Source organism: Zootoca vivipara, chromosome 1 (genome assembly GCF_963506605.1).
Source record: "Zootoca vivipara chromosome 1, rZooViv1.1, whole genome shotgun sequence".
Classification (NCBI taxonomy): Eukaryota; Metazoa; Chordata; class Lepidosauria; order Squamata; family Lacertidae; genus Zootoca; species Zootoca vivipara.
This window is the reverse complement of record NC_083276.1, coordinates 19,946,984-20,018,569: the sequence shown is the minus strand read 5'-3', so window position 1 is coordinate 20,018,569 and position 71,586 is coordinate 19,946,984. Positions and strand designations below refer to the sequence as shown.

The 71,586-nt window shown below is 42.9% G+C and overlaps 4 protein-coding genes across 4 annotated transcripts in view; all 4 read right to left on the bottom strand.

The window, feature by feature from the left end:
- LOC118078405 (alpha-1-antitrypsin-like) overlaps positions 1 to 7,245 on the bottom strand; it is an 8,791-nt gene extending 1,546 nt beyond the window's left edge. The window contains 5 exon segments of the mRNA XM_060282883.1: positions 2,105 to 2,252; positions 2,454 to 2,724; positions 3,273 to 3,794; positions 5,858 to 5,884; positions 7,224 to 7,245. Coding sequence (XP_060138866.1) covers positions 2,105 to 2,252; positions 2,454 to 2,724; positions 3,273 to 3,794; positions 5,858 to 5,884; positions 7,224 to 7,245 — 990 coding nt within the window.
- Positions 7,246 to 14,696: 7,451 nt separating this feature from the next.
- Positions 14,697 to 18,701, bottom strand: LOC118079127 (serine protease inhibitor 2.1-like). The gene is made up of 4 exons (XM_060282879.1): positions 18,134 to 18,701; positions 17,319 to 17,586; positions 16,967 to 17,117; positions 14,697 to 14,900 (listed from the first exon to the last, which is right to left on the bottom strand). Exons 1-4 carry the CDS (start codon positions 18,699 to 18,701, stop codon positions 14,697 to 14,699), a joined length of 1,191 nt encoding a protein of 396 aa, XP_060138862.1.
- Positions 18,702 to 30,016: 11,315 nt separating this feature from the next.
- Positions 30,017 to 34,022, bottom strand: LOC132593210 (serine protease inhibitor 2.1-like). Its single transcript, XM_060282873.1, has 4 exons — positions 33,455 to 34,022; positions 32,640 to 32,907; positions 32,288 to 32,438; positions 30,017 to 30,220 (listed from the first exon to the last, which is right to left on the bottom strand). The coding sequence occupies exons 1-4, from the start codon at positions 34,020 to 34,022 to the stop codon at positions 30,017 to 30,019; spliced, it is 1,191 nt and encodes a 396-aa protein (XP_060138856.1).
- Positions 34,023 to 45,354: 11,332 nt separating this feature from the next.
- LOC118079138 (serine protease inhibitor 2.1-like) lies at positions 45,355 to 50,004 on the bottom strand. The gene is made up of 4 exons (XM_060282864.1): positions 49,437 to 50,004; positions 48,618 to 48,888; positions 48,269 to 48,419; positions 45,355 to 45,558 (listed from the first exon to the last, which is right to left on the bottom strand). Exons 1-4 carry the CDS (start codon positions 50,002 to 50,004, stop codon positions 45,355 to 45,357), a joined length of 1,194 nt encoding a protein of 397 aa, XP_060138847.1.
- Positions 50,005 to 71,586: the final 21,582 nt, after the last annotated feature.

Below are 71,586 nucleotides of genomic sequence, written 5' to 3'. Positions count from 1 at the left end.
AAGACGACTCAGGATCCAGTGTTGTGCAGAAAAGCAAAGCAAAGCAAAGCAGCCAATCAAAAGATAGTCCAGACTGGAAGTTCTTTAAGACAGGCAGAACCAAATCACTCCATTCTCCTGTGCATAAAGGTAAAGAGACCCCTGACCATTAGGTCCAGTCGCGGACGACTCTGGGGATGCGGCACTCATCTCACTTTACTGGCCGAAGGAGCCGGCGTACAGCTTCCACGTCATGTGGCAAGCATGACTAAGCCGCTTCTGGCGAACCAGAGCAGCCCACAGTGCCACCTGCGTCCCTTTTTCCTGTGCATATTTACAGGCAATTCTTGTGGCCTTGGAACAAAGGTTTGGAAGGAATTCTTCCTCCTTGTTCTGAGAACCTTGGACATGGGATTTGAGAAGCACACAGTGGCCCTGTGGGTGTGGTGCTCACCTCACATGCATGCCAATCCTCAAGTGCACATACAATGACTCAATGAAAGACGGCATAAGGTGGTCAAGAGTTCCCTTCACCCAGTACTGCCTAGGTTATCTACCCCACTGTCTCTTGAGTTGTCTTTCCTGCCCAGACTAAGACAATTAAATGAAATAAAATACCACTGCAGTCCAACCAATTACTCCCAATCATATGAAATTCTGTAAAAGGCTAGTCCACAACCTCCCAAGGAAGTCCATTCCAGTATAATTTTTAATTATAATTTTAATGTATTTTTAATACATTCCAGTATACATTAAGTCCATTCCAGTATACAGTGGAACCTCGGTTTATGAACACCTCGGTTTATGAATTTTCGGTTTATGAACGCCACGGACCCATCTGGAACAGATTAATTCATTTTCCATTACTTTCAATGGGAAAGATCGCTTCAGTTTATGAACGCTTCAGTTTATGAACAGACTTCCGGAACCAATTACACCCATGCTTCAGTTTATGAAAGCTTCAGTTTATGTACTCCGCAGACCCATCTGGAACGGATTAATCCACTTTCCATTACTTTCAATGGGAAAGTTGGCTTCAGTTTATGACCCTTCAGTTTAAGTACCCCGCGGACCATCTCAAACGGATTAATCCACTTTCCATTACTTTCAATGGGAAATTTCGCTTCAGTTTATGAACACTTCAGTTTATGAACAGACTTCCGGAACCAATTGTGTTCATAAACCGAGGTACCACTGTAATTTTTAATTATGATTTTAATGTATTTTTAATCTTTTGTGGGAAGCCACCTATATGGGCGGGGTTGCAAATAAATTATTATCATTATCATTATTTTTATTATTATTTATTATTTCCAGATCAAGGGACGTGGTGGACTTTCCTTCCTTGGAGACTTTTAAAGAGAGATTGGATGGCCATCAGTCATTGATGGTTTAGCTGAGATTCCTGCATTGCAGGGGGTTGGATTAGATGACCCTTGGGCCCCCTTCCACTTCTACAATTCTATGACCCTCCTTGTTTTTATGATTGCATGTAGTTTTCAAACTATTTTTAATGTTGTGTTTCAGTGTTGTAACACACCCTGGAACCTTACAGTGATTGGTGGGTAAAATAAATAAATGAATATATAAATAAATAAACAAATAAAGGTAAAGGTGAAGGGGCCCCTGACCATCAGGTCCAGTCGTGTCCGACTCTGGGGTTGCGGCGCTCATCTCGCTCTATAGGCCGGTGGAGCCGGCGTTTGTCCGCAGACAGCTTCCGGGTCATGTGGCCAGCATGACAAAGCTGCTTCTGGTGAATCAGATCAGCTCACGGAAACGCCTTTAACTTCCCGCCGGAGCGGTCCCTATTTATCTACTTGCACTTTTTTTTATGTGCTTTTGAACTGCAAGGTGGGCAGGAGCTGGGACCAAACAACGGAGGCTCTCCCCGTTGCACGGATTCGAACCGCAGACCTTCTGATCAGCAAGCCCTAGACTCCGTGGTTTAACCCAAAACGTGTCAGCTCTGAGTGGGACTAACACTGCATACAACCCTATGGAGTGTGGAAAGGTCCAGGGGCCGATTCTCAATGCTTAGAAGTAAATTTGTCAGTTGCTTAACGCTTTTAAAAGCCTGTTCTCATACCATAAAATACCCAAGGCATGATATCTACACACGTACTTTGTTAATCTTCAGGCCGCTACTTCCACTGATTCCAGATAGATCAGCATTGCTGCTAAACACATCAGTAATGCCCAGCCCAGAAAGCACATTGATGAGATTATAGGATGCAGACATCGAGAATTTTGGAAGGAACAGATGAATTTGTCTCCTAAACGAGAATCAGAACATTAAATAATCAGCAATGAAGAGTTTTATAACACTCAGCAATTTACTGCATTTGCAGGGTCAGATCTTCATACACTTAAAGAGAGGCATTTTACAGTTTTAAAACAGATGCCATCATTCCATACTCTAATAAATACTAACTACTACAGAGGCATTTAGAAACAGCAGAGAAAAGCCTTACCCCTTTTTTAAAGATTTTCTCCATTTGGACAAAGTTTCCTCCCCCATAGCATTCTCCACTTCCTTCAGTTTGTCTTTATCAGGCAGAATTAACCAGGCAACAGCACCTCCTTTGTGGGGAAGTTCAACTACCCAGCAGGACAGAGTTTTATCGTGGAAATATCTGTAATGCTTAGTATTTCTCATCATGTCAACTTTCACAGTTTTTCCTTCATCAATAAAAAAATCTTCTTTATGGGTCAATTTAGGGTCAAAGGGATATTCCCAGTCATCTAGGAAGAAAAAGGAATGTCAACTGCCTACTGGAAAATTAACCTTCAGCCATGTGTATGAAAGCAGTATGTTGAATCAGGAGAGTGCAGACAAAGGAGAAAGATTGCCAAGGGAAAGTCAACATGCTGTTGATGTTTCAGAAGATAGCAAGGGAGAGAAGAAATGGGGATAGTGGGGTCCCACCAGTCAAAACGTGGACTGAGTCAAGTGGAACTGCTTCCTGTGTGGTTTATAAGCATCCAGGGGCAGGGATCTTGATGTTGCTGAACGTCACCACCATCAGTATCAGCCAGCATGGCCAATCGTCACGGATGGTGGGAGATGCAGCCCAAGAACGTCTGGAAGCATTCAGGTTAGCTCCTTCAGCCTCAACCCCGTTTTTCTCTAATTCTGCATTAAATGCTACATCTTTTAGAACTTTCAACTAAATTGTTGGTTCCACAGCAGAAACACTTTTGTTTTGAAGGTATAAGTTATTCCTGCCAGTTTTAGCTGATTGAACAATACAAAGTATTAAATATTTGTAACTTATCTTTCTTTAACATACCTTTGAATTAGATATAGTTCACAAGAACCATGATGTCTGCTGGATCTAAGCCTTGAACTGCTTTAGTAATTTTCCCATGGGTTTTCTTGTTCACATAATCATTTATCTGCTTTTCAGCCACAGAGGATTGTTGAAAGTTAAAGCTCTCTGCTTTGTACAAACTTTTGACACCCTTTGAAAACTTAGGAAGAATTTGGTGTGACTTTTTTATCCACAAGGCATTTCCTATGTCTATCTGAGCTCCAGGACTCTTCAGCCTCTGAATGAGCTGTTTAAATTCTTTATGGATCTTGCTTGTGTCAATTGAAGTCAATCCAAGCCCTTTGTAAATTTGATTTTGGGTGTTGGATTTAGCACCCATGCCAATTATTGAAAATGCCATGGAGATACTCAGAGGAGAGAAGAAGATATTTTTGCCACTCTGGAGTGAAGCTACTTGTCTGGAGAATTTAAATGTAAAGTCAGCAATGCTGGAAGCTAGCTTTTCTTGAAGTGGATCTTTATCTCCATGGCCATTGTGGACTTGAAGGACAATCAGTAAAAAGGAGAACTGGATGGCAGGTTTAATTGCACTTTGAGATTTCCTAAACACACACACACACACAAACAACAACAACAACAACAACAACAACAGAATATATTAGCACTCTTCTATGGAAACCTACTCAAAAGAATTATTTTTGTTCTAGAGTAAAATTTATTGGGAATGTGCCATTCACCTCTGTTGACTGTGTCCTAGTTTTACACAACACTAGCTCTTTTCCATTGGCTTCCTACTCTAGGAATTAATCTCCTGAATTGTACGTTCTGCCAGGATTTGGATCCCAGCAGATATGGGGAGCTTACTGTGCCCTTATTGGTCAGAATTACTTTCATCAATTGATTCAATAAATGGGTATTACTTACTGTCCCTTCACACATCTGCATAACTTGCTTTGACTGCCTGGGGCTTCCTCTCGCTAATCATCCTTGCCAGTGATGCTGCCCAACATCCTCAGCATGCTTGCCTTGCATTCTCCCTTCCACAGCACTATTGAAAGGTGTCTTAGTTTGGGGAGTGTCCTGAGCTGCTTCACCCACTCAGGCAGAGGGTATACAGCCTCACCAGGGCCTGGTGCTCCTAGAACAGCAGCCTTTTAGAGTCAGCCACTTCTGCAAGGGGTCAGATGGCCTGATGTTAACCTGTATGTCTCCCCATTCACACTCACTGTCCCTTATGGATGGTGAATTATCAACCAACATTTCTCAGATCGTTTGTATACATACCTGGGTTTTCCCTAAAAGGTCCTGCTTTTTACTTTGACACTTGTTCCTTTGGGCTGAGATGTTTGCTCTTCCCTCTTGCTTGTAGAGTAAGCTCTCTTCTCCCTAGGTTACATTCTATTTATGGCCCTCGCTTGCTTCTACCTGCTGCTGCTGCAGCCAACTGGGTAAGGACACATAACTGGTTTCTATCCAATGCTGTGCCAGCTGATAAGATCACGACTTCATGGTTTGAAAAACAAGAATATGTGGTCGTTCAGCAACTGAGCTGAATCCACTTCCAGTGAGCTGTAGTTAAACAGTGGGATTTAGGAAAACCTAGCCCCATAGCTGCCAAGTTCTCCCTTTTTTAAAGGGAAATTCCATTATGCTGAATAGACTTCCTCGCGAGAAAAGGGAAAACTTGGCAGCTAAGCCTAGCCCCCAGAGTATGGGGAGTTTTGCCAGTGAAGTTCAAAGTGAATTGTCATTGAGTAGGGATTAAAGGGAGGAAGTGCTTCGTTTCATCACTTTGCAGATTGCAAAACCCGTGAACTAAAGTGTGATTTCACTCCAGTGTAAAATCAAATGTAAAGTAGTTTGATTTCTAAAGCTTCCATGGGGAAACTCATGGGGCCACAAGTGGAAAAACATGGTGTGGAGGTGCTATGATGGTATTTGAGGGTTCCACAGCTTTTCTTTTTCTCATATGAGACTCCTGAGGAATGGAAGAGGGGAAATTTTGAGTAAGAGGAACACAGACCACTCCTGCCATTAACAATGGCCACTCTCTGTCTAAAAGTGATAACCGCCACCCTACATGAAAGTAACACAAAGTGAATTGATTTGAGCAGAACATTCTACTTTCAGGTTCTCTCAGTGACTGGCAGGAATAAAGTTTTGTTTTTATATTTCCTCTGCTGCTTACTGGAGGATAAAAGCACCACTCTGAACCAGCATTTGTCAAGACGTGGCTTTAACCAAACTGAAATCAGTAAGCAAGAAGTACATTAAGATTCCCATCATTTCCTCCTGAAACCCAGGAGAGCCTTATTCACAGATGAAGAAGCTCTTCTAAGAAATTCATGAATTCTGCAAAATGTTTTTAAATATCAAGCCGACATTTTCCTTGGTAACATTAAGCCGACATTTTCCTTGGTAACATTGAGAATTGTGCAGAAGCTGAGGGTCACATGAAGAGCTACATCGAGAGGAAAACAGATGTAAACTGATGTATACTAGGGTCCCAATCTACATACATATATGATGGAAGTTCTTATATGAAATATATGTTTTAATTTACTATGTAGAACATGACACTTAAGGTTGAATGCAACACATACCTGTAGCACCAAGAGTACACATAGTACCTGAGGAATGGAAAGGGGAGTTGTTTGAGTACAATTAAAAAGGAGAAAAACAGACATATTAACTTTTCAATGCCCCTTCTTGCTTCTTCCACAGCTCTGCCATTTTTTGTATTTAATAGAGAAACAGCATTATTGAACTAGAACAAATTACAACAGCAGCATGACTCACTGCCTCAGTTGCACACAGTGGCACCTATAGTTGTAGTAGCAGTATAACAGTTAATACTACATTACATCTCCTCCCTCCAGTTACTTGCAGGCTGCACTATATAAATTCTACATTAGAAATAAAACATACGGCTGGTTATTGATAGATCTCAGAATGAATTAATGCGTAAAACATTTGGCTGTTGAACAGGGGTCTTTTTTAAATCCATCCCTCTGCATTTCAACAGGTAGATCTCCTGCTGCTGAGCCTAACACAGGGTTTCCCACACTTGTGTCTCCAGTGTTGTTGGACAATAACTTCCATAATCTCTGACCACTAGTCCTGCTAGCTAGGAATGATGTGAGTTGTAGTCCAACAACAGCTGGAGAACTAAGTATGGGAAACTCTGGTCAAAGGGTTCACAGGGAATCTCTTTTTCTATTTGTGTAGGCTTTGTCATTAACTGTAGATATCCATGATTTCTAATGAATTCTCAATTGGTCTGGATGGCATAGGAACTGAGTGACAAGTGCTTCTTCACATTCGTTGGAGTCTTCCATCTTTTTTCATTGTCCAATTTAGCCAGAACAGGGTCTCCTGGTTTGAAGTCAGATAGTCCACTAGCAGAATAGTGATTATTGTAAAAGTATATGTAGGATTCTTTAGTCTTTGTGTCCCACTCTGCAACTTTCCTTATATTAGGCCATGTTGATGTGAATTTAATTTCAAGCCAGAAACAGTTGTCCTAAGTTGTGTGCTCATCATTTAAAGCCCATTTAAAGCCCAAACCTTTAAGGATCTCACGGGATCCCTATGAAAGGTGGAACCCCATGAGAACCTACTGGGAGGAGTGTAACTCTGCCTCCACCCCTGTTATCCAGGCTCCACATCTCCAGGGAATGTTGGCCTATGTACAGGTAATGCCTGAGGTTTGTAATATGAGCTGTATAGTATTATGGGCTCAACTGTTTCAATGCCCAATTGACAAAAGCAGACATTTTCCTTGGTAACATTGAGAATTGTGCAGAAGCTGAGGGTCACATGAAGAGCTACATCGAGAGGAAAACAGATGTAAACTGATGTATACTAGGGTCCCAATCTACATACATATATGATGGAAGTTCTTATATGAAATATATGTTTTAATTTACTATGTAGAACATGACACTTAAGGTTGAATGCAACACATACCTGTAGCACCAAGAGTACACATAGTACCTGAGGAATGGAAAGGGGAGTTGTTTGAGTACAATTAAAAAGGAGAAAAACAGACATATTAACTTTTCAATGCCCCTTCTTGCTTCTTCCACAGCTCTGCCATTTTTTGTATTTAATAGAGAAACAGCATTATTGAACTAGAACAAATTACAACAGCAGCATGACTCACTGCCTCAGTTGCACACAGTGGCACCTATAGTTGTAGTAGCAGTATAACAGTTAATACTACATTACATCTCCTCCCTCCAGTTACTTGCAGGCTGCACTATATAAATTCTACATTAGAAATAAAACATACGGCTGGTTATTGATAGATCTCAGAATGAATTAATGCGTAAAACATTTGGCTGTTGAACAGTTTTTTAAATTTTTTTGTTTTTTGCGTTTCAACCATTTTATTGAGAAATTATATAATTTTACAAGTATACAACACAATTACAAATTACAAAATAAAGTTTTTATACATTGCAGATTTAACAGTCTTTGTCTCTTATTTCCTTCTTCGCCTAATAATAACCTTATTTTCAGTAAGAAAAAGAAAGAAAGAAAAAGAAAATGAGCAAATGATCTGACCCCTTTGTGCTCTTCAACAATCAGAGCATAAATCTGTACCATTTTTGGTATATGATTGATCAAGTCAGTACTGTTGACTCTCCGTCACCATCTGCCGTGCGTCTCCTTTAAATTTTCTCTGTACAGACCCTTCTCATCAAATTCATATTAATTCTTGTACAAATTAATGCCGATCATACCCAACTATCTAAGTCTTCATTATAAGCCAATCATTCCAAGGCTGCCATGAAGCTTCCGTCTTTATTATGGTTTTCTTGCAAATATTTCTTGAATTTTTCCCATTTTTCCACAAATGATTGTTTCGAGTTTCCCCTTAGATTATCTGTTAATTGAGCCATATCCAAAAATTCTAATATTTTAATTTGCCATTCTCCAGCTGTGGGGTTTTTATCTCCTTTCCACCTGGCGGCTATCAGCAAACGAACTGCCGCCGTGGCGTATTGGACAATCTCTCTATAGTTTACTGGAAGGTCTTTTCCCAAAATTCCGAGGAGAAATGCCTCTGGTGTTTTTTTTTACAAAAGTAATTTTAAAAATCTTTTTCATTTCCTTGTAAATTTTGTTCCAAAAATCTTTTATCTTGCGGCAACCCCACCACATATGTATCATATCTCCTCTTGCTTCTCCACACCTCCAGCATATATCTGCTATATTTTGATACATTTTAGATAATTAGAAGGCGTTAGGTACCACCGGTACATCATTTTATACATATTTTCCATAATTGTATATGACGCCGTAAACTTCATATTACATTTCCACAGGGTCTCCCATTCCTTCATCATTACTGTGTGGCCAAAATCCTGGGCCCACTTGATCATGACCTCTTTCACTGCCTCATCTTGGACTTCCCATTTGAGGAGTAGATGGTACATTTTAGATATGATTTTAATATTATTATTCAGCAGGTCTCTTTCTAATCTGGAAGGTTCTATATTGAATCCTTTCTTTTTATCCTCTTTAAAGACTTCGTTTAATTGATGATAATCTAACCAGCTTACTAATTCGTTTTTAATTTCTTCCTATCCCTTTATTTCAATTTGCTCATCATTCCACCTCAGCAGTGATCTGTAGGTTACCCATTTTTCCTTGGTGTTTTTTTTTCTTGCGGCTTTGGCCTCAACCGGTGAAATCCAAAGTGGAGATTTTGGCTCCAAAAGATTTTTATATTTCTCCCACACCTTATAGAGAGAGCCTCTTATTATGTGGTTAGTAAACCCTCTGTGTACCTTGATTTTATCATAGTTCAGATAGACGTGCCATCCAAACCTTAAGTCAAATCATTCTAAATCCAGCAAATTTGTTCTTTGAAGCACGAACCAATCTTTTAACCATGTTAGACACGCCACTTCATAATATAATTTCAAATCGGGGAATCCAAATCCTCCCCTTTCTTTGATGTCAATAAGCAGCTTATGCTTAATTCTCGGCCTTGCTCCTTGCCAAATGAATTTAGAAATTTCCTTCTGCCATTCTTTTATACACCCAGTATTGCGTATTATGGGAATATTTTGAAATAGGAACATAAACTTTGGTAATACGCTCATTTTTCTTGCCGAAATTCGCCCCAGAAATGATAACTTTAGTTTACTCCAGATCACGAAATTCCTTTTTATTTCTTCCCATGTTTTTATATAATTGTCCTGATATAAGTTAATATTTTTTGAGGTTAACCAAATTCCTAGATACTAAATTTTTGGAGAATATTTTAATTGGGTTAAACTTTCGATTTCTGATTTTTCTTCCATAGACAAATTCTTAGCCAACATTTTAGTTTTTGTGTTATTTAATTTGAATCCCGCCACCTTTCCGAATTCATTAAGGAACAGGTTTTTTTAATCTATCCCTCTGCATTCAACAGGTAGATCTCCTGATGCTGAGCCTAACGCAGGGTTTCCCAAACTTGTGTCTCCAGCTGTTGTTGGACGACAACTTTCATAATCTCTGACCACTGGTCCTGCTAGCTAGGAATGATGGGAGTTGTAGTCCAACAACAGCTGGAGAACTAAGTCTGGGAAACCCTGGTCTAAGGGTTCACAGGGGATCTCTTCTTTTATTTGTGTAGTCTTTGGCATTAACTGTAGATATCCATGATTTCTAATGAATTCTCCATTGGTCTTGATGGCAAAGGAACTGAGTGACAAGTGCTTCTTCACATTGGTTGGAGTCTTCCATCTTTTTTCATTGTCCAATTTAGCCAGAACAGGGTCTCCTGGATTGCAGTCAGATAGAACACTAGCAGAATAGTGATTATCGTATATGTAGGATTCTCTAGTCTTTGTGTCCCACTCTGCAACTTTCCTTATATTAGGCCATGTTGATGTGAATTTAATTTCAAGGCAGAAACACTTTTCCTAAGTTGTGTGCTCATCATGTGTTGTGCAGGACTATAGCCTGTATTCCCTAGTTTAGGATAATGTGGATATTTTGGGCTGGAAGCAATGTGGAAGTAATGTGTTCAAAGTCATACTCTGGAGCTGCTCAAAATCTGCAGCTGTAAATTGAGAAGCATTTTCTGTCACAAGCTGTTTAGGAATTCCAAAGCATGCATGGAATTTGCTTTTTCCACAGCAGCCACACAATAGGTTGGCATCTTCATGAAGCAATCCACTATGACCTCAAAGTTTTGTTCCTGGTATTTGAGCCCTCATGATGAACCTTTTAAAGTCCAGGCCCTTGATGGATCAACTGTTTCAATGCCCAATTGACAAAAGCAGACATGTTGGTTCTAAGAAAAGATTCTGAGTGTCTCCCTTCCAGTAAGGGAGATGGTGAAGTGTTAAACCAGGCACAGTGAAGTCTCTACAGTATGCAGAAATTTCAAGAGTATAAAGGCGAACAGCTGGAATAAAGTTTTGTTACAGTTTCCAGCTGCTGGCCAGGATGTTTTATTTCAGTACCACGGCCAGTACTTTGAATGTCATTACAGTCAAACCTTGGTTGTGAAATGTAATCCGTTCTGGAAGCCCGTTTAGCTTCTGAAATGTTCGACAACCAAAGTGCGGCTTCTGGTTGGTTGCAAGAGCGTCCTTCATTCAAGTGGAAACCACACCAGACATTTGGCTTCTGAAAAACGTTCAAAAACTAGAGCATTTACTCCTGGATTTTCGGTGTTTGGGAGCCGAAACATTCCAAAACAGAGCCATTTGGGAACCGAGGTTTGACTGTACATGTTTGCTGTGGCAACTGGGTCTCCCCTCTTTATCTAAAAGCCTTCATTTTTAACATATTCACATTTGCATAGGACAGCAGCCCCCAAACTAAGGTCCGGGGCCCAGATGTGGCCCAATCGCCTTCTAAATCCGGCCCACGGACAGTCCGGAAATCAACAATATTTTTACATGAGTAGAATGTGTCCTTTTATTTAAAATGCATTCTGGCTTATTTGTGGGGCGAAGGAATTCGTTCATATATTTTTTCAAAATATATTCCTGCCCCCTACAAGGTCTGAGAGACAGTGGATGAAAAGTATGGGCCCATCATCTGATGCCCTTAAGACAAAAGGGTATGGCCTGTTAAAGACCATAGGAGTGGGAGAGGGGCCAGGAGCAGCTCCAACCCCAGAGATCATAACGACAGCAGCTGCTGCCTCGGTGGAAACCATCAGCCTCCAACACATCACAGGTGAAAGGGAGACACCCCCCCCAATAATATTTCAATATAATAAACACTATTTTACAAAATAATAGTAATAATAGACTTCCATCACTCTCACAACACTTCCTTTCACATTTCATATTTTATCTGTACAGTGGTGCCTCGCTTAACGAATGCCCTGCTTAACGAAATTTCCGCTTAACGAAAGGTTTTTTCTAGCGGAGGTTGCCTCGCAAGACGAATTGATTTTGTGAAAAATTCGTCTAGCGAATCACGGTTTCCCATAGGAATGCATTGAAATTCAATTAATGCGTTCCTATGGGCAAAAAAATATTCAAAAAAAATTCAATGCATTCCTAAGGGATTCGCTAGACGAATTTTTCATTATAAGAAAAGACCCATGGAACGTATTAAATTCGTCTAGCGAGGCACCACTGTATTTCAGTATTATTTTTATCTTAATGTATAATAATAATAATAATAATAATAATAATAATAATAATAATAATAATAAATATTTTATTATTTATATCCCGCCCATCTGGCCGGGTTCCCCCAGCCACTCTGGGCGGCTTCCAACAAAATACTAAAATACAGAAATCCATCACACATTAAAAGCTTCCCTAAACAGGGCTGCCTTGAGATGCCTTCTAAAGGTCTGGTAATTGTTGTTCTCTTTGACCTCTGGTGGGAGGGCATTCCACAGGGTGGGTGCCACTACCGAGAAGGCCCTCTGCCTGGTTCCCTGTAACTTGACTTCTCGTAGCGAGGGAACCGCCCGAAGGCCCTTGGCGCTGGATCTCAGTGTCCGGGCTGAACGGTGGGCGTTTAGACGCTCTTTCAGGTATCCAGGACCCAGGCCGTTTAGGGCTTTAAAGGTCAATACCAACACTTTGAATTGTGCTCAGTAATGTGCTGGGAGCCAGTGTAGATCTCTCAGGACCGGTGTTACGTGGTCCTGGCGGCCGCTCCCAGTCACCAGTCTAGCTGCCGCATTCTGGATTAGTTGCAGTTTCCGGGTCACCTTCAAAGGTAGCCCTACGTAGAATGCTTTGCAGTAATCCAAGCGAGAGATGACCAGAGCATGCACCACTCTGGTGAGGCAGTCCGCAGACAGGTAGGGTCTCAGCCTGCGTACCGGATGAAGCTGATAGACAGCTGTCCTGGACACAGAATTAATCTGAGCCTCCATGGACAGCTGTGAGTCCAAGATGACTCCCAGGCTGCGCACCTGGTCCTTCAGTGGCACAGTTACCCCATTCAGGACCAGGGAGTCATCCACACCTGCCCACCTCCTGTCCCCCACAAACAGTACTTCTGTCTCGTCAGGATTCAACTTCAATCTGTTAACCACCATCCATCCTCCAACCGCCTCCAGACACTCACAAAGGATGTTCACCGCCTTCACTGGTTCTGATTTGAAAGAAGGGTAGAGCTGGGTATCATCCGCATACTGATGAACACCCAGCCCAAATCCACCCAGCATGGGGGAGAGGACAGAACCCTGAGGCACCCCACAAGTGAGAGCCCAGGGGTCTGAAAACTCATCCCCCCACCACTTTCTGGACACGACCCAGGAGGACGGAGCGGAACCACTGTATGACAGTGCCCCCAGCTCCCAACCCTTCTAGACGGTCCAGAAGGATGTTATGGTCGATCATGTCAAATGCCGCTGAGAGATCCAGCAGAACTGGGAAACAGCTCTTACCTTTGTCCCTAGCTCGCCGGAGATCATCAACCAGCGTGACCAAGGCAGATTCAGTCCCATGGTGAGGCCTGAATCCTGACTGGAAGGGATCCAAATGGTCCGCTTCTTCCATACGTGCCTGGAGTTGTTCAGCAACCACCCGCTCAATCACCTTGCCCATGAATGGTAAATTTGAGGTTGTATATGGATATATGTATGTATATATATGTATGTTTCCCCTTTTCCATTCGCAAGGTCATTCTAGACACAGCCAAATTTTTACATTAGAACCTTGTCTTTCTAAATAATCATTCAAGCACTTCCATTCCTTCTTGACTGTATTCATTGGCTTTAGTCTTATTATATCCGTCAATTTGGCCAGTTCCAAATATTCACATAATCTACATAACCATTCTTCTTTGGTCGGTACCTGGTTACCCTTCCAGTACTTAGCCACCAGGATTCTCGCCGCTGATGTTGCGTACAAAAAGAATTTAGTGTTTTCTCTAGGAATATCACTATTCAATATTCCCAAAAGATATGTTTCTGGTCTTTTGCTGTGTGAAGTTCTTAGTAACTTTATTATTTCTTCATGGATCATGTCCCAGAACATTCTGATCTCTGGACATGTCCACCACATATGGTAGAAGGTTCCAATCTGCTTTGTGCATTTCCAACACTAATTACTAAGCGATCTGTTCATTTTAGCCAATCTCTCCGGTGTTAAATACCACCTATGGTGCATTTTCAGGGAGTTTTCTCTTATTAAACAACATGCTGTAAAATTTATATTTTTGTCCAGTTTTCCCCACTCTTTATATTCAATTACATAACCTAAGTCCTCCTCCTATCTTATTATGGACTTTCCCTTTCCCGATTTTTCTATTTGAGCATCCTGTAACAGCTTGTACATTTTGGAGAGAGACTTTTGGTTGTTCTGTAAAACCTCCTTCTCTAAGGTGGATGAATACCAGAGGCTGGGAATCGCAGATGGACAGAGTAATGCTGCTCTTATGCCCTTTCGTCTGTTAAACTAAAAGTAATCTACTATCTGATTAGATTTATTTTGCAGTCAAGAGATTAAGCTGGAGAGTTAACTAAGTGATTGTTCGGTAATTCACAGTCTTCGGTAAAAGGAAGTACAGATTGGAAATAGAGACATGTTTGATAAGAGAACAAGAACCTATGTTTAAAGAAGATTGGGAATGTTTCTTGAATATATGGGGGCAATTGTGTACACTTGAAAACATTGGCAGCATTAAGATGAGATGTAAAATATGCAATGATTTATGCTATTCAAAATGAACCATGGAAAGAGAAGAAGGGAAGTCATTGATATTTTAAGGTTGTTTAAATAAATATTATACATTGTAAAACAGAAAATTTCATAAAAGTTTCATAAAAAATGAAATAGAGACACATTTTAAAATTATTTTTTATTGTACCTGCAGTTTGCTGTTGGTGTCATAGTCGTCCTTAAAAACAACTACTGCTTATGGCGCTTTCTTCTGTTGAACAAAGGGGGGACGTCCTCTTTCATCACTAAGATTCAGAAGCAATTGGAAACTTCTGAATGGTCCCCCTGATGTTCATTTTTGAACAGGATTCATTACTTTCCCCATGAAAAGCAGGGGTCCATCATTTGGTGCCAATATGGTTAGAAAGAATGGCCTGGTAAATTTGAGTACAACAGGATCACGAAGAGATAGGGATTTGAACCCAGTCGTTACAACAGTCACTGCAGCTGCCTCACTACCTTTTTCATGTATATCCAGGACAGCCTGATGGATAGCCTGCATAGGAAGGAAGGAAGGAAGGAAGGAAGATATATTCATTTTTTTTTAAACCATGACAGCCTCCAACATATCACAGATGTAAAGGGAAACACATTTATAACCCCCCTATCCTCATTCCAAGAATAATTTCTCAGTGCTTCCCCCACAATCACAAACACTCACAAAGAAAAAGCCACAACCACACAAGCTCACAAAAACACACAAACAAGGAAAAAAACCACGAACAAAAATGCACACAAACACATATCCATTGGGTCTAAGGTTTAAATGGCTTCCAGTCAGTCGCCAGTGTGTTGTGTTATGTTATGTACTTTCGTGTTGTAAGCCACCCCATGATCCTCAGACGAAGGGCAGTACTTTATTAAACTAATGAATGAATGAGCCCCTGTTGTATGTTTATTGCAATTTTTCTAAAATTGGATATTATGTTCATTTGCTTTGCTAAGCTTGCAACTGTGGCACACGACTAACTCCCTGCAGTCAATGTTGTTGTTGATGGATCATCTTTTTTTGTTTGCTGTTTCTAAATAATGGTTTTTAAGTAGGTCTGCATTTCAAAATATAAGATTCGAACTGCCCCAAGTCAAATATGCAGGCAGTATCCATTACAAGTAGATGCTCAGTGCAGAAGTCTCATACGTATTTATTTTTATTTATTTCATAAAAAAATTATACACCCCTTGATTATAAACCTTAAAGCAGTTGACAAATAGTATATATGTATATGGGTTTGTTTTCATTCATGTTTTCCTGATGTATTTTTCCTATGTATTTTGAGTATTTTGTGTTATATATTTTGTTTTGAGATCTTTGGATGAAAGGCAGTATACAAATTTAATTTAATAAATAAGAGCTACCGATCTTCTCTTCCCCATGAGTGGTGTGGGGGTGTTGTGTATGGCAACACAACACAGGCAAAATGATCTCATGTAGGTTTGTGGCATAGTGGACGACTCTGGGGATGCGGCATTCATCTGACTTTACCTGCCGAAGGAACCGGCATACAGCTTCCAGGTCATGTGGCCAGCATGACTAAGCCGCTTCTGGCGAACCAGAGCAGCCCACAGTGCCACCTGCGTCCCTTTCTCCTGTGCATATTTACAGGCAATTCTTGTGGCCTTGGAACAAAGGTTTGGAAGGAATTCTTCCATTTGAGAAGCACACAGTGGCCCTGTGGGTTTGGTGCTCACCTCACATGCATGCCAATCCTCAAGTGCACATACAATGACTCAATGAAAGACAGCATAAGGTGGACCAAGAGTTCCCTTCACCCAGTACTGCCTAGGTTATCTACCCCACTGTCTCTTGAGTTGTCTTTCCTGCCCAGACTAAGACAATTAAAAGAAATAAAATACCACTGCAGTCCAACCAATTACTCCCAATCATATGAAGTTCTGTAAAAGGCTAGTCCACAACCTCCCAAGGAAGTCCATTCCAGTATAATTTTTAATTATAATTTTAATGTATTTTTAATCTTTTGTGGGAAGCCACCTAGAGCGGGTTGCAAATAATAAATTATGATTATGATTATGATTTATTTCCAGATCTAGGGACGTGGTGGACGCTCCTTCCTTGGAGACTTTTAAAGAGAGATTGGATGGCCATCAGCCATTGATGGTTTAGCTGAGATTCCTGCATTGCAGGGGGTTGGATTAGTTGACCCTTGGGCCCCCTTCCAGCTCTACAATTCTATGACCCTCCTTGTTTTTATGAGTGCATGTAGTTTTCAAACTATTTTTAATGTTGTGTTTCAGTGCTGTAACACACCCTGGAACCTTACAGTAATGGGTGGGTAAAATAAATAAATGAATATATAAAAAATAAACAAATACATTATATTAATGTCAATGTGTCAGCTCTGAGTGGTACTAACACTGCATACAACCCTATGCAATTGGTTCCTATGGCAAAGAGGCAGAGAGTCCCCTGAGACAGCAAGAGAATGTGGAAAGGTCCAGGGGCTGATTCTCAATACTTAGAAGTAAATTTGTCAGTAACTTAACGCTTTTAAAAGCCTGATCTCATACCATAAAATAACCAAGGCATGATATCTACACACGTACTTTGTTAATCTTCAGGCCGCTACTTCCAGTGATTCCAGATAGATCAGCATTGCTGCTAAACACATCAGTAATGCCCAGCCCAGAAAGCACATTGTTGAGATCATAGGATGCAGACATCGAGAATTTTGGAAGGAACAGACTAATTTTGTCCCTAAACGAGAATCAGAACATTAAATCATCAGCAATGAAGAGTTTTATAACACTCAGCAATTTACTGCGTTTGCAGGGTCAGATCTTCATACAATTAAAGAGAGGCATTTTAAAGTTTTAAAACAGATGCCATCATTCCATACTCTAATAAATACTAACTACTACAGAGGCATTTAGAAACAGCAGAGAAAAGCCTTACCACTCTGTTAAAGATTTTCTCCATTTGGACAAAGTTTCCTCCCCCATAGCATCCTCCACTTCCTTCAGTTTGCCTTTATCAGGCAGAATGAACCAGGCAACAGCACCTCCTTTGTGAGGAAGTTCAACTACCCAGCAGGACAGAGCTTTATCGTGGAAATATCTGTAAACCGCAGTATTTCTCATCATGTCAACTTTCACAGTTTTTCCTTCATCAATAAAAAAATCTTCTTTATGGGTTAATTCAGGGTCAAAGGGATATTCCCAGTCATCTAGGAAGAAAAAGGAATGTCAACTGCCTACTGGAAAATTAACCTTCAGCCATGTGTATGAAAGCACTATGTTGAATCAGGAGAGTGCAGACAAAGGACAAAGATTGCCAAGGGTAGGTCAACATGCTATTCATGTTTCAGAAGATAGCAAGGGAGAGAGGAAATGGGGATAGTGGGGTCCCACAGGCCAAAACGTGGACTGAGTCAAGTGGAACAGCTTCCTGTGTGGTTTATAAGCATCCAGGGGCAGGGATCTTGATGTTGCTGGACTTCACCACCATCAGTATCAACCAGCATGTCCAATCGTCAGGGATGGTGGGAGATGCAGCCCAAGAACATCTGGAAGCCTTCAGGGAACTACTTCAGCCTCAAACCCGTCTTTTGCTAATTCTGCATTAAATGCTTCATCTTTTAGAACTTTCAACTAAATTGTTGGTTCCACTGCAGAAACACTTTTGTTTTGAAGGTATAAGTTATTACTGCCAGTTTTAGCTAATTGAACAATACAAAGCATTAAATATTTGTAACTTATCTTTCTTTAACATACCTTTGAAGTAGATATAGTTCACAAGAACCATGATGGCTGCTGGATCTAAGTCTTGAACTGCTTTCGTAATTTTCCCATGGGTTTTCTTGTTCACATAATCATTTATCTGCTTTTCAGCCACAGAGGGTTGTTCAAAGTTAAAGCTCTCTGCTTTGTACAAACTTTTGACACCCTTTGAAAACTTAGGAAGAATTTGGTGTGGCTTTTTTATCCACAAGGCGTTTCCTATGTCCATCTTAGCTCCAGGACTCTTCAGCATCTGAATGAGCTGTTTAAATTCTTTATGGATCTTACTTGTGTCAATTGAAGTTAATCCAAGTCCTTTGTAAATTTGATTTTGGGTGTTGGATTTAGCACCCATGCCAATCATTGAAAACGCCATGGAGATACTCAGAGGAGAGAAGAAGATATTTTGGCCACTCTGGAGTGAAGCTACTTGTCTGGAGAATTTAAATGCAAAGTCAGCAATGCTGGAAGCTAGCTTTTCTTGAAGTGGATCTTTATCTCCATGGCCATTGTGGACTTGAAGGACAATCAGTAACAAGGAGAACTGGATGGCGGGTTTCATTGCACTTTGAGATTTCCTACACACACACACACACACACACACACACACAAACAAACAAACAAACAACAGCATATATTAGCACTCTTCTATGGAAACCTACTCAAAAGAATTGTTTTTTTATGTAGTAAAATTTATTGGGAATGTGTCATTCTCATTTGGTGACTGTGTCCTAGTTTTACACGACACTAGCTCTTTTCCATAGGCTTCCTACTCTAGGAATTTATCTCCTGAGTTGTATGTTCTGCCAGGATTTGGATCCCAGCAGACATGGGGAGCTTACTGTGCCCTTATTGGTCAGAATTACTTTGATCAAATGATTCAATAAATGGGTATTACTTACTGTCCCTTCACACATCTGCATAACTTGCTTTGACTGCCTGGGGCTTCCTCTCGCTAATCATCCTTGCCAGTGATGCTGCCCAACATCCTCAGCAGGATTGCCTTGCATTCTCCCTTCCACAGCACTATTGAAAGGTGTCTTAGTTTGGGGAGTGTCCTGAGCTGCTTCACCCACTCAGGCAGAGGGTATACAACCTCACCAGGGCCTGGTGCTCCTAGAACAGCAGCCTTTTAGAGTCAGCCATATCTGCAAGGTGTCAGGTGGCCTGATGTTAACCTGTATGTCTCCCCATTCACACTCACTGTCCCTTATGGATGGTGAATTATCAACCAACATTTCTCAGATCGTTTGTATACATACCTGGGTTTTCCCCAAAAGGTCCTGCTTTTTACTTTGACACTTGTTCCTTTGGGCTGAGATGTTTGCTCTTCCCTCTTGCTTGTAGAGTAAGCTCTCTTCTCCCTAGGTTACATTCTATTTATGGCCCTCGCTTGCTTCTACCTGCTGCTGCTGCAGCCAACTGGGTAAGGACACATAACTGGTTTCTATCCAATGCTGCAGCAGCTGATAAGATCACGACTTCATGGTATGAAAAACAAGAATATGTGGTCATTCAGCAACTCAACTGCATCCACTTCCTGTGAGCTGTAGTTAAACAGTGGGATTTAGGAAAACCTAGCCCTCATAGTATTGGGAGTTTTGCCAGTGAAGTTCAAAGTGAATTGTCATTGAGTAGGGATTAAAGGGAGGATGTGCTTCGTTTCATCACTTTGCAGATTGCAAAAACCGTGAACTAAAGTGTGATTTCACTCCATTGTGTAAAACCAATTGTAAAGTAGTTTGATTTCTAAAGCTTCCATGTGGAAACTCATGGGGCCACAAGTGGATAAACATGGTGTGGAGGTGCTATGATGATATTTTAGGGTTCCACAGCTTTTCTTTCTCTCATATGAGACTCCTGAGGAATGGAAGAGCGGAAATTATGTGTAAGAGGAACACAGACCACTCCTGCCATTAACAATGGCCACTTTCTGTCTAAAAGTGATGACAACCGCCGCCCTATATGAAAATGACACAAAGTGAATTGATTTGAGTAGAACATTCTACTTTCAGGTTCTCTCAGTGACTGGCAGCAATAATGTTCTGTTTTTATCTTCCCTGTGCTGCTTACTGGAGGATAAAAGCACCACTCTGAGCCAGCATTTGTCAAGACGTGGCTTTAACCAAACTGAAATCAGTAAGCAGGAAGTACATTAAGATTCCCATCATTTCCTCCTGAAACCCAGGAGAGCCTTATTCACATATGGGTAAGGACACGTATCTGGTTTCTATCCAATGCTGCACCAGCTGATAAGATCACGAGGAGGGAGAAAGATTGTTTTCTGCTGCTCCAGAGAAGCGGACATGGAGCAATGGATTCAAACTTCAAGAAAGAAGATTCCACCTAAACATTAGGACGAACTTCCTGACAGTAAGAGCTGTTCGGCAGTGGAATTTGCTACCAAGGAGTGTGGTGGAGTCTCCTTCTTTGGAGGTCTTTAAGCAGAGGCTTGACAGCCATCTGTCAGGAATGCTTTGATGGTGTTTCCTGCTTGGCAGGGGGTTCGACTGGATGGCCCTTGTGGTCTCTTCCAACTCTATGATTCTATGATTCTAAGAAATTCATGAATTCTGCCAAATGTTTTTAAACATCAAGCCGACATTTTCCTTGGTAACATTGAGAATTGTGCAGAAGCTGAGGGTCACATGAAGAGCTACATCGAGAGGAAAACAGATGTAAACTGATATATACTAGGGTCTCAATCTACATACATATATGATGGAAGTTTTTATATGAAATATATGTTTTAATTTACTATGTAGAACATGACATTTAAGGTTGAATGCAACACATACCTGTAGCACCAAGAGTACACATAGTACCTGAGGAATGGAAAGGGGAGCTGTTTGAGTACAATAAAAAAGGAGAAAAACAGACATATTAAATTTCCAATGCCCCTTCTTGCTTCTTCCTCAGCTCTGCCATTTTTTTTACTTAATAGAGAGACAGTATTATTGCACTAGAACAAACTACAACAGCAGCATGACTCACTGCAACAGTTGCACACAGTGCCACCTATAGTTGAAGTAGCAGTATAACACCTAATACTACATTACATCTCGTCCCTCCAGTTACTTGCAGGCTGCACTATATAAATTCTACATTAGAAATAAAACATACGGCTGGTTATTGATAGACCTCAGAATGAATGAATGCATAAAACATTTGGCTGTTGAACAGGGTTTTTTAAAAAAATCTATCCCTCTGCATTTCAACAGGTAGATCTCCTGATGCTGAGCCACCGCAGGATTTCCCAAACTTGTGTCTCCAGCTGTTGTTGGACGAAACTTCCATAATCTCTGACCACTGGTCCTGCTAGCTAGGAATGATGGGAGTTGTAGTCCAACAACTGCTGGAGTACGAAGTTTGGGAAACCCTGGTCTAAGGGGTTACAGGGAATCTCTTCTTCTATTTGTGTAGTCTTTTGCATTAACTGTAGGTATCCATGATTTCTAATGAATTCTCCATTGGTCTTGATGGCATAGGAACTGAGTGACAAGTGCTTTTTCTCATTGGTTGGAGTCCTCCATCTTTTTTCATTGTCCATTTTAGCCAGAGCAGGCTCCCCTGGTTTGAAGTCAGATAGTCCACTAGCAGAATAGTGATTATTGTAAAAATATATGTTGGATTCTTTAGTCTTTGTGTCCTACTCTGCAACTTTCCTTATATTAGGCCATGTTGATGTGAATTTAATTTCAAGCCAGAAACAGTTGTCCTAAGTTGTGTGCTCATCATTTAAAGCCCATTTAAAGCCCAACCCTTTAAGGATCTCACGGGATCCCTATGAAAGGTGGCACCCCATGAGAACCTACTGGGAGGAGTGTAACTTTGCCTCCACCCCTGTTATCCAGGCTCCACATCTCCAGGGAATGTTGGCCTATGTACAGGTAATGCCTGAGGTTTGTAATATGAGCTGTATAGTATTATGGGCTCAACTGTTTCAATGCCCAATTGACAAAAGCAGACATGTTGATTCTAAGAAAAGATTTTGAGTGTCTCCCTTCCAGTAAGGGAGATGGTGAAGTGTTAAAACAGGCACAGTGAAGTCTCTACAGTATGCAGAAATTTCAAGAGTAAAAAGGTGAACAGCTGAAATAAAGTTTTTGTTACAGTTTCCAGCTGCTGGCCAGGATGTTTTATGTCAGTACCACGACCAGTACTTTAACGTTCGACAACCAAAGCGTGGCTTCGGATTGGTTGCAAGAGCGTCCTTCATTCAAGCGGAAGCCACGTCAGACATTCGGCTTCTGAAAAACGTTCGAAAATCAGAGCATTTACTTCTAGATTTTCGGTGTTTGGGAGCCGAAACGTTCCAAAGCAGAGCCATTCGGGAACTGAGGTTTGACTGTACATGTTTGCTGTGGCAACTGGGGCTCCCCTCTTTATCGAAAAGGCTTCATTTTTAACATGTTGACAGTTGCATAGGACAGCAGCCCCCAAACTAAGGCCCGGGGGCCGGATGCGGCCCAATCGCCTTCTAAATCCAGCCCACGGACAGTCCGGGAATCAGCATGTTTTTACATGAGTAGAATGTGTCCTTTTATTTAAAATACATCTCTGGGTTATTTGTGGGGCATAGGAATTCGTTCATATATTTTTTTACAAAATATAGTCCTGCCCCCTACAAGGTCTGAGGGACAGTGGACCGGCCTCCTGCTGAAAAAGTTTCCTGACCCCTGGCGTAGAATTTAGCACTCTACTAAGTTCTCTTTGAGGGCAGGAAACATGTTACACATTTGAAATGAGGCACATGAATTTCACATACTTACAATAACCAGTGTTTTACAGTCAACTTTATTTTACATTAAAATCATCCTTAAAATCAACTGCTAGTTTTGATATTGGGCTGATTCCAACGCATCTGTAGAATTGGGGGGGGGGGCTCTTTCATGACTAAGAAAGCTGACAATTGGAAGCCTCGGAATGGTCCCCTTATGTTCATGGATGGGCTGGGTTTACTATTCTCCCCATGAAAAGTATGGGCCCATCATCTGATGCCCTTAAGACAAAAAGGTATGGCCTGTCAAAGACCAGAGGAGTGGGAGAGGGGCCAGGAGCAGCTCCAACCCCAGAGCTCATAACAACAGCAGCTGCTGCCTTGGTGCCATTTTCATTTATACCGAGAAGAGCCTTGGGAGAAGCCTGCACAGAAGGGAAAATAGGTATTTTACTGGAAACCATCACAGCCTCCAACAAATCACAGATGAAAAGGGAGACACACGCCCTATCCTCATTCAAAGGATGGTCTCCCAGTACTTCCCCAATCACTGTTCTTCCCCATGGGTACGGGATGTGTGTGTGTTGGAGATAGGAATACAATGCAGAGCTAAAATGACCGTATGTAGGTTTGCAGAGGAGAGACATGAATCCCCTTTGGGTCTCTCTCAGTGAGTGAGGGCACACTACCAGTAAAAGAATAAAGAAAAGTATAATATTTCAATATAATAAACACTATTTTACAAAATAATAGCAATAATAGACTTCTATCACTCTTACAACACTTCCTTTCACATTTCATATTTTATCTGTATTTCAGTATTATTTTCATCTTAATATATAATAATAATAATAATAATAATAATAATAATAATAATAATAATAGATAATAGATAATAATTTATTATTTATATCCCGCCCATCTGGCCGGGTTCCTCCAGCCACTCTGGGCGGCTTCCAACAAAATACTAAAATACAGAAATCCATCAAACATTAAAAGCTTCCCTAAACAGGGCTGCCTTGAGATGCCTTCTAAATGTTAGAATATCGGGGTGTAAATCCCAATATTCTTACTACTGCCACTGGCTTCAATTAAGAAGACAGCAAACAATCGTAGGTGTTAATCTAAGTTTATTAAGAGAGTGGGGTTTAAGTGTATTCGCCATCACTCTCCAGTCAGAAGTGAAAGTAGAAACAGAACAAAGAAACATCACATGACAGGAGATCAAGTTACACTGTCTCCTGTGTGTGGGAAAGTTACAGCAGTCTTATAATGTAAACTATCAGCCACATGCAGCATCTGTGCCATGTAGAGGATTTATGCTAACATCTCCCCTGAATCCTGAAATGGAAAAAGATGCAAATATGAGAGCATCATTAAGAGAAGTGAACAAACAGTTGTCATAAACAAAGTAGGACTTTCCTGCTGTGGAACTCTCTGAGACTGGATTTACCAGTTTTGGCTTCCAGGGGACCAGAGCAGTTGCTCTGTTGACAGAAACAGTGTTGCGTTTGACAACCTGTTGTTGTGGCTTAGCCTGTGTGACTGCTGCCTGTTTTGGAGTTTTAAGCACAGCTAAATTTGCAATTGCTGTGTTGGCAAACTCCGGAGAATACCTTTTGGGTCCTCTAGTGATCCTTTCAGATCTTCGTAAGAGGTGCAAATCCTGTTTACTGAGATTCTCCCCTTCAGGACTTTTGGGAGAACTCTTACCAATGGTAAACAGTGGTTCAAGTGCTTCTAGCACTTTTTCATCATCCGATGATGGTCTGTTAAAAACAGCATGAGTTCCTTTTTGTATGACTGTCTCCCCTGTGTCAGAGCTACTCGGGGTGGAGCCATCAGCAAAGGAATCATCTTCACTACCACTTGTGTCAGTGTAGGAAGCATCAAAATCATTGGCACCTATGGGAAAGCTATCAAGAACATATGTTTCTTGTGGCGTAGGAGTGTGTTCTACCTCTTGAGTAAGAATCACCTCAGTGGAAGAAGGCAACATAACTCTGTATTGACCTTCCTCAAAACCCAACAGAATGCCTTGGACTGGCTTGCCCTCAAGCGAAGCCACCCACATTTTGGTTCCAAAAACCTTAAGGTTGCTCACATCAGGCTTTTGTTTGAACAGAATCTCAAAAGGAGAACGCTTCTGTCCTTTAGGAACCTGTCTGACCCACTTAAAAAGAAAAGCTGAGATGCTTTCAGCCCACAGTTGTTCAGACAATCCTGAACTCAGCAGTTACGCTTGCATGCCTGCTTTTAACTCAGTGTTAACCTTAACACACAAGTTTTTGTCCCAAGCTGCCTGGGTCTTGGCAAACTTGTGGTGAATGCCTTTGTCATTAAAGAAAGCTTGAAACTCCTGTGAAGTAAAAAGAGGAATGTCATTGGTTAACAAACATTCAATTTTACAACCATGTTTCAGTTCAACCCTAGCAGAAAATTCAGAAAATTTCACAAGAGCCTGCTGAGGCTTTTGCAGGGGATAAAACTACGTATATTTAGATAAGTGGTCAGTTATCAAAAGATAATATTTGGCCTTGCCAAGGGACTTTGGCATAGGACCAAACACATGAGCAGAAAAAATATGAAAACAACGTGTTAGACCTTGCTTGCTTGGTCGCGTCCTTAGGCTCCTCTGGACCTGTTAAACAATTATCAACAACGTTAAAACATGCATCACTTTTATCATAAGATAATCTGAAAAGGTTATCTTTGTCTCTGTGTCCCTCTAAAAGAACTTCTCCATTTTTAGAAATCACACAGGTGCCCCTGTAAAAACACAGCTCAAACCCCTTCTCATCAATTTGAGAAACACTGAGAAGGTTTTGCTGCAGCTCTGGAACAAGATACACATTACTGATACTCAAATTTAGAGATTTCAGAAAAATAGTTCCTTTTCCAACAGATTTCAAAGAATTGCCATCTGCCTGTGACACGATGGAGTCCAGCTTCTCAAAAGTCTGGAACAGTCTCTTGTCGTTCACAAGATAGTGGGATGACCCAGAATCGATGATCAGATAAGACCCGTCGTCGTCTTGGTCATCAAGCTGAGTAAGCATTACAAGCATTTTGCGTGCTGTAGGACCCTTGGTGCTGGTGCTGGTGCTGCTTCCACCGCTGCTGCCGCTGCTGCCTCTGCCTCTCCCCTTAGGCCCAGAAGCCTGTTGTTGACTTCCTGAGTCCTTCTGGGGTCGTCTGCATGTCTTGGCTGTGTGCCCAAGAATATTGCATAACTGGCATCTGACTACAGTTTTAAGGGCTTGTGCAGTCTCTGCAGATGCACCAGGTAATGGTGATTCGCGCTTCCCATTGGCCTCCGCCTGTGCACGGGTCCTGTTCTCCTCATTAAGCAATGAAGCATAAATTCCTGCTGCAGTCATTTGCTGGGGGTCTTGTGCCCCCAGCTGGGCTGCAATAGCATTATAGGACTTGGGAAGGCTATTTAGCACTGTAAAGCAATAAATGTCGTCATCCAAATTGACGTTTCTGTCAACTAGCTCCTGGCGTAGCTGACGCATCTGATGCAAATGGGCTCTAAAGTCTCCTCCCTCTTTCAGACGCAAATTAATTAATCTCTGAAAGTACAATGTTGTTGATCCGGCTCTTAATCTCAAATGCTCATCTCTAAGATGATTCCAGACATCATAAGCATAATCAAGATTCCAAATATGAACCAGCTGTGATGGGTCCAAATGCAGAACTATTGTTGCCCTTGCCTGTGCGTTGCGGTTTGCCTCTGGCCTGGCAAAACGGGCGGTGCGTTCTGAATCAACTCAACAAGTCCTTGCCAGATAAGAACACATTCCATTTTTACACTCCACGTTGCGTAATTTGTGTCATTTACCAGAGGACACAAACTCCTGGAAATTTGTTCTGAATCCCCGGCCTTAGCCATCTTGCTTCTTTAAGCGTGCCGCTAGCTTCTGACTTCAAAGTACAAAGAAGCTGCAAAGTAGGCTTTCAGCAGGCACCTGCAATTACGCTGGCACTTTTGAGGTTTTATTGCCGCTATAAATCAGTCCCGGTTACTCACTGCTCCGGTGATAAGGAACGCAGACTTCCGTGCTCTTCCTCCCCTGGAACGCAGGAACCCGGTGACTCCCAAGCAGGCGAAATTCCCTCTGGATCAGCTGCTGCAGATTGAGGCCTCCGTCAGGTGCCTGTTCACGCTTTTCAGAAGTCGATGGATCATCAGCCAGAACTCTGCTACCACTGTTAGAATATCGGGGTGTAAATCCCAATATTCTTACTACTGCCACTGGCTTCAATTAAGAAGACAGCAAACAATCGTAGGTGTTAATCTACGTTTATTAAGAGAGTGTGGTTTAAGTGTATTCGACATCACTCTCCAGTCAGAAGTGAAAGTAGAAACAGAACATCACATGACAGGAGATCAAGTTACACTGTCTCCTGTGTGTGGGAAAGTTACAGCAGTCTTATAATGTAAACAATCAGCCACATGCAGCATCTGTGCCATGTAGAGGATTTATGCTAACACTAAAGGTCTGGTAATTGTTGTTCTCTTTGACCTCTGGTGGGAGGGCATTCCACAGGGTGGGTGCCACTACCGAGAAGGCCCTCTGCCTGGTCCCCTGTAACTTGGCTTCTCGTAGCGAGGGAACCGCCCGAAGGCCCTCGGTGTTGGATCTCAGTGTACGGGCTGAATGGTGGGGGTGGAAACACTCTTTCAGGTGTACAGGACCGAGGCCGTTTAGGGCTTTAAAGGTCAACATCAACACTTTGAATTGTGCTCGGAAACGTACTGGGAGCCAGTGTAGATCTCTCAGGACTGTTGTTATGTGGTCCTGGTGGCCACTCCCAGTCACCAGTCTAGCTGCCGCATTCTGGATTAGTTGCAGTTTCTGAGTCACCTTCAAAGGTAGCCCCACGTATAATGCATTGCAGTAATCCAAGCGGGAGATAACCAGAGCATGCACCACTCTGGTGAGGCAGTCCGACTGGCAGGTACGGTCTCAGCCTGCGAACCAGATGGAGCTGATAGACAGCTGCCCTGGACACAGAATTGACCTGCGCCTCCATGGACAGCTGTGAGTCCAAGATGACTCCCAGGCTGCGCACCTGGTCCTTCAGTGGCACAGTTACCCCATTCAGGACCAGGGAGTCCTCCACACCTGCCCGCCTCCTGTCCCCCACAAACAGTACTTCTGTCTTGTCAGGATTCAACCTCAATCCGATAACCGCCATCCATCCTCCAACCGCCTCCAGGCACTCACAGAGGACCGTCACCACCTTCACTGGTTATGATTTGAAAGAGAGGTAGAGCTGGGTATCATCCGCATACTGATGAACACCCAGCCCTAATCCCCTGATGATCTCTCCCAGCGGCTGCATGTAGGTGTTAAAAAGCATGGGGGAGAGGACAGAATCCTGAGGCACCCCACAAGTGAGAGCACAGGGGTCTGAACACTGATCCCCCACCACTTTCTGGACACGACCCAGGAGGAAGGAGCGGAACCACTATATGACAGTGCCGCCAGCTCCCAACCCTTCTAGACGGTCCAGAAGGATGTTATGGTCGATCGTGTCAAATGCTGCTGAGAGATCCAGCAGAACTAGGAAACAGCTCTTACCTTTGTCCCTAGCTCGCCGGAGATCATCGACCAGTGCGACCAAGGCAGTTTCAGTTCCATGATGAGGCCTGAATCCTGACTGGAAGGGATCCAAATGGTCCGCTTCTTCCAGGCGTGCCTGGAGTTGTTCAGCAACCACCCGCTCAATCACCTTGCCCAGGAATGGGAGATTTGAGACTGTATATGTATGTATGTATATATATGTATGTTTCCCCTTTTCCATTCGCAAGGTCGTTCTAGACACAGCCAAATTTTTACATTAGAACCTTGTCTTTCTAAATGATCATTCAAGCACTTCCATTCCTTCTTGACTGTATTCATTGGCTTTAGTCTTATTATATCCGTCAATTTGGCCAGTTCCAAATATTCACATAATCTACATAACCATTCTTCTTTGGTTGGTACCTGGTTACCATTCCAGTACTTAGCCACCAGGATTCTCGCCGGGGATGTCGCGTACAGAAAGATTTTAGTGTTTTCTCTAGGAATATCACTATTCAATATTCCCAAAAGATATGTTTCTGGTCTTTTGCTGTGTGAAGTTCTTAGTAACTTTTTTATTTCTTCATGGATCATGTCCCAGAACATTCTGATCTCTGGACATGTCCACCAGATATGGTAGAAGGTTCCAATCTGCTTTGTGCATTTCCAACACTAATTACTAAGCGATCTGTTCATTTTAGCCAATCTCTCCTGTGTTAAATACCGCCTATGGTGCATTTTGAGGTAGTTTTCTCTTATTAAATAAAATGCTGTAAAATTTATATTTTTGTTCAGTTTCCCCCAACTCTTTATATTCAATTACATAACCTAAGTCCTCCTCCTATCTTATTATGGCCTTTCCCTTTCCCAATTTTTCTATTTGAGCATTCTGTAACAGCTTGTACATTTTTGAGAGAGACTTTTTGTTGTGCTGTAAAACCTCCTTCTCTAAGGTGGATGAATACCAGAGGGTGGGAATCGCAGATGGACAGAGTAATGCTGCTCTTATGCCCTTTCGTCTGTTAAACTAAAAGTAATCTACTATCTGATTAGATTTATTTTGCAGTCAAGAGATTAAGCTGGAGAGTTAACTAAGTGATTGTTCGGTAATTCACAGTGTTCGGTAAAAGGAAGTACAGATTGGAAATAGAGACATGTTTGATAAGAGAACAAGAACCTATGTTTAAAGAAGATTGGGAAATGTTTCTTGAATATATGGGGGCAATTGTGTACACTTGAAAACATTGGCAGCATTAAGATGAGATGTAAAATATGCAATGATTTATGCTATTCAAAATGAACCATGGAAAGAGAAGAAGGGAAGTCATTGATATTTTAAGGTTGTTTAAATAAATATTATACATTGTAAAACAGAAAATTTCATAAAAGTTTCATAAAAAATGAAATAGAGACACATTTTAAAATTATTTTTTATTGTACCTGCAGTTTGCTGTTGGTGTCATAGTCGTCCTTAAAAACAACTACTGCTTATGGCGCTTTCTTCTGTTGAACAAAGGGGGGACGTCCTCTTTCATCACTAAGATTCAGAAGCAATTGGAAACTTCTGAATGGTCCCCCTGATGTTCATTTTTGAACAGGATTCATTACTTTCCCCATGAAAAGCAGGGGTCCATCATTTGGTGCCAATATGGTTAGAAAGAATGGCCTGGTAAATTTGAGTACAACAGGATCACGAAGAGATAGGGATTTGAACCCAGTCGTTACAACAGTCACTGCAGCTGCCTCACTACCTTTTTCATGTATATCCAGGACAGCCTGATGGATAGCCTGCATAGGAAGGAAGGAAGGAAGGAAGGAAGATATATTCATTTTTTTTTAAAACCATGACAGCCTCCAACATATCACAGATGTAAAGGGAAACACATTTATAACCCCCCTATCCTCATTCCAAGAATAATTTCTCAGTGCTTCCCCCACAATCACAAACACTCACAAAGAAAAAGCCACAACCACACAAGCTCACAAAAACACACAAACAAGGAAAAAAACCACGAACAAAAATGCACACAAACACATATCCATTGGGTCTAAGGTTTAAATGGCTTCCAGTCAGTCGCCAGTGTGTTGTGTTATGTTATGTACTTTCGTGTTGTAAGCCACCCCATGATCCTCAGACGAAGGGCAGTACTTTATTAAACTAATGAATGAATGAGCCCCTGTTGTATGTTTATTGCAATTTTTCTAAAATTGGATATTATGTTCATTTGCTTTGCTAAGCTTGCAACTGTGGCACACGACTAACTCCCTGCAGTCAATGTTGTTGTTGATGGATCATCTTTTTTTGTTTGCTGTTTCTAAATAATGGTTTTTAAGTAGGTCTGCATTTCAAAATATAAGATTCGAACTGCCCCAAGTCAAATATGCAGGCAGTATCCATTACAAGTAGATGCTCAGTGCAGAAGTCTCATACGTATTTATTTTTATTTATTTCATAAAAAAATTATACACCCCTTGATTATAAACCTTAAAGCAGTTGACAAATAGTATATATGTATATGGGTTTGTTTTCATTCATGTTTTCCTGATGTATTTTTCCTATGTATTTTGAGTATTTTGTGTTATATATTTTGTTTTGAGATCTTTGGATGAAAGGCAGTATACAAATTTAATTTAATAAATAAGAGCTACCGATCTTCTCTTCCCCATGAGTGGTGTGGGGGTGTTGTGTATGGCAACACAACACAGGCAAAATGATCTCATGTAGGTTTGTGGCATAGTGGACGACTCTGGGGATGCGGCATTCATCTGACTTTACCTGCCGAAGGAACCGGCATACAGCTTCCAGGTCATGTGGCCAGCATGACTAAGCCGCTTCTGGCGAACCAGAGCAGCCCACAGTGCCACCTGCGTCCCTTTCTCCTGTGCATATTTACAGGCAATTCTTGTGGCCTCGGAACAAAGGTTTGGAAGGAATTCTTCCATTTGAGAAGCACACAGTGGCCCTGTGGGTTTGGTGCTCACCTCACATGCATGCCAATCCTCAAGTGCACATACAATGACTCAATGAAAGACAGCATAAGGTGGACCAAGAGTTCCCTTCACCCAGTACTGCCTAGGTTATCTACCCCACTGTCTCTTGAGTTGTCTTTCCTGCCCAGACTAAGACAATTAAAAGAAATAAAATACCACTGCAGTCCAACCAATTACTCCCAATCATATGAAGTTCTCTAAAAGGCTAGTCCACAACCTCCCAAGGAAGTCCATTCCAGTATAATTTTTAATTATAATTTTAATGTATTTTTAATCTTTTGTGGGAAGCCACCTAGAGCGGGTTGCAAATAATAAATTATGATTATGATTATGATTTATTTCCAGATCTAGGGACGTGGTGGACGCTCCTTCCTTGGAGACTTTTAAAGAGAGATTGGATGGCCATCAGCCATTGATGGTTTAGCTGAGATTCCTGCATTGCAGGGGGTTGGATTAGTTGACCCTTGGGCCCCCTTCCAGCTCTACAATTCTATGACCCTCCTTGTTTTTATGAGTGCATGTAGTTTTCAAACTATTTTTAATGTTGTGTTTCAGTGCTGTAACACACCCTGGAACCTTACAGTAATGGGTGGGTAAAATAAATAAATGAATATATAAAAAATAAACAAATACATTATATTAATGTCAATGTGTCAGCTCTGAGTGGTACTAACACTGCATACAACCCTATGCAATTGGTTCCTATGGCAAAGAGGCAGAGAGTCCCCTGAGACAGCAAGAGAATGTGGAAAGGTCCAGGGGCTGATTCTCAATGCTTAGAAGTAAATTTGTCAGTAACTTAACGCTTTTAAAAGCCTGATCTCATACCATAAAATACCCAAGGCATGATATCTACACACGTACTTTGTTAATCTTCAGGCCGCTACTTCCAGTGATTCCAGATAGATCAGCATTGCTGCTAAACACATCAGTAATGCCCAGCCCAGAAAGCACATTGTTGAGATCATAGGATGCAGACATCGAGAATTTTGGAAGGAACAGACTAATTTTGTCCCTAAACGAGAATCAGAACATTAAATCATCAGCAATGAAGAGTTTTATAACACTCAGCAATTTACTGCGTTTGCAGGGTCAGATCTTCATACAATTAAAGAGAGGCATTTTAAAGTTTTAAAACAGATGCCATCATTCCATACTCTAATAAATACTAACTACTACAGAGGCATTTAGAAACAGCAGAGAAAAGCCTTACCACTCTGTTAAAGATTTTCTCCATTTGGACAAAGTTTCCTCCCCCATAGCATCCTCCACTTCCTTCAGTTTGCCTTTATCAGGCAGAATGAACCAGGCAACAGCACCTCCTTTGTGAGGAAGTTCAACTACCCAGCAGGACAGAGCTTTATCGTGGAAATATCTGTAAACCGCAGTATTTCTCATCATGTCAACTTTCACAGTTTTTCCTTCATCAATAAAAAAATCTTCTTTATGGGTTAATTCAGGGTCAAAGGGATATTCCCAGTCATCTAGGAAGAAAAAGGAATGTCAACTGCCTACTGGAAAATTAACCTTCAGCCATGTGTATGAAAGCACTATGTTGAATCAGGAGAGTGCAGACAAAGGACAAAGATTGCCAAGGGTAGGTCAACATGCTATTCATGTTTCAGAAGATAGCAAGGGAGAGAGGAAATGGGGATAGTGGGGTCCCACAGGCCAAAACGTGGACTGAGTCAAGTGGAACAGCTTCCTGTGTGGTTTATAAGCATCCAGGGGCAGGGATCTTGATGTTGCTGGACTTCACCACCATCAGTATCAACCAGCATGTCCAATCGTCAGGGATGGTGGGAGATGCAGCCCAAGAACATCTGGAAGCCTTCAGGGAACTACTTCAGCCTCAAACCCGTCTTTTGCTAATTCTGCATTAAATGCTTCATCTTTTAGAACTTTCAACTAAATTGTTGGTTCCACTGCAGAAACACTTTTGTTTTGAAGGTATAAGTTATTACTGCCAGTTTTAGCTAATTGAACAATACAAAGCATTAAATATTTGTAACTTATCTTTCTTTAACATACCTTTGAAGTAGATATAGTTCACAAGAACCATGATGGCTGCTGGATCTAAGTCTTGAACTGCTTTCGTAATTTTCCCATGGGTTTTCTTGTTCACATAATCATTTATCTGCTTTTCAGCCACAGAGGGTTGTTCAAAGTTAAAGCTCTCTGCTTTGTACAAACTTTTGACACCCTTTGAAAACTTAGGAAGAATTTGGTGTGGCTTTTTTATCCACAAGGCGTTTCCTATGTCCATCTTAGCTCCAGGACTCTTCAGCATCTGAATGAGCTGTTTAAATTCTTTATGGATCTTACTTGTGTCAATTGAAGTTAATCCAAGTCCTTTGTAAATTTGATTTTGGGTGTTGGATTTAGCACCCATGCCAATCATTGAAAACGCCATGGAGATACTCAGAGGAGAGAAGAAGATATTTTGGCCACTCTGGAGTGAAGCTACTTGTCTGGAGAATTTAAATGCAAAGTCAGCAATGCTGGAAGCTAGCTTTTCTTGAAGTGGATCTTTATCTCCATGGCCATTGTGGACTTGAAGGACAATCAGTAACAAGGAGAACTGGATGGCGGGTTTCATTGCACTTTGAGATTTCCTACACACACACACACACACACACACACACACACACACACACACAAACAAACAAACAAACAACAGCATATATTAGCACTCTTCTATGGAAACCTACTCAAAAGAATTGTTTTTTTATGTAGTAAAATTTATTGGGAATGTGTCATTCTCATTTGGTGACTGTGTCCTAGTTTTACACGACACTAGCTCTTTTCCATAGGCTTCCTACTCTAGGAATTTATCTCCTGAGTTGTATGTTCTGCCAGGATTTGGATCCCAGCAGACATGGGGAGCTTACTGTGCCCTTATTGGTCAGAATTACTTTGATCAAATGATTCAATAAATGGGTATTACTTACTGTCCCTTCACACATCTGCATAACTTGCTTTGACTGCCTGGGGCTTCCTCTCGCTAATCATCCTTGCCAGTGATGCTGCCCAACATCCTCAGCAGGATTGCCTTGCATTCTCCCTTCCACAGCACTATTGAAAGGTGTCTTAGTTTGGGGAGTGTCCTGAGCTGCTTCACCCACTCAGGCAGAGGGTATACAACCTCACCAGGGCCTGGTGCTCCTAGAACAGCAGCCTTTTAGAGTCAGCCATATCTGCAAGGTGTCAGGTGGCCTGATGTTAACCTGTATGTCTCCCCATTCACACTCACTGTCCCTTATGGATGGTGAATTATCAACCAACATTTCTCAGATCGTTTGTATACATACCTGGGTTTTCCCCAAAAGGTCCTGCTTTTTACTTTGACACTTGTTCCTTTGGGCTGAGATGTTTGCTCTTCCCTCTTGCTTGTAGAGTAAGCTCTCTTCTCCCTAGGTTACATTCTATTTATGGCCCTCGCTTGCTTCTACCTGCTGCTGCTGCAGCCAACTGGGTAAGGACACATAACTGGTTTCTATCCAATGCTGCAGCAGCTGATAAGATCACGACTTCATGGTATGAAAAACAAGAATATGTGGTCATTCAGCAACTCAACTGCATCCACTTCCTGTGAGCTGTAGTTAAACAGTGGGATTTAGGAAAACCTAGCCCTCATAGTATTGGGAGTTTTGCCAGTGAAGTTCAAAGTGAATTGTCATTGAGTAGGGATTAAAGGGAGGATGTGCTTCGTTTCATCACTTTGCAGATTGCAAAAACCGTGAACTAAAGTGTGATTTCACTCCATTGTGTAAAACCAATTGTAAAGTAGTTTGATTTCTAAAGCTTCCATGTGGAAACTCATGGGGCCACAAGTGGATAAACATGGTGTGGAGGTGCTATGATGATATTTTAGGGTTCCACAGCTTTTCTTTCTCTCATATGAGACTCCTGAGGAATGGAAGAGCGGAAATTATGTGTAAGAGGAACACAGACCACTCCTGCCATTAACAATGGCCACTTTCTGTCTAAAAGTGATGACAACCGCCGCCCTATATGAAAATGACACAAAGTGAATTGATTTGAGTAGAACATTCTACTTTCAGGTTCTCTCAGTGACTGGCAGCAATAATGTTCTGTTTTTATCTTCCCTGTGCTGCTTACTGGAGGATAAAAGCACCACTCTGAGCCAGCATTTGTCAAGACGTGGCTTTAACCAAACTGAAATCAGTAAGCAGGAAGTACATTAAGATTCCCATCATTTCCTCCTGAAACCCAGGAGAGCCTTATTCACATATGGGTAAGGACACGTATCTGGTTTCTATCCAATGCTGCACCAGCTGATAAGATCACGAGGAGGGAGAAAGATTGTTTTCTGCTGCTCCAGAGAAGCGGACATGGAGCAATGGATTCAAACTTCAAGAAAGAAGATTCCACCTAAACATTAGGACGAACTTCCTGACAGTAAGAGCTGTTCGGCAGTGGAATTTGCTACCAAGGAGTGTGGTGGAGTCTCCTTCTTTGGAGGTCTTTAAGCAGAGGCTTGACAGCCATCTGTCAGGAATGCTTTGATGGTGTTTCCTGCTTGGCAGGGGGTTCGACTGGATGGCCCTTGTGGTCTCTTCCAACTCTATGATTCTATGATTCTAAGAAATTCATGAATTCTGCCAAATGTTTTTAAACATCAAGCCGACATTTTCCTTGGTAACATTGAGAATTGTGCAGAAGCTGAGGGTCACATGAAGAGCTACATCGAGAGGAAAACAGATGTAAACTGATATATACTAGGGTCTCAATCTACATACATATATGATGGAAGTTTTTATATGAAATATATGTTTTAATTTACTATGTAGAACATGACACTTAAGGTTGAATGCAACACATACCTGTAGCACCAAGAGTACACATAGTACCTGAGGAATGGAAAGGGGAGCTGTTTGAGTACAATAAAAAAGGAGAAAAACAGACATATTAAATTTCCAATGCCCCTTCTTGCTTCTTCCTCAGCTCTGCCATTTTTTTTACTTAATAGAGAGACAGTATTATTGCACTAGAACAAACTACAACAGCAGCATGACTCACTGCAACAGTTGCACACAGTGCCACCTATAGTTGAAGTAGCAGTATAACACCTAATACTACATTACATCTCCTCCCTCCAGTTACTTGCAGGCTGCACTATATAAATTCTACATTAGAAATAAAACATACGGCTGGTTATTGATAGACCTCAGAATGAATGAATGCATAAAACATTTGGCTGTTGAACAGGGTTTTTTTTTAAAATCTATCCCTCTGCATTTCAACAGGTAGATCTCCTGATGCTGAGCCACCGCAGGATTTCCCAAACTTGTGTCTCCAGCTGTTGTTGGACGAAACTTCCATAATCTCTGACCACTGGTCCTGCTAGCTAGGAATGATGGGAGTTGTAGTCCAACAACTGCTGGAGTACGAAGTTTGGGAAACCCTGGTCTAAGGGGTTACAGGGAATCTCTTCTTCTATTTGTGTAGTCTTTTGCATTAACTGTAGGTATCCATGATTTCTAATGAATTCTCCATTGGTCTTGATGGCATAGGAACTGAGTGACAAGTGCTTTTTCTCATTGGTTGGAGTCCTCCATCTTTTTTCATTGTCCATTTTAGCCAGAGCAGGCTCCCCTGGTTTGAAGTCAGATAGTCCACTAGCAGAATAGTGATTATTGTAAAAATATATGTTGGATTCTTTAGTCTTTGTGTCCCACTCTGCAACTTTCCTTATATTAGGCCATGTTGATGTGAATTTAATTTCAAGCCAGAAACAGTTGTCCTAAGTTGTGTGCTCATCATTTAAAGCCCATTTAAAGCCCAACCCTTTAAGGATCTCACGGGATCCCTATGAAAGGTGGCACCCCATGAGAACCTACTGGGAGGAGTGTAACTTTGCCTCCACCCCTGTTATCCAGGCTCCACATCTCCAGGGAATGTTGGCCTATGTACAGGTAATGCCTGAGGTTTGTAATATGAGCTGTATAGTATTATGGGCTCAACTGTTTCAATGCCCAATTGACAAAAGCAGACATGTTGATTCTAAGAAAAGATTTTGAGTGTCTCCCTTCCAGTAAGGGAGATGGTGAAGTGTTAAAACAGGCACAGTGAAGTCTCTACAGTATGCAGAAATTTCAAGAGTAAAAAGGTGAACAGCTGAAATAAAGTTTTTGTTACAGTTTCCAGCTGCTGGCCAGGATGTTTTATGTCAGTACCACGACCAGTACTTTAACGTTCGACAACCAAAGCGTGGCTTCGGATTGGTTGCAAGAGCGTCCTTCATTCAAGCGGAAGCCACGTCAGACATTCGGCTTCTGAAAAACGTTCGAAAATCAGAGCATTTACTTCTAGATTTTCGGTGTTTGGGAGCCGAAACGTTCCAAAGCAGAGCCATTCGGGAACTGAGGTTTGACTGTACATGTTTGCTGTGGCAACTGGGGCTCCCCTCTTTATCGAAAAGGCTTCATTTTTAACATGTTGACAGTTGCATAGGACAGCAGCCCCCAAACTAAGGCCCGGGGGCCGGATGCGGCCCAATCGCCTTCTAAATCCAGCCCACGGACAGTCCGGGAATCAGCATGTTTTTACATGAGTAGAATGTGTCCTTTTATTTAAAATACATCTCTGGGTTATTTGTGGGGCATAGGAATTCGTTCATATATTTTTTTACAAAATATAGTCCTGCCCCCTACAAGGTCTGAGGGACAGTGGACCGGCCTCCTGCTGAAAAAGTTTCCTGACCCCTGGCGTAGAATTTAGCACTCTACTAAGTTCTCTTTGAGGGCAGGAAACATGTTACACATTTGAAATGAGGCACATGAATTTCACATACTTACAATAACCAGTGTTTTACAGTCAACTTTATTTTACATTAAAATCATCCTTAAAATCAACTGCTAGTTTTGATATTGGGCTGATTCCAACGCATCTGTAGAATTGGGGGGGGGGGCTCTTTCATGACTAAGAAAGCTGACAATTGGAAGCCTCGGAATGGTCCCCTTATGTTCATGGATGGGCTGGGTTTACTATTCTCCCCATGAAAAGTATGGGCCCATCATCTGATGCCCTTAAGACAAAAAGGTATGGCCTGTCAAAGACCAGAGGAGTGGGAGAGGGGCCAGGAGCAGCTCCAACCCCAGAGCTCATAACAACAGCAGCTGCTGCCTTGGTGCCATTTTCATTTATACCGAGAAGAGCCTTGGGAGAAGCCTGCACAGAAGGGAAAATAGGTATTTTACTGGAAACCATCACAGCCTCCAACAAATCACAGATGAAAAGGGAGACACACGCCCTATCCTCATTCAAAGGATGGTCTCCCAGTACTTCCCCAATCACTGTTCTTCCCCATGGGTACGGGATGTGTGTGTGTTGGAGATAGGAATACAATGCAGAGCTAAAATGACCGTATGTAGGTTTGCAGAGGAGAGACATGAATCCCCTTTGGGTCTCTCTCAGTGAGTGAGGGCACACTACCAGTAAAAGAATAAAGAAAAGTATAATATTTCAATATAATAAACACTATTTTACAAAATAATAGCAATAATAGACTTCTATCACTCTTACAACACTTCCTTTCACATTTCATATTTTATCTGTATTTCAGTATTATTTTCATCTTAATATATAATAATAATAATAATAATAATAATAATAATAATAATAATAGATAATAGATAATAATTTATTATTTATATCCCGCCCATCTGGCCGGGTTCCTCCAGCCACTCTGGGCGGCTTCCAACAAAATACTAAAATACAGAAATCCATCAAACATTAAAAGCTTCCCTAAACAGGGCTGCCTTGAGATGCCTTCTAAATGTTAGAATATCGGGGTGTAAATCCCAATATTCTTACTACTGCCACTGGCTTCAATTAAGAAGACAGCAAACAATCGTAGGTGTTAATCTAAGTTTATTAAGAGAGTGGGGTTTAAGTGTATTCGCCATCACTCTCCAGTCAGAAGTGAAAGTAGAAACAGAACAAAGAAACATCACATGACAGGAGATCAAGTTACACTGTCTCCTGTGTGTGGGAAAGTTACAGCAGTCTTATAATGTAAACTATCAGCCACATGCAGCATCTGTGCCATGTAGAGGGTTTATGCTAACATCTCCCCTGAATCCTGAAATGGAAAAAGATGCAAATATGAGAGCATCATTAAGAGAAGTGAACAAACAGTTGTCATAAACAAAGTAGGACTTTCCTGCTGTGGAACTCTCTGAGACTGGATTTACCAGTTTTGGCTTCCAGGGGACCAGAGCAGTTGCTCTGTTGACAGAAACAGTGTTGCGTTTGACAACCTGTTGTTGTGGCTTAGCCTGTGTGACTGCTGCCTGTTTTGGAGTTTTAAGCACAGCTAAATTTGCAATTGCTGTGTTGGCAAACTCCGGAGAATACCTTTTGGGTCCTCTAGTGATCCTTTCAGATCTTCGTAAGAGGTGCAAATCCTGTTTACTGAGATTCTCCCCTTCAGGACTTTTGGGAGAACTCTTACCAATGGTAAACAGTGGTTCAAGTGCTTCTAGCACTTTTTCATCATCCGATGATGGTCTGTTAAAAACAGCATGAGTTCCTTTTTGTATGACTGTCTCCCCTGTGTCAGAGCTACTCGGGGTGGAGCCATCAGCAAAGGAATCATCTTCACTACCACTTGTGTCAGTGTAGGAAGCATCAAAATCATTGGCACCTATGGGAAAGCTATCAAGAACATATGTTTCTTGTGGCGTAGGAGTGTGTTCTACCTCTTGAGTAAGAATCACCTCAGTGGAAGAAGGCAACATAACTCTGTATTGACCTTCCTCAAAACCCAACAGAATGCCTTGGACTGGCTTGCCCTCAAGCGAAGCCACCCACATTTTGGTTCCAAAAACCTTAAGGTTGCTCACATCAGGCTTTTGTTTGAACAGAATCTCAAAAGGAGAACGCTTCTGTCCTTTAGGAACCTGTCTGACCCACTTAAAAAGAAAAGCTGAGATGCTTTCAGCCCACAGTTGTTCAGACAATCCTGAACTCAGCAGTTACGCTTGCATGCCTGCTTTTAACTCAGTGTTAACCTTAACACACAAGTTTTTGTCCCAAGCTGCCTGGGTCTTGGCAAACTTGTGGTGAATGCCTTTGTCATTAAAGAAAGCTTGAAACTCCTGTGAAGTAAAAAGAGGAATGTCATTGGTTAACAAACATTCAATTTTACAACCATGTTTCAGTTCAACCCTAGCAGAAAATTCAGAAAATTTCACAAGAGCCTGCTGAGGCTTTTGCAGGGGATAAAACTACGTATATTTAGATAAGTGGTCAGTTATCAAAAGATAATATTTGGCCTTGCCAAGGGACTTTGGCATAGGACCAAACACATGAGCAGAAAAAATATGAAAACAACGTGTTAGACCTTGCTTGCTTGGTCGCGTCCTTAGGCTCCTCTGGACCTGTTAAACAATTATCAACAACGTTAAAACATGCATCACTTTTATCATAAGATAATCTGAAAAGGTTATCTTTGTCTCTGTGTCCCTCTAAAAGAACTTCTCCATTTTTAGAAATCACACAGGTGCCCCTGTAAAAACACAGCTCAAACCCCTTCTCATCAATTTGAGAAACACTGAGAAGGTTTTGCTGCAGCTCTGGAACAAGATACACATTACTGATACTCAAATTTAGAGATTTCAGAAAAATAGTTCCTTTTCCAACAGATTTCAAAGAATTGCCATCTGCCTGTGACACGATGGAGTCCAGCTTCTCAAAAGTCTGGAACAGTCTCTTGTCGTTCACAAGATAGTGGGATGACCCAGAATCGATGATCAGATAAGACCCGTCGTCGTCTTGGTCATCAAGCTGAGTAAGCATTACAAGCATTTTGCGTGCTGTAGGACCCTTGGTGCTGGTGCTGGTGCTGCTTCCACCGCTGCTGCCGCTGCTGCCTCTGCCTCTCCCCTTAGGCCCAGAAGCCTGTTGTTGACTTCCTGAGTCCTTCTGGGGTCGTCTGCATGTCTTGGCTGTGTGCCCAAGAATATTGCATAACTGGCATCTGACTACAGTTTTAAGGGCTTGTGCAGTCTCTGCAGATGCACCAGGTAATGGTGATTCGCGCTTCCCATTGGCCTCCGCCTGTGCACGGGTCCTGTTCTCCTCATTAAGCAATGAAGCATAAATTCCTGCTGCAGTCATTTGCTGGGGGTCTTGTGCCCCCAGCTGGGCTGCAATAGCATTATAGGACTTGGGAAGGCTATTTAGCACTGTAAAGCAATAAATGTCGTCATCCAAATTGACGTTTCTGTCAACTAGCTCCTGGCGTAGCTGACGCATCTGATGCAAATGGGCTCTAAAGTCTCCTCCCTCTTTCAGACGCAAATTAATTAATCTCTGAAAGTACAATGTTGTTGATCCGGCTCTTAATCTCAAATGCTCATCTCTAAGATGATTCCAGACATCATAAGCATAATCAAGATTCCAAATATGAACCAGCTGTGATGGGTCCAAATGCAGAACTATTGTTGCCCTTGCCTGTGCGTTGCGGTTTGCCTCTGGCCTGGCAAAACGGGCGGTGCGTTCTGAATCAACTCAACAAGTCCTTGCCAGATAAGAACACATTCCATTTTTACACTCCACGTTGCGTAATTTGTGTCATTTACCAGAGGACACAAACTCCTGGAAATTTGTTCTGAATCCCCGGCCTTAGCCATCTTGCTTCTTTAAGCGTGCCGCTAGCTTCTGACTTCAAAGTACAAAGAAGCTGCAAAGTAGGCTTTCAGCAGGCACCTGCAATTACGCTGGCACTTTTGAGGTTTTATTGCTGCTATAAATCAGTCCCGGTTACTCACTGCTCCGGTGATAAGGAACGCAGACTTCCGTGCTCTTCCTCCCCTGGAACGCAGGAACCCGGTGACTCCCAAGCAGGCGAAATTCCCTCTGGATCAGCTGCTGCAGATTGAGGCCTCCGTCAGGTGCCTGTTCACGCTTTTCAGAAGTCGATGGATCATCAGCCAGAACTCTGCTACCACTGTTAGAATATCGGGGTGTAAATCCCAATATTCTTACTACTGCCACTGGCTTCAATTAAGAAGACAGCAAACAATCGTAGGTGTTAATCTACGTTTATTAAGAGAGTGTGGTTTAAGTGTATTCGACATCACTCTCCAGTCAGAAGTGAAAGTAGAAACAGAACAAAGAAACATCACATGACAGGAGATCAAGTTACACTGTCTCCTGTGTCTGGGAAAGTTACAGCAGTCTTATAATGTAAACAATCAGCCACATGCAGCATCTGTGCCATGTAGAGGATTTATGCTAACACTAAAGGTCTGGTAATTGTTGTTCTCTTTGACCTCTGGTGGGAGGGCATTCCACAGGGTGGGTGCCACTACCGAGAAGGCCCTCTGCCTGGTCCCCTGTAACTTGGCTTCTCGTAGCGAGGGAACCGCCCGAAGGCCCTCGGCGTTGGATCTCAGTGTACGGGCTGAATGGTGGGGGTGGAAACACTCTTTCAGGTGTACAGGACCGAGGCCGTTTAGGGCTTTAAAGGTCAACATCAACACTTTGAATTGTGCTCGGAAACGTACTGGGAGCCAGTGTAGATCTCTCAGGACTGTTGTTATGTGGTCCTGGTGGCCACTCCCAGTCACCAGTCTAGCTGCCGCATTCTGGATTAGTTGCAGTTTCTGAGTCACCTTCAAAGGTAGCCCCACGTATAATGCATTGCAGTAATCCAAGCGGGAGATAACCAGAGCATGCACCACTCTGGTGAGGCAGTGCGACTGGCAGGTACGGTCTCAGCCTGCGAACCAGATGGAGCTGATAGACAGCTGCCCTGGACACAGAATTGACCTGCGCCTCCATGGACAGCTGTGAGTCCAAGATGACTCCCAGGCTGCGCACCTGGTCCTTCAGTGGCACAGTTACCCCATTCAGGACCAGGGAGTCCTCCACACCTGCCCGCCTCCTGTCCCCCACAAACAGTACTTCTGTCTTGTCAGGATTCAACCTCAATCCGATAACCGCCATCCATCCTCCAACCGCCTCCAGGCACTCACAGAGGACCGTCACCACCTTCACTGGTTATGATTTGAAAGAGAGGTAGAGCTGGGTATCATCCGCATACTGATGAACACCCAGCCCTAATCCCCTGATGATCTCTCCCAGCGGCTGCATGTAGGTGTTAAAAAGCATGGGGGAGAGGACAGAATCCTGAGGCACCCCACAAGTGAGAGCACAGGGGTCTGAACACTGATCCCCCACCACTTTCTGGACACGACCCAGGAGGAAGGAGCGGAACCACTATATGACAGTGCCGCCAGCTCCCAACCCTTCTAGACGGTCCAGAAGGATGTTATGGTCGATCGTGTCAAATGCTGCTGAGAGATCCAGCAGAACTAGGAAACAGCTCTTACCTTTGTCCCTAGCTCGCCGGAGATCATCGACCAGTGCGACCAAGGCAGTTTCAGTTCCATGATGAGGCCTGAATCCTGACTGGAAGGGATCCAAATGGTCCGCTTCTTCCAGGCGTGCCTGGAGTTGTTCAGCAACCACCCGCTCAATCACCTTGCCCAGGAATGGGAGATTTGAGACTGTATATGTATGTATGTATATATATGTATGTTTCCCCTTTTCCATTCGCAAGGTCATTCTAGACACAGCCAAATTTTTACATTAGAACCTTGTCTTTCTAAATGATCATTCAAGCACTTCCATTCCTTCTTGACTGTATTCATTGGCTTTAGTCTTATTATATCCGTCAATTTGGCCAGTTCCAAATATTCACATAATCTACATAACCATTCTTCTTTGGTTGGTACCTGGTTACCATTCCAGTACTTAGCCACCAGGATTCTCGCCGGGGATGTCGCGTACAGAAAGATTTTAGTGTTTTCTCTAGGAATATCACTATTCAATATTCCCAAAAGATATGTTTCTGGTCTTTTGCTGTGTGAAGTTCTTAGTAACTTTTTTATTTCTTCATGGATCATGTCCCAGAACATTCTGATCTCTGGACATGTCCACCAGATATGGTAGAAGGTTCCAATCTGCTTTGTGCATTTCCAACACTTATTACTAAGCGATTTGTTCATTTTAGCCAATCTCTCCTGTGTTAAATACCGCCTATGGTGCATTTTGAGGTAGTTTTCTCTTATTAAATAAAATGCTGTAAAATTTATATTTTTGTTCAGTTTCCCCCAACTCTTTATATTCAATTACATAACCTAAGTCCTCCTCCTATCTTATTATGGCCTTTCCCGTTCCCTCTTTTTCTATTTGAGCATCCTGTAACAGCTTGTACATTTTTGAGAGAGACTTTTTGTTGTGCTGTAAAACCTCCTTCTCTAAGGTGGATGAATACCAGAGGCTGGGAATCGCAGATGGACAGAGTAATGCTGCTCTTATGCCCTTTCGTCTGTTAAACTAAAAGTAATCTACTATCTGATTAGATTTATTTTGCAGTCAAGAGATTAAGCTGGAGAGTTAACTAAGTGATTGTTCGGTAATTCACAGTGTTCGGTAAAAGGAAGTACAGATTGGAAATAGAGACATGTTTGATAAGAGAACAAGAACATATGTTTAAAGAAGTTTGGAAAATGTTTGTTGAATATATGGGGGCAATTGTGTACACTTGAAAACATTGGCAGCATTATGATAAGATGTAAAATATGCAGGGAGAACCATGGAAAGAGAAAGAACCATGGAAAGAGAAGAAGGGAAGTCATTGATATTTTAAGGTTGTTTAAATGAATATTATACATTGTAAAACAGAAAATTTCATAAAAGTTTCATAAAAAATGAAATAGAGACACATTTTAAAATTATTTTTATTGTACATGCAGTTTGCTGTTGGTGTCACAGTCATCCTTAAAAACAACTACTGGTTATGGCGCTTTCTTCTGTAGAACAAAGGGGGGACGTCCTCTTTCATCACTAAGATTCAGAAGCAATTGGAAGCTTCTGAATGGTCCCCCTGATGTTCATTTTTGAACAGGATTCATTACTTTCCCCATGAAAAGCACGGGTCCATCATTTGGTGCCAATATGTTGAGAAAGAATGGCCTGTTAAATTTGAGTACAACAGGAGGAGAGGCATTAACAGATAGGGTTCGAAACTCAAAAGTGGTCACTGCAGCTGCCTCACTACCTTCTTCATGTATATCCAGGACAGCCTGATGGATAGCCTGCACAGGAAGGAAGGAAGATATAGTCATTTTTTGAAACCATGACAGCCTCCAACATATCACAGCTGAAAAGGGAAACACATTTATAATCCCCCTATCCTCATTCCAAGAATCATTTCTCAATGCTTCCCCCACCATCACAAACACACACAAAGAAAAAACCACAGCTACACAAGCTCACAAAAACACACACACAAGGAAAAAAACCCACAAACAAAAATGCACACAAACACATATCCATTGGGTCTAAGGGTTAAATGGCTTCCAGTCAGCCGCCGTTGTGTTGTGTTATGTTACGTACTTTCGTGTTGTAAGCCACCCCATGATCCTCAGACGAAGGGCAGTACTTTATTAAACTAATGAATGAGTGAGCCACTGTTGTATGTTTATTGCAGTTTTTCTAAAATTGGATATTATGTTCATTTGTTTTGCTAAGCTTGCAACTGTGCCACACGACTAACTCCAAACTCCCTGCAGTCAATGTTGCTGTTGATGGATCATCTTTTTTTGTTTGCTGTTTCTAAATAATTGCGTTTAAGTAGGTCTGCATTTCAAAATATAAGATTCGAACTGCCCCAGGACGAATATGCAGGCAGTATCCATTACAAGTGCAGAAGTCTCATACATATTTATTTTTATTTATTTTATAAAAAAAATTATACACCACTTGATTGTAAACGTTAAAACAGTTGACAAATAATATATATGTATATGGGTTTGTTTTCATTCATGTATTTTTTCCTATTTATTTTGAGTATTTTGTGTTATATATTTTGTTTGAGATCTTTGGATGAAAGGCAGTATACAAATCTAATTTCATAAATAACAGCTACCGATCTTCTCTTCCCCATGAGTGGTGTGGGGGTGTTGTGTATGGCAACACAACACAGGCAAAATGATCTCATGTAGGTTTGTGGCATAGTGGCATAACTGACATAGATAGCTCCATGGAATAAAGGCAGCAGGTGCATTTAAAAAAGCTACCACTTCCTTTAGGCTGTCCCAGGACACCTTGCCCAGAGAATGCTCTCAAAGCATTCCATGCCACTTCCTTTTCTGCTCACAGTTTTGCAGCAAGACAAGCCCCCTAATTAGAGACACCCTCGTCACCTGGTTTGCTCTCACACAAATGCATGCATTTGCCCATACTGTATGTGTGTAATGGCAAAAGAGAGGGGGGGCTAATTTGGGGGGTTGGTAGGGATGAGCCACGATTCCTGCATTGCAGGGGGTTGGGCTGGAGGACCCTTTGTGTCCCTTCCAACTCTACCAATCTATGAGTCTATGAATTATTCTGGGAGCTTTACTGGTGGGGCAACTGCTTGCACACAAACCCAATTGCATTGCCTTTGAGAATTTTGCTTTGGTTAGGCAAATGTGGCACTAAGTTCCAACACATCTGAAAGGCGACTCAGGATCCAGTGTTGTGGAGAAAAGCAAAGCAAAGCAGCCAATCAAAAGATAGTCCAGACTGGAAGTTCTTTAAGACAGGCAGAACCAAGTCACTCCATTCTCCTGTGCATAAAGTTAAAGGGACCCCTGACCATTAGGTCCAGTCGCAGGCGACTCTTGGGTTGCAGCACTCATCTCACTTTATAGGCCAAGGGAGCCTGTGTGCAGCTTCCAGGTCATGTGGCCAGCATGACTAAGCCGCTTCTGGCGAACCAGAGCAGCCCACAGTGCCACCTGCGTCCCTTTCTCCTGTGCATATTTACAGGCAATTCTTGTGGCCTCAGAACAAATGTTTGGAAGGAATTATTCCTCCTTGTTCTGAGAACCTTGGGCATGGGATTTGAGAAGCACACAGTGGCCCGGTGGGTTTGGTGCTCACCTCACATGCATGCCAATCCTCAAGTGCACATACAATGACTCAATGAAAGATGGCATAAGGTGGACCAAGAGTTCCCTTCACCCAGTACTGCCTAGGTTATCTACCCCACCGTCTCTTGAGTTTTCTTTCCTGACCAGACTAAGACAATTAAATGAAATAAAATACCACTGCAGTCCAACCAATTACTCCCAATCATATGAAATTCTGTAAAAGGCTAGTCCACAACCTCCCAAGGAAGTCCATTCCAGTATAATTTTTAATTATAATTTGAATTTATTTTTAATCTTTTGTGGGAAGCCACCTAGAGCGGGGTGCCAATAATAAATTATGATTACGATTATTATTATCATCATTATTTATTTCCAGATCAAGGAACGTGGTGGACTCTCCTTCCTTGGAGACTTTTAAAGAGAGATTGGATGGCCATCAGTCATTGATGATTTAGCTGAGATTCCTGCATTGCAGGGGGTTGGATTAGATGACCCTTGGGCATCCCTTCCAGCTCTACAATTCTATGACCCTCCTTTTTGTGATTGCATGTATTTTTCAAACTATTTTTAATGTTCTGTTTCAGTGTTGTAACACACCCTGGAACCTTACAATAATAGGTGGGTAATATATATATATATATATATATATATATATATATATATATATATATATACACACACACACACACACACACACACACAAATACATTTTATTAATGTCAACGTGTCAGCTCTGAGTGGGACTAACACTGCATACAACCCTATGGAGTGTGGAAAGGTCCAGGGGCTGATTCTCAATGCTTAGAAGTAAATTTGTCAGTAACTTAACGCTTTTAAAAGCCTGATCTCATACCATAAAATAACCAAGGCATGATATCTACACACGTACTTTGTTAATCTTCAGGCCGCTACTTCCACTGATTCCAGATAGATCAGCATTGCTGCTAAACACATCAGTAATGCCCAGCCCAGAAAGCACATTGTTGAGATTATAGGATGCAGACATCGAGAATTTTGGAAGGGACAGATGAATTTCTTTCCTAAACGAGAATCAGAACATTAAATCATCAGCAATGAAGAGATTTATAACACTCAGCAATATCCTGCATTTTCAGGATCAGATCTTCATACACTTAAAGAGAGGCATTTTACAGTATTAAAACAGATGCCATCATTCCATACTCTAATAAATACTAACTACTACAGAGGCATTTAGAAACAGCAGAGAAAAGCCTTACCCCTCTGTTAAAGATTTTCTCCATTTGGACAAAGTTTCCTCCCCCATAGCATCCTCCACTTTCTTCAGTTTGCCTTTATCAGGCAGAATGAACCAGGCAGCAGCACCTCCTTTGTGAGGAAGTTCAACTACCCAGCAGGACAGAGTTTTATCGTGGAAATATCTGTAATGCTTAGTATTTCTCATCATGTCAACTTTCACAGTTTTTCCTTCATCAATAAAAAAATCTTCTTTATGGGTCAATTTAGGGTCAAAGGGATATTCCCAGTCATCTAGGAAGAAAAAGGAATGTCAACTGCCTACTGGAAAATTAACCTTCAGCCATGTGTATGAAAGCAGTATGTTGTATCAGGAGAGTGCAGACAAAGGAGAAAGATTGCCAAGGGAAAGTCAACATGCTGTTGATGTTTCAGAAGATAGCAAGGGAGAGAAGAAATGGGGATAGTGGGGTCCCACCAGTCAAAACGTGGACTGAGTCAAGTGGAACTGCTTCCTGTGTGGTTTATAAGCATCCAGGGGCAGGGATCTTGATGTTGCTGAACGTCACCACCATCAGTATCAGCCAGCATGGCCAATCGTCAGGGATGGTGGGAGATGCAGCCCAAGAACATCTGGAAGCCTTCAGGTTAGCTCCTTCAGCCTCAACCCCCTCTTTCTCTAATTCTGCATTAAATGCTACATCTTTTAGAACTTTCAACCAAATTGTTGGTTCCAATGTAGAATCACTTTTGTTTTGAAGGTATAAGTTATTCCTGCCAGTTTTAGCCGATTGAACAATAGAAAGCATTAAATATTTGTAACTTATCTTTCTTTAACATACCTTTGAAGTAGATATAGTTCACAAGAACCATGATGGCTGTTGAATCTAAGCCTGCAACTGCTTCCGTAATTTTTCCATGGGTTTTCTTTTTCACATAATCATTTATCTTCTTTTCAGCCACGGAGGGTTGTTCAAAGTTAAAGCTCTCTGCTTCGTACAAACTTTTGACACCCTTTGAAAACTTAGGAAGAATTCTGTGTGACTTTTTTATCCACAAGGCGTTTCCTATGTCCATCTTAGCTCCAGGACTCTTCAGCATCTGAATGAGCTGTTTAAATTCTTTATGGATCTTGCTTGTGTCAATTGAAGTCAATCCAAGTCCTTTGTAAATTTGATTTTGGGTGTTGGATTTAGCACCCATGCCAATCATTGAAAACGCCATGGAGATACTCAGAGGAGAGAAGAAGATATTTTTGCCACTCTGGAGTGAAGCTACTTGCCTGGAGAATTTAAATGCAAAGTCAGCAATGCTGGAAGCTAGCTTTTCTTGAAGTGGATCTTTATCTCCATGGCCATTGTGGACTTGAAGTACAATTAGTAACAAGGAGAACAGGATGGCGGGTTTCATTGCACTTTGAGATTTCCTAAACACACACACACAAACACACAACCAAACAAACAAACAAACAACAGCATATATTAGCACTCTTCTATGGAAACCTACTCAAAAGAATTATTTTTGTTCTAGAGTAACATTTATTTGGAATGTGCCATTCTCATTTGTTGACGGTGTCCTAGTTTTACACAACACTAGCTCTTTTCCATAGGCTTCCTACTCTAGGAATTAATCTCCTGAGTTGTACGTTCTGCCAGGATTTGGATCCCAGCGACATGGGGAGCTTAGTGTGCCCTTATTGGTCAGAATTACTTTGATCAAATCTATATATATATAAACTGCGTTCTACTTTTCTCCGTAACCTCTTGACCGATCGTCCTGAAATTTTGACACAACTATCCAGGCCACTCCCCGAGTGTTGTTGGGGGCAAAAATCCCTCAAATCACACACCTGGGCAGGTACAGACCTGGATTTCCACCATGTCAAACAGTGCCCTCAAATGGCGTTATACCCTCCTCCACCCCCTCCCTTCCTGTGAAATCTATGCCACACCCACAAACCAAATGACATCATTAACCAAGCAACTAAAACCACCATGTCGGCCATTATCACAGGACGCAGCACGGTCTCTGTTTTATGTAGGCCCCTGACAGGCCAGGGGGGAGTAACCCACAGCAACGCACTTGGGGGTATGGCAAGGGGTTTTTACTTCACCATTTAGCACCACTACCCCACCAAAAAAACCCACCAAAAAACCAACATTGCCAAGTGGAGGTCGGGGCCTGCCTGGGGGGGGGGGTTGGCACAGACCGCAGCACGGCCTTTGATTAATGTAGGCCCCTGCACGGCAAGGGGTTTTTACTTTTCAATTTAGCACCACTACCCCCCCCCCAAAAAATCCACAAGACCAAAATAAATACCATCCCTCAAAACGTCATGAGATATGCCAGTCATGGAGGGGGGGGGACAAACTGAATAGATCCTGGATTGGGACACGTGGGGGCAGTCACAGGGATTAGCCACAACAACGCACCACACCCACAAATCCCACCTCCACCATTCGCTCCATTTTACAGACTAGGCCTCAGCTCTACAGCCCTTTAAATACTATCCCGAACGGAGCCCTGGGTGGGAGGTGGGGGGAGGAGGAGCCCAAATAGGTCATGGGCTGACGTAGGGTGGGGGGGTAGATAGCCAACAGCAACACACTTCGGGGCACGGCAAGGGGTTTTTACTTTACAATTTAGCACCACTACCCCCCAAAAAATCCACAAAACAAAAATAAATACCATCCTTCAAAACGTCATGAGATACGCCGGTCACGGAGAGGGGGAGGACAAACAGAATAGATCATGGATCGGGACACGTTGGCTTATTTTCAGGGGATGTCTTATTTTTTATTACGCGTCCAGCCTTGCCTCTTCCTTGGGGCCCTCCAGAACTGCGCCTATCACTGTTTTATTTTCGGGGTATGGCTTATATTGCGCAAATGCTTAAGATTCCTGCTATGGCTTATTTTATGGGTATGTCTTATTTTAGGAGAAACAACTGATTGTAAGCCTCTGTGTCTTTTTTTTTAAAAAAAACAACAACCATGCACTTTCTCTCCACAGATATTTGCAGTGGCCACCCCCCACCCCATTTACAATTCCCTACCTTCCCCTTGCCACTTCCTGGGTTTTTTTATGGAACTGAACAACTCGGGTGCTTCAGAACACGCCTTCTGTTGCCAGGCCCTTACAGGGTCCGGGCCAAGTAGATAATGTGGCCCTGTTTTTAACCCTTTTGTTACTTTGTGAATACACTGACCGAGGCCCCCTTTAGATTTGGAGGCCCGCGCCAAGTGGCCCATATGACCCCCCTCCTTCTGTCTGGGCCTGTCTGTCACTACGGGGCTTTGGGGCTTCACTATTTGACCCCCCCCCCCGGTGGGGATTATTTAAGTGGTTCTCTGGGTCCCAGGGCACATCATCACCCCCGATAGAAATGTTCACGATGCATGCGCAGGGGCCAATGTATGGAGAAACAGGGGGAGGGGACAACAGAGGGCTCAGACAAAAGTAAATACTGGGAAATGGAGCCCAGAAACTGACAGCTCCTTCTCCAAGGCTGGGGGCCAATGTAGGAAGATACCAGGGGTAGGGGCCAACACTCCCCAGGGACAACAGAGGGTTCAGACAAAAGTGCATGCTGGGAAATAGAACCCAGAACCTAACACTTCCTTTTTGAAGGGTGGGGGCCAAGGTATGGAGATACAGGGGGAGGGGTCAACACTCCCCAGGGACAGCAGAGGGAAGGGTATCCTACCGAAACACAGGGATGAGCCGGGGTGGAGGGAGGAGGGGCAGGATACGTCATGGATCGGGACAGGGTGGGGTGGGGGATCACAGGAAAGAACCGCAGCAACGCGTGGCCGGGTCAGCTAGTGATTCAATAAATGGGTATTCCTTACTGTCCCTTCACACATCTGCATAACTTGCTTTGACTGCCTGGGGCTTCCTTTCGCTCATCATCCTTGCCAGTGATGCTGCCCAACATCCTCAGCAGGCTTGCCTTGCATTCTCCCTTCCACAGCACTATTGAAAGGTTTCTTAGTTTGGGGAGTGTCCTGAGCTGCTTCACCCACTCAGGCAGAGGGTATACAGCCTCACCAGGGCCTGGTGCTCCTAGAACAGTAGCCTTTGTTTCCCCCTTTTTAAGACGTAGGCATAATATAAGCCATAGCAGGATTTCTAAGCAATTGCGCGATACAAGCCATACCCCGAAAATAAGACATACTGATAGACCCTTCACCCACTAGCAATAACCCCCCTCCCGCCAGCCAACTCCGCCCCCTTAAAAATCTCTCCCCATTTTGCTTTCGCTCCACAGACACGTATTTCCTTTAAAAGCTTGTAAAAATGCACCGAACAGCCGTAGCTGCTGGCTGCCGAAGCCTCGTGATTTCCCTTCCCTGTTTCTGAGAGCATTTTTTTAAATAAAAGGATTCAAAAATATTTTTTTAGGCAAGCTGTGTAAGCTCTACTTGGTGAAGAGGAGAAAAGTGGGGTGGGGAGGAGATGAAGGCACGAGGAAGAAAAGAGGGGCGATTGAAGAATTCAAAGGCTGTTTTCCCTTATAGGGAGAGACCTCCGTGCGTGCGTCTGTCTCTCCCCCCCTCTTTCTCTCTCTCTCTCTCTCACACTCTCTCTCTCTCTCTCTCTCTCTCTCACACACACACACACACACAGCCCATCTCTCGCTTCCCCCCACCTTTCCCTAAATTCCCTTCCATTCAATGCGCCCACACATGAGTTGCACGTTGATTTCCTCTTAACAGGAATCTCCCGTGTCTGATTGTTGTCTCCTTGCTTTTAACGAAGGCATAAAGCAGCCTTTTAAAAAGCCTGCTGCAGTTTTCTTTCTACCTTATGCTGCTTGGTTGTCTGTGGAGCTTCCCCTTTAAGGATTTGTAAGTAGTCTGGATCGCAGTCCTTGCCTTGGGGACTTTTATTTATTTATTAAGGACCTTTGCCTTCTCGCTGTTTGCGAGCTGCTAAACGGAGCTGCTAAATGCTGCCCTACACAAAAGTTAAACTGCCGGTCCTAACAACACGTGCTTCCTTTACCTACAAAATTTTAACTCACCTCGCTGGCTCAATTGCTTCTCAATTGCTACCATTTACCAAGTCAGCAATCTTAATTGCTGCTTAGCTGGCTTCTTTGTTCTCAGCAGGTAGCTTCTTTGCTATCAGTGATAGCACTACAAAGTGCTACATTGTTGGAACTTCAGACTATTGGAACTTAAGTCTTGGGCAGCTGGCTTTACGTACTTGCTTTACGTATAGGGTACTGTTAGGACTGTATCACACAGATAGATTCCATTATGCTGGTTTAGATTTAAGAAGCTTCAGTGTAGCAGATTGCTATTAAGTGAGTCCCCACCTTGGAGGCGAGAGAGAGAGCAGCCCTTCACGAACATCCCAGGGCCGGGGAGAGAGGGCTGCGCCAGGGACGCACACACCTCCCTTCCCTCAGACTCGTAATAAAAATACCAGTAAGACATCCCACCAAAAATAAGTCACCCTGTGGTTTTTTGAGAAAAAAAGTAATAAGACGGTGTCTTAAAAAGGGGGAAACACGGCATCAACCAACATTTCTCAGATCGTTTGTATACATACCTGGGTTTTCCCCAAAACGTCCTGCTTTTTTACTTTGACACTTGTTCCTTTGGGCTGAGATGTTTGCTCTTTCCTCTGGCTTGTAGAGTAAGCTCTCTTCTCCCTAGGTTACCTTCTATTTATGGCCCTTGCTTGCTTCTACCTGCTGCTGCTGCAGCCAACTGGGTAAGGACACATATCTGGTTTCTATCCGATGCTGTGCCAGCTGATAAGATCATGACTTCATGGTTTGAAAAACCAGAATATGTGGTCATTAAGCAACTCAACTGCATCCACTTCCTGTGAGCTGTAGTTAAACAGTGGGATTTAGGAAAACCTAGCCCCCAGAGTATGGGGAGTTTTGCCAGTGAAGTTCAAAGTGAATTGTCATTGAGTAGGGATTAAAGGGAGGATGTGCTTCGTTTCGAGGAGCGAGGAGGAATTAAAGAACCTTTTAATGAGGGTGAAAGAGGAGAGCACAAAATATGGTCTGAAGCTCAACATCAAAAAAACCAAGATCATGGCCACTGGTCCCATCACCTCCTGGCAAATAGAAGGGGAAGAAATGGAGGCAGTGAGAGATTTTACTTTCTTGGGCCCCCTTGATCACTGCAGATGGTGACAGCAGTCACGAAATTAAAAGACGCCTGCTTCTTGGGAGAAAAGCAATGACAAACCTAGACAGCATCTTAAAAAGCAGAGACATCACCTTGCCTACAAAGGTCCGTATAGTTAAAGCTATGGTTTTCCCAGTAGTGATGTATGGAAGTGAGAGCTGGACCATAAAGAAGGCTGACCGCCGAAGAATTGATGCTTTTGAATTATGGTGCTGGAGGAGACTCTTGAGAGTCCCATGGACTGCAAGAAGATCAAACCTATCCATTCTTAAGGAAATCAGCCCTGAGTGCTCCCTGGAAGGACAGATCGTGAAGCTGAGGCTCCAATACTTTGGCCACCTCATGAGAAGAGAAGAATCCTTGGAAAAGACCCTGATGTTGGGAAAGATTGAGGGCACTAGGAGAAGGGGACGACAGAGGACAAGATGGTTGGACAGTGTTCTCGAAGCTATGAACATGAGTTTGACCAAACTGCGGGAGGCAGTGCAAGACAGGAGTGCCTGGCGTGCTATGGTCCATGGGGTCACGAAGAGTCGGACACGACTAAATGACTAAACAACAAAGTGCTTCGTTTCATCACTTTGCAGATTGCAAAAACTGTGAACTAAAGTGTGATTTCACTCCATTGTGTAAAACCAATTGTAAAGTAGTTTGATTTCTAAAGCTTCCATGTGGAAACTCATGGGGCCACAAGTGGATAAACATGGTGTGGAGGTGCTATGATGATATTTTAGGGTTCCACAGCTTTTCTTTCTCTCATATGAGACTCCTGGGGAATGGAAGAGGGGAAAAAATTGAGTAAGAGGAACACATACCACTCCTGCCATTAACAATGGCCACTCTCTGTCTAAAAGTAATGACAACCGTCGCCCTACATGAAAATAACACAAAGTGAATTGATTTGAGCAGAACATTCTACTTTCAGGTTCTCTCAGTGACTGGCAGCAATAAAGTTTTGTTTTTATCTTTCCTGTGCTGCTTACTGGAGGATAAAAGCACCACTCTGAGCCAGCATTTGTCAAGACGTGGCTTTAACCAAACTGAAATCAGTAAGCAAGAAGTACATTAAGATTCCCATAATTTCCTCCTGAAACCCAGGAGAGCCTTATTCACAGATGAAGAAGCTCTTCTATCAAGCCGACATTTTCCTTGGTAACATTGAGAATTGTGCAGAAGCTGAGGGTCACATGAAGAGCTACATCGAGAGGAAAAGAGATGTAAACTGATGTATACTAGGGTCTCAATCTACATACATATATGATGGAAGTTCTTATATGAAATATATGTTTTAATTTACTACGTAGAACATGACACTTAAGGTTGAATGCAACACATACCTGTAGCACCAAGATTACACATAGTACCTGAGGAATGGAAAGGGGAGCTGTTTGAGTACAATACAAAAGGTGAAAAACAGACATATTAAATTTCCAATGCCCCTTCTTGCTTCTTCCACAGCTCTGCCATTTTTTTTACTTAATAGAGAAACAGCATTATTGCACTAGAACAAACTACAACAGTAGCATGACTCACTGCTTCAGTTGCACACAGTGCCACCTGTAGTTGAAGTAGCAGTATAACAGGTAGGTAGCCGTGTTGGTCTGAGTCGAAGCAAAATAAAAAAAATTCCTTCAGTAGCACCTTAAAGACCAACTAAGTTTATATTTTGGTATGAGCTTTCATGTGCATGCACACGAAAGAAGTGTGCATGCACACGAAAGCTCATACCAAAATATAAACTTAGTTGGTCTTTAAGGTGCTACTGAAGGATTTTTTTTTATTTAGCAGTATAACAGTTAATACTACATTACATCTCCTCCCTCCAGTTACTTGCAGGCTGCGCTATATAAATTCTACATTAGAAATAAAACATACGGCTGGTTATTGATAGACCTCAGAATGAATTAATGCGTAAAACATTTGGCTGTTGAACAGTTTTTAAATCTTTTTTTAAAAGACAATTTATTAAAATTTCAAATAAACCACATTAAACAATAACAAAACATTAAACAAACAAATACAACAGCACACAATAAACATAAAATTTCCTCTTTTTTAACATGTATTCAACTATTTTACTTCACTTTGCTCTGCCGAGCTTTGACTTCCCTCCTTCCCCTCATTCGGCTTTTGTACCCACTCTTATCTCACAGTTCCTTTGTCCCATCTACTTAAAGTCAATTCGTAGGATTTATTTCAGTCCTGCAAGTGTCTTTAAACTTCTACAGTTCCTTTCCATATAGTCCACAAATTTACTCCAATCCTTTTGGAACCTTGACTCTCCCTGGTTTCGGATCCTGCAAGTCAGTCTTGCTAATTCCGCATAGTCTATCATTTTTGTCTGCCACTCCTCAATCTTCGGTAACTCCTGAGTTTTCCATTTTTTGGGCTAATAAAGTCCTAGCCGCGGTTGTCGCATACATGAATAATATTTGGTCTCCTTTTGCAATCTCCTCTCCTATAAGACCTAATAGAAAGGCCTCCGGTTTTTTGGGGAAAGTGTATTTTAAAATCTTTTTCAGTTCGTTATATATCATTTCCCAAAATCTTTTAACTTTTTCACATGTCCACCACATATGATAAAATTCACCATCCTTATCCTTACATTTCCAGCATAATTTACTACTCATTCTGTACATCTTAGCCAATTTCACTGGTGTTAAATACCATCTATACATTATCTTCAAAACATTCTCTTTCAGGGCAGTACATGTAGTAAACTTCAATGTTTGATTCCACAATTTCAACCACGCGTCATATTCAATATTATGCCCAAAGTCTTTTGCCCATTTTATCATCACATCTTTTGTCAATTCATCTTTCGTATACCATTCTAACAACAAATCATACATTTTTGACAACAATTTTACTCTGCCTTCCAACAATTCTATTTGAAATTTGGACCTTGTATCTGTCAGGAGTATGGGCAGGAGTCAGGCTCTGGGGCCTGTAGTGCTTTGCAGGACTGGGGCATGCCTCAACTTGTGCTGGAGAAGCAAGGCGTGGCCACACAGGTGAAGTCCTCAGCTTGTGCTGGAGAGGCAAGGAGTAATCACCCAGGTGAGGCCACTTGAGATCTCACTGCACCTGGTGGCAGGAGCTGGGAGGGATAAAAGCCCAGCATTTCCCTTCAGCTCTTTGCCACAGCAACCCTATCCCTGCCTGGTTGCATCTGGCCTCCTGTTCCTTGGACCCTTGCCTTGTTGCTGCCGTGCTTCTTGGACCCCTGCCTCGCCTTCGCCTTGCTCCTGCCCCGTGGACCTTCGCCTTGCTTCTTGTTCCTGGATCCTTCTCCTTGCTCCTTGCTCCTTGGACCCTTGCTTCGCCTTCGCCTTGCTCTTGCCCCGTGGACCTTCGCCTTGCTTCTTGTTCCTGGACCCTCGCTTTGCCTTCGCCTTGCTTCGTGCCCCGTGGACCTTCGCCTCTGCCTTCGACCCTGCTTCTTCACCACCATCTTGCCTCTGGTCCTGATGCCCGCCGACCGGACCGTGACAGTATCCTCAAAGCCTATTTTTTATCACTTGTTAAAACATCATTTACTTGGTGGTATTGCAACCATCCAGTCAACGTTTCTTTAATTTCCTCATAAGGTTTCAACCTCCATCCCTTTTCTGATTTCATCAGTATCTCCTCGTAAGTGGCCCTCCTCCCCTCCATATTTATTTTTTTAACCGTCAACACCTCCACTGGTGAAATCCACCATGGGGTCTTTGTTTCTAACAGCAACTTGTTTCTTTCCCACACCTCATATAAAGCCCTTCTTATCACATGATTTGTAAAACTTTATGAACTCTTTTTTTATCATACCAAAGGTAAGCATGCCATCTGAATCTGTTGTCGTAACCTTCCAAATCTAATAAATCTGTGTTTCCTAATGTTATCCATTCTCTTAGCCAACAGAGACAGGACGCCTCATAATATATCCTCAAGTCTGGCATGGCGAATTCACCTCTTTCTTTCCTGTCCACCAAAATTTTATATTTTATTCTTTGTTTCTTCCCCGGCCAGACAAATCTCGATAAAACTTTTTGCCATTCTCTGAATTGTCCTGTTCCTTTAATTATAGGTACCGTTTGAAATAGAAATAGCATCTTGGGTAATACATTCATCTTAATTGCTGCTATTCTTCCAAGGAACGACAACTTCATTCTATTCCATGTTTCTAGATCTTTCTTTATCTCCTTCCACACTAGTTCATCATTGTCATTAAATAGATTGATATTTTGACTTCCGGTCTGGTAGCCATTGGGATCGGCGGGGGATTCTCAATCTCCGAGATCCCCGAGTGTTGCAGAGGGGGGGGAAGGTCATCCGAGCGAGGTGGCCCCCCAGAGAACCCCTGGACTGGGCTGTCCAGGGACATGGCACCCGGCAGAGCTCCTTGAAGTCGCAGCCGCTGCGAGTAACCCCTCTTTTTTAGGGGGCGAAGTCAGCAGGCGGCGCGCGACGGAGCCTCGGGACAATACACTCACTCTGCGGCGCAAAGCTCCGAGCCGACACCAACTGCGCACCAGATGCCTCCAGAATCAAAATTGGACGTGCAAGTAAGATTTTACATTTAAATTGAAAATAATTCGGACTTGGGGGAGGAATTTAAAGATGACGGAGGTCGTTCCCCCCCTTCATTGAGATTCTCTAGATGCAATTACAGAGCCTGCAGCTACTAAGCTGGAACAGGACTTGGAATCTACCTAAAAATAGCAAGCAGGAGCTCTCCCCTGTGGTTAGCAGAGCCAAGGGGAGACGATTTTAGGATATAAGACTGGATTTCTGCAAAATTGGGTTTATTTTGCTAATTGACGACCCCTTTGGAAACCGGGGGCAGGAATCTGGAGCCCCGGCTGGCGAAGTTTAAGATACGTCTCCGACACTTCTGCCTGATCGCCATATTGAAATTGGAGAGGACAAAGGAAATCCCTAGACAAAACAACATCACAAGATGGGAGAGAATGGGATACAAAGAGTCTGGGAAAAAATCTATGAAATCTTTGAAGGAGTAAAAGAAGGGGTTCCGGTTTCCGCCGGCAGGAATGGCGGACCTGTTTTCCATCCCTCTGACCTTCGTAAGGAATTTGGCGGTTGCTAGGGGAGTAAATGGCAACCCCCTACCCTCTCCGGGGGTTACGGAGAGGGGTCGCTGGCCCGCGATGCCCCCAGACCCACTCCGACTGTTTATGGAGTGGGGGGAGCTTGGGCTGAAAAGCACTTACGAGGGCCAGGACTCCCGGACGCTAATCTGCATGGCGGGGATTTCCATGGTTAAAGAAGATAATTAGGCTTAAATCTATGGACATACTTCAGAAGGAGGGGAAGAAGCGCTGTTTACTGCTGAGAAATCTATGCTGCTGAGGGAGAGGAGTAAAAGGCTGTATATCATCTGGAAGAAGGATTGATGGGGACGGAGCGATAAGGGAATGGAGTTTTATTTTTCTTCATATGAGTTACTTCGTACCTTCCCAGACGCGATGTCCTGGCTTGTTTGGAGTGAAAGAGAAGCAAAAGACTGTGTGAGTTGAACTTTATAAACTGTTGTTACTGAGCATATTTTTTAAAGATGTGGAGTTGCCGATGAGAAAAGCCCCCCCCCCCTAGTCGGACGGAAGGAGTCCTGGACGCGTTCGGAGGATTTATGAGCTGTGACGCACTTTGAATTGGAGCAGCGACCTGAAGCTAAGTTCAGCTATAGGGCAAGGAGATCCATTAATTTACCAAGAGTTTATGGTTTGATGTTTGGGTCTTCTGCCTGGAAAAGCTGTAAATTTTATAAAGATCGTTAATCTTCATGGCTATGAGAGAAAACGAAAGTGATTTGAGCTTTTTAAGATGGCGCTGCTTCGACGCAACAGGGAGCTCCAGACTAAGAAGATTTATGGGGAGGCTGGACTGATTAACCCACACAGGAGAAAGAACATTTGTGAAACCTCGTTTGATATTTATCTCAGCAGCTGGGAAACAATCGGTTGAAAGTGGAAAACATCTATGTGACTGTAAGGGGAAGATCTGGATTATTATGAACTTGGAGGACGATTTGAACTTTAGAAAAAAGACGGCAGTGGACGGTTGCGAGGAATCCCCAATTTCTTGAAGCATGGGAACCCAAATAAAAAATTCTTTAGATGATTTGGCATAACATTCGGTTTGATTGATATATATATGTGTATAATTTGAAATAATGAATGTGATATAATTGGTTTTAATTGGAAAATTAATAAAATATATTTTTTTTAAAAAAAAGGAGTAAAAGAATACAAAAGGATTACACAGTCATGTCTTGAGACACAGCAACGACTTCTCTCCATTGACAAGGAAGAAAAACAAGAGGACGAACTAGAGGATGATAAGAATACTGATACAAAGTTGACAGAACAAGAAGAGGAAAAGTTTGAGATCGAAGTGCAAGCGGTGAGAGAGCTTGCACAGGACCTAGATTGCTACCAAGGAGCTCCAATGCCTAAAAAAATCCAGGAGCTGTCTCTCCTAGTGAGAGGAGGAGAGTTGGCTCCAGGAAAAAAGAAGCAAGCGATGGCCCGGATTCGAACCTCCTCAGTGAGAGAGGGTAGGGTAGGTCCGGAAGAAGGACATGAACAATGGGGGCGACAGAAGGGTTGCTGGGAAGAAGAGAGGGGGTTGGAGTGGATGAGAGACGGAATAGGTTGATTGCCAGAGGACATTACAAATAAGAGACGGATAATACGGTTTAAAATCGGACTGTTTAAAGATGCTGGTCGGGTCATCCAGAGAAGGGCACCCGGATGAAGGAGGGTGATCTTTTGTAAAATAATGTTTTTTTTTTGGTTAGAAACTGTTAAAAATAGAGATTTGAGGAGATTTTTAGGGAAAACATGAGGCTGAAGGGAATTATTATAGAATTAAAGTGTGGGGAATGCAATTGAAGGGATTGTATGTAAGTGGATATTATAAAGATTTAATTGAGATATGTGGATAAATGTAAAGAATCAGGAAAATTGCCAAAATGGGATATTAACAAGACTCGGGAAGGACGGAACGGGGAAGTCTAAGTTTATTACAGTGGTTTACATATTGAATGTTTAATTCTTTTTTTTTTCAGTGTGCTTCTTTTTTTCTTTTTTGTATTTTCTTTTTTTCTTCTTTTTCTCATTTTTGTTGTTTTTTTTCTTTGTTGAAGATATAAAATTGATTTGAAGGTATTCTGATTTGTATTGTTGGAAAATTCAATAAATATTATTATAAAAATAAATAAATAGATTGATATTTTTTGCTGTCATCCATATTCCTAAATATTGTACTTTTTTCGCCACTACGATTCCATATTCCTGTTGTAATTTCTCTTTTTCTTCCATCTTCATATTCTTAACCACCATTTTTGTTTTGTGTCTATTTAATTTGAATCCTGCCAACTGTCCAAATCTCTCGATTTCCTCTATAGCTTCTGCAACACTTTCACTGGGGTTTTCCAAAGTTAAAACTAAATCATCCGCAAAGGCCTTCAATTTAAATTCTTTTGCGCCTACTTTCACTCCTTTAATAGCTGAGACTTCTCTTAATCTATTCAATAATACCTCCAGAACCGTGATGAACAATAATGGTGATAATGAACATCCTTGTCTAGTGCCGAACAGTTTTTTAATCTATCCCTCTGCATTTCAACAGATAGATCTCCTGATGCTAAGCCTAATGCAGGGTTTCCCAAACTTGTGTCTCCAGCTGTTGTTGGACTACAACTTCCATAATCTCTGAACACTGGTCCTGCTAGCTAGGAACGATGGGAGTTGTAGTCGAACAACAGCTGGAGACCTAAGTATGGGAAACCCTGGTCTAAGGGTTCACAGGGGATCTCTTCTTCTATTTGTGCAGTCTTTGGCATTAACTATAGATAGCCATGATTTCTAATGAATTCTCCATTGGTCTTGATGGCATAGGAACTGAGTGACAAGTGCTTCTTCACATTGGTTGGAGTCTTCCATCTTTTTTCATTGTCCAATTTAGCCAGAACAGGGTCTCCTGGATTGAAGTTAGATAGTCCACTAGCAGAATAGTGATTATTGTAAAAGTATATGTTGGATTCTTTAGTCTTTGTGTCCCACTCTGCAACTTTCCTTATATTAGGCCATGTTGATGTGAATTTAATTTCAAGCCAGAAACAGTTGTCCTAAGTTGTGTGCTCATCCAGAGTTGTGCAGGACTATAGCCTGTAGTCCCTAGTTTAGGATAATGTGGATATTGTGGGCTGGAAGCAATGTGGAAGTAATGTGTTCAAAGTCATACTCTGGAACTGCTCAAAATCTGCAGCTATAAACTGAGAAGCATTTTCTGTCACAAGCTGTTTAGGGATCCCAAAGCATGCATGGAATTTGCCTTTTCCACAGCAGCCACACAATAGGTTGACATCTTCATGAAGCAATCCACTACGACCTCAAAGTTTTGTTCCTGGTATTTGAGCCCTCATGGTGAACCTTTTAAAGCCCAGGCCCTTGATGGATCTCACGGGATCCCTATGAAAGGTGGCACCCCATGAGAACCTACTGGGAGGAGTGTAACTCTGCCTCCACCCCTGTTATCCAGGCTCCACATCTCCAGGGAATGTTGGCCTATGTACAGGTAATGCCTGAGGTTTGTAATATGAGCTGTATAGTACTACTAGTGTCTTCAGCCCGTTAAATAAACGGGCGCTAGAACACATGTGAGCGCTGCGCAGAGCACCGGATCGAGGAGCCGGTCTGCACAGTCAGCGCCCAGCAACGCCGTGCTGGATTGAGGAGGCGATGCTCCGTGCGGCGTTGCTGGGCGCTGACTCTGCAGACCGGCTCCTCGATCCGGTGCTCCACGCAGCGCTGATCAGCGCCGATCCGGCAGGCCGCCAGATCAAGGAAGCGGCCTGCCATGTTGGCATCCAGCAGCACTGCACGGAGCACTGGGGGACTGGCGGCGGGGAAGGCAGGCAGGCAGGCGCTTGTTCTCTTGCCTGCCTGCATTCCCCACCGCCTGTCACACAAAGATCGGCGGGCGCTGCATCCCGGGGCTTGTCAACCCCGGCAAACAGCGCCCGCCGATCTTCGGCTCTGTACTCCGATGCGCTACGGCTCGGGGAAGCAGGCAGGGAGACGGCAACAGCCCACAGCTTCCCTGGCTGTTGCCGTCTCCCTGCCTGCTTCCCCAAGCCAAAGCGCGCGGGGGACGGAGCCGAATTGCGGCACGGGGGGGGGGGGCTTTTCGCTGTTTGCCTTCCCCGAGCTAAGGGGGAGGCAAACAGCGAAAAGCCCCCGCCATGCCGCAATTCGGCTCCGGGACTGGCTTGGCGGTGGCGGGAAGAAGGGGAGGAATTCCTCCCCTTCTTCCCGCCACCGCCAAGTCATTCCGCAGCGGGGGCTTTTCGCCATTTGCCTTCCCCCCAGGGGGAGGCAAACAGCGAAAACCCCTGCAGCGCCATACTTCGGCTTGGGGACTGGCTTGACGGTGGCGGGAAGAAGGGGAGGAATTCCTCCCCTTCTTCCCGCCACCGCCAAGCCAGTCCCGGAGCCGAATTGCGGCGTGGCGGGGGCTTTTCGCCGTTTGCCTCCCCCTTAGCTTGGGGAAGGCAAATGGCGAAAAGCCCCTGCCGCGCCGCACTTCAGCTCGGGGACTGGCTTGGCGGCGGTGGGAAAAAGGGGAGGAATTCCTCCCCTTCTTCCCGCCGCCGCCAAGCCAAAGCCGCCTTCCCTAGGCACCCGCTGCCGCTTCGGCTTCCTTGGGGAAGGCAAGCAGGCGGGCTGTCTGCCTGCTTGCGTTAGCCGAGGAAGCGCCGTGCGGCGGTTGGCGGAGCGGCGGTTGGTGGTTGTCTCTGCCTCCAATCCCTGTGTCCCTGGGGCACATGCGCAGTAACCCAGGGACACACGGAAAACTGGACGCAGAGACACAAGGACTTTATTATATAGGATGGGCTCAACTGTTTCAATGCCCAATTGACAAAAGCAGACATGTTGGTTCTAAGAAAAGATTCTGAGTGTCTCCCTTCCAGTAAGGGAGATAGTGAAGTGTTAAAACAGGCACAGTGAAGTCTTTACAGTATGCAGAAATTTCAAGAGTATAAAGGCGAACAGCTGGAATAAAGTTTTTGTTACAGTTTCCAGCTGCTGGCCAAGATGTTTTATGTCAGTACCACGGCCAGTACTTTGAATGTCATTACAGTCAAACCTTGGTTGTCAAATGTAATCTGTTCTGGAAGCCTATTCAGCTTCCGAAACGTTCAACAACCAAAGCACGGCTTCGGATTGGTTGCAAGAGCAGAAGCCATGCCAGACCTGCAGCTTCTGAAAAACATTTGAAAACCAGAGCATTTACTTCCAGGTTTTTGGTGATCAGGACCCGAAATGTTCCAAAGCAGAGCCATTCAGGAACCGAGGTTTGACTTTATATGTTTGCTGTGGCAACTGAGGCTCCCCTCTTCATCTAAAAGCCTTCATTTTTAATATGTTGGCATTTGCATAGGATTTAGCACTCTACTAAGGTCTTTTTCAGGGCAGGAAACATGCTACACATTTGAAATGAGGCACATGAATTTCACATACTTACAATAACCAGTGTTTTACAATCAACTTTCTTTTACATTTAATTTGCAGTCAGTGGCATAGTCATCCTTAAAATCAACTGCTAGTTTTGATATTGGGCTGATTGCAATGCATCTGTAGAACAAAGTGGGGGGCCCTCTTTTGTGACTAAGAAAGCTGACAATTGGAAGCCTCGGAATGGTCCCCTTATGTTCATGGATGAGCTGGGTTTACTATTCTCCCCATGAAAAGTATGGGCCCATCTGATGCCCTTAAGACAAAAAGGTATGGCCTGTTAAAGACCAGAGGAATGGGAGAGGGGCCAGGAGCAGCTCCAACCCCAGAGCTCATAACGACAGCAGCTGCTGCCTCGGTGCCACTTTCATTTATACCGAGAAGAGCCTTCTGAGAAGCCTGCACAGAAGGGAAAATAGGTATTTTACTGGAAACCATCACAGCCTCCAACAAATCACAGATGAAAAGGGAGACACATCCCCTATCCTCATTCAAAGGATGGTCTCCCAGTACTTCCCCAATCACTGTTTTTCCCTATGGGTACGGGATGTGTGTGTTGGAAATAGGAATGCAATGCAGAGCTAAAATGACGTTATGTAGGTTTGCGGAGGAGAGACATGAATCCCCTTTGGGGCTCTCTCAGTGGTGGAGGGCACAGCACCAGAGATGAAAGTGGGAGCAATGAATGCAACGTTTGCCTTTGTACAGTAGGCTAGTTTGTACACACACTTTCACCTGCACCCCAGATGCACCCCAGTTAAATCTCCTGCCCATCACCAGCGCTGATTGCCCAACAGGACCAGCTGAGCATGGCCCCGCCCAACTCTGACAACGCGGCCACGGATACACGCAAAGGCAGTGCTGATCTCCACCCCCACGCTGGAGCACTATTGGTTCCTGAATGCCCAGCCGCAATGCTACCCACTGGAAAAGGTGAGCGGTCCTCTCTTTATCCTCTATCAATGGAAAAAAGAGACCCTATAAGACATATAAGGGCACATTCCAGCCAGCCCAAACCATTAAAGGAGGGCACAAAGGAGATCTGGTAGGGGGTGTGCCTGGGGAGAGGGTGTGACCTTGGGAGACTCCCAAGAACCAGATATAAAGGGTCTCAGAGGCTTACATTCAGCCCCATAGCCTAAGGTTCATCTTCCCTGGCATAAAGGAACAGGGAATATTTGATGGCACTGCTGTCCTTCCTCTGATCTACAAACTTGTCATGCGGTGACTGAGATGCTGCTGTCAAGATCATACTATCCTTTCATCCAATTGATGACATGTTTTTCAAGATTGTGATCTTGGGGAACATACTGGTTGGCATGCGTCTTTTGGATTACCTATGTGTTTTCTGCTGCAGAAAGAAACACAAAGTGCTTTAATAGATTTCCGTGTATCACATCAGCATTTAATTTGTTTTAGAAGGAGTGACAGTGACAGCCCAAGCATAGTAAATGAAATCTAAGCATCTTTTCACTCAAGCTATATATTTAAGCAGCACTCGACTGCCAGCGCTGCAGGAAGATTTCTTAGTTCTTAGTGGGGTCTGCAACTTTCTCCAAGAATAAGATGGCCTCAGTAAGCATGTCCATAATTAAGAACATGAAAGTGTGATTTAGTTTAACTTCAGGCGGGATGGACGTAAGTGTAATTTCAATGAAAGTGACGGCTGCAGCTTCAGTGCCATTCTCATGGACATTTAAATAAGTTTGGTGAATAGCCTGTAAAGAAAGAAAGCAACCATTAGTACCAGACAGTGACCCAGAGTTAAGTACAGTGGTACCTCGTTTTAAGTACGCAATTGGTTCCGGAAGTCTGTTCTTAACCTGAAGCTAACTTTCCCATTGAAAGTAATGGAAAGTGGATTAATCCGTTCCAGATGGGTCCGCGGAGTACTCAACCTGAAGCGTACTTAACCCGAAGTATGAGTGTAATTGGTTCTGGAAGTCTGTACTTAACCTGAAGCGTACTTAACCTGAAGTGAAGTTTCCCATTGAAAGTAATGGAAAGTGGATTAATCCGTTCCAGATGAGTCCGCGGAGTACTTAAACTGAAAGTACTCAAACCGAAGCGTACTTATGACTGTATATGAGAGACTCCTGCTCCTTCAGAGGAATTCATTGAAAGTCTTTGTAGACTTCATCCTCTTGTCACTTCTTACACTCATGATCTCTTGATCTCACCCTCCCAACCAATCATGTGTGTGTGTAAAGTGCCATCTTGCACCAGTTAGCCTGGAGGAAGAAACTGGGAAGGTTTCCTTATGATCTCTCCTCTCCAAAATGACCCTTAATGATGCGTGATTCCAATGTTCTGTGTCCCATGACACCAATGAGCCCCATGCTGCTCCCAACACAGAGTCAGTGTAGCATTTTAAAGAGTTGTGGGTATTGTATAGAGCAGGCATCCCCAAACTTCGGCCCTCCAGATGTTTTGGCCTACAATTCCCATGATCCCTAGCTAACAGATCCAGTGGTTGGGGAAGATGGGAATTGTAGTCCAAAACATCTGGAGGGCCGAAGTTTGGAGATGCCTGGTATAGAAGCTTGAGGAGCAGGGTGCCTGGGCAGCCTTGCCACATTAGAGATCGTATCTTAGAATTGCTTCATACATGATTTTTTCATCTATTGAGATGAATTATGGATAGAAGGAAATGTGCACTCTTCCACATGTGAAAAATCACACAAGTTTATTTTAAGTTGTATTTGTTTTCATGTAGAAGACACTGTGCACATGGATTTTGCTTACAAGGGAACAATCTTCATTTGTGGTGCCACATTCAAAGAGAGATATAAGTACTCTAAACCTCAACTTTATTTGAACCTTCAGATATATATATCTGACCCAGAAAGCAACATATCAATGTGGAGTCTTATGTTCAATTCTTACAATTCTCCTACCTTAGAAACCTTCACCTCAGGCTTCCCAGTAATTCCAGAGAGGTCTGCTTGGTCTGTGAATAATTCAGTCATACCCATTCTACTTAGTGTCTCTTTAAGATCATAGTGTCCACAAATCATTAACTTTGGAAAGTGAAGTACTATTCTCCTATTGAAAGTAGAATCAGAGGTTGTTAAGATTTCACTTTCTTCTTTCTTATCTACCTTAATTGTTATTGAGATGTGAAGAATTTGGGGAGAATAAGATTGGTTAAATTGGTTTTGTATTTTTTCTTTTTTCTTTTTGTAATCTCTTGATAAAATCCAATAAAAATTATTAAAAAAAAGAAAGTAAGTAAGTAATGGAAAGTGGATTAATCCATTCCAGACACCCCCTAAAAAAGCAATTTAACACTAATTTTACTGTCTAACGAGACCATTGATCCATAAAATGAAGGCAATAATCAATGTTCTGTATTATAAAATAAATCAAACAGTATTTTAGGTGAAAAAAATTAACATTTACAGTACAGTGGTACCTTGGGTTAAGTACTTAATTGGTTCCGGGGTGCCATTCGCACCCCAAAAAGTACTTAACCTGAGTGGCGCTTCCGCGCACGCGCAAAGTGCCGATAGAAGAGTTTGGATTTGATATCCTGCTTTATCACTACCCGAAGGAGTCTCAAAGCGGCTAACATTCTCCTTTCCCTTCCTCCCCCACAACAAGCACTCTGTGAGGTGGGTGGTGCTGAGAGACTTCAAAGAAGTGTGACTAGCCCAAGGTCCACCCAGCAGCTGCATGTGGAGGAGCGGAGACACGAACCCAGTTCCCCAGAATATGAGTCTACCGTTCTTAACCACTACACCACACTGGTTTCTGTGCACGCGCGAAGCACGCAGAACACTTCTGCGCATGCGCAGCGGCGGAACCCGGAAGTAAACACTTCCGGGTTCGCGGAGTACTTAACCTGAAAGTACTCAACCTGAAGCGTACTTAACCTGAGGTATGACTGTACAGACTTAGATCATCACAAACAGGCTGCATAGAAATGTATACCACTCCCCTGAGTTTTTTTCAGGTCAGGTTTTATTTTGGTTTTACTGCCAATCCATGAGGGAATTTATTTACTTTGCAGTGTTTTCTAAGGGACAAATCAGGGATAAAAATATAGGAGTCTTCTTTTGATTTAGACCATTGACCCTCCTAGCCTAGTATTGTTGACAACAGGGCCAGCCTGCCCATGCAATGGGCTGAAGCATCTTCATTGGGCAGTGGAACCCAAGAGGTGGTGCCCTTGTGGGCGCTGTACCCACCCTGCCACCAACGGAGAAGTGATGGAAGCAGTGTCAGCAGCTTTCGCAAATATCTTTTGAGAGCTAACTAGAACCCAGATAAGGAAGGTTTCGCAGGGGGTGGGGGTGGGCTTTGGTGTCAAGACAGCTGTGGGGAAGCACCTTCCCATTTCGCCTCAGGCAGTGAAGCAGGATGGGCCATCCCTGGTCTACCATGACTGGTTGCTGCTCACATGGATTTCAGGCAAAGGCCTTGAAATCCAGTCCGGCCTTGAGATGTGGCCTGAGGCTTTCTCCATGCAAGGCATGTGTTCTATGACTCAGCTATGGTCCTTCCCATGAATAACTGATCGCAGCTAACGGGGCAGTCTGGGTAATGAAGAGGTGCCAAGAAGGTGAAAAGGACTATTGTAGACACTTCAGGGGGAATGAGACTTGGGGACCAGAGAACTTTAAGCATGGTTGGGAAGATTAATAATTGGCCAAGTTCCTACTGTTCAGTCTCTGAACTGAAGCTTAAGCTGATCCGCCACAAGAGGGAGGGAGGAGGTCACTAGGTGGCCTCATCCCGCCCCATTGTAATTCAGTGTTCATGGCAGGTCTCCTCTCTTAAATGTTAATAAAGTTGTGGGCCTAGTGTGTCCTCCTACATACACCAGGCATGCACACTATTTGTGTCCGCTGTACATGACATATTTGTGTTTGTTTTCAAGCAGTACTAGCAGATGGTAACACCTGTACTCACTGAGAACTTTGAATATTAAACTCCATTGGAACCTCTTTTGTGCCTATTGAATATATATTTATATAACCAGGCTAAGGTTAGTACACGTACACACACACACACACACACACACACACGAGAGTAATTTTGATGCTTGCTAAATCTAATATTTTAAATATTAAATCTATTGTAATTTGTTACAATGTGTTATGAAATAAAAGGTTGGGTGTATTCCCCCCCCCCCAAAAAAAAGAACAGGAAAGTGTTGTCCAGTAGCTTGCATTTCCTGTTCTCTGTGATATTTTTATCAGCCTGATAAAAATATTTGGCATCATTCAATAACTTTTCCCACAGCTTAAATTTCTTATTTGGGAAAATTGTATTCCCAATGCTTCGCTGGATTTCGGCCTCAGTACTCTTTAGCTCCTGGATAAGATGACGGAAACCTCTATGAATTTCCTGCTCGCTGATCTCTGTCTGGTTAAAGCAAAGTCCTGACAAAAGCTGACTCCGCGTAGTAGATTTGGCTGGCAGCACCAGCAAAGCAAAGGGGATGGAAATAATTATAGGAGAAAATATAATGTTCTTCTTACGAGCCTCTGGAGCAACCTGGCGGTAGAATTTAAAGGCAAACTCAGCATTCCCTGCAGCTATCTTCTCATAGGGTAAATTGCCTGCATGACCAGCCTGACAGTTAGCAACAGCTAAGAGTCCAGCAAAAATCAAATACAGATTAAAATGAGGCATTGTGTTCCCCTGAAAGTAACCTGTAAAGAATGATATTTCCATTACTAAATCCAGTGACAATAATATAGTCCAGGGGTCCCCAGACTTACCGCGCAGCGGGCCGGAGGGTAGGCGAGTGCGCGCGCAGCGGGCCGGAGGGCGGGGGAGTGCGCGCCCGTGCGCATGCGCACACGCACACGGTCGGGGGGAAATCACCGAAAATCGCTTGTGCGCATGCGTATGGGCCTCCCCCGACCCGGAAATGCATCGGAAATGACCTCTTCTGGGTCAGGAGAGGCCCATACGCATGCACACAAAGGATTTTCGGCGATTTTTTGCCGATTTTAAAGATCGTCGCCACGCCGCGCGTCGTAAGAGCGGGCGGCGGCAGTGGGCGGCGGGGGTCGTTGCAGGCCGGATTGGGAGGCCAATTGGGCCGCATCCGGCCCGGGGGCCGTAGTTTGGGGACCCGATATAGTCATTGCCTGGTTTGCATATAAAGCCAATCTGTGGTTTGTTGAGCCAGAATGTGGTTTGTTTGAATGTCTGAACCTAGTGCAGACTAACCATGGTTTGTTTTGGGCAGCAAACCACAGAGTGCTTCCCTTACAGACCAGGACTTGCTTTAACTGTTGTTTGGCATTGTGCCTGAACTCCCCAGCCATGGTTAAGCATGCTTTGTTTGCCACTACCCCAGG

Bases quoted from the DNA above. Each gene is read 5' to 3' on its own strand.
- LOC118079127 (XM_060282879.1), bottom strand. From the start codon at position 18,701: ATGAAACCCGCCATCCAGTTCTCCTTGTTACTGATTGTCCTTCAAGTC. The intron at 17,118-17,318 runs GTGGTAAGGCTT...ATTCTCGTTTAG, and splicing joins TGGAGAAAATCTTTAACAGA to GGACAAAATTAGTCTGTTCC. The intron at 14,901-16,966 runs GTACGTGTGTAG...CTTCCTATGCAG, and splicing joins GCGGCCTGAAGATTAACAAA to GCTATCCATCAGGCTGTCCT.
- LOC132593210 (XM_060282873.1), bottom strand. From the start codon at position 34,022: ATGAAACCCGCCATCCAGTTCTCCTTGTTACTGATTGTCCTTCAAGTC. The intron at 32,908-33,454 runs GTATGTTAAAGA...TTTTCTTCCTAG, and splicing joins GAACTATATCTACTTCAAAG to ATGACTGGGAATATCCCTTT. The intron at 32,439-32,639 runs GTGGTAAGGCTT...ATTCTCGTTTAG, and splicing joins TGGAGAAAATCTTTAACAGA to GGACAAAATTAGTCTGTTCC.
- LOC118079138 (XM_060282864.1), bottom strand. From the start codon at position 50,004: ATGAAACCCGCCATCCTGTTCTCCTTGTTACTAATTGTACTTCAAGTC. The intron at 48,889-49,436 runs GTATGTTAAAGA...TTTTCTTCCTAG, and splicing joins GAACTATATCTACTTCAAAG to ATGACTGGGAATATCCCTTT. The intron at 45,559-48,268 runs GTACGTGTGTAG...CTTCCTGTGCAG, and splicing joins GCGGCCTGAAGATTAACAAA to GCTATCCATCAGGCTGTCCT.